Raw genomic sequence first — 60,848 nt, forward strand, 5'->3', positions numbered from 1 at the left:
TGGATTATTACAGGAAATACTGTGGTGACTTCAGTTCGCTGCGAGCTGCAGGGCACCATCTCACCCCAGAAATACTTGGATTCAACTAGCATTTGCATCAGATTTTTACAGCGCTCTGGGCCTTGGCTTGGGGACACCCACACCTACCCCATAGAGCTTACAATAGCTTCTTGTGCTGGCAGAGGAAACCAGAATATCTTCCGCGGAGTCCAGAGATTGGGGGTATCTGTGCGCTGTTTTCAAACTGAAACAAGCACCGTCTTCTTAGCCAACATCGACCTTGAAAACAAAAATGTCCCCTCAAAAGTGACTCAAAATTTACAGGAGGGCATGGCAAGGAAAACAAAAGACCCAGACACACTTCAAACCTGCTGAGATTGCTTGTAAGAAGAGAAATGTGTCTACACAAGTACAAACTGAACTATCCCAAAGGGTTTTTCAAATAATAGTCATAATAATAATACAAAAAGTTTGCCCTTGAAACTGCCTTTCAGAAAGGAAATTACACTCTTGACACACGGTAGGTCCAAAGAAAGGAGCAGTGTTGGACTTGGAAATTTATTGAGACTCTACCTAAGGTTCTGGTGACTAAAGAAAAAAATTGGTAGTCTGTACACCTACAGGATGAGAGCTCAAAACTTTGCGCCAGTCATGTCCTCTTTGGACAAGCCTGTGGCTGTCCGGTGCTAGAGTCCCCAGCTGCACGAACCAGACTTGATTTGAGCCTTCTACATTATCATTAAAAAAATTACAGCGTGGGTTTCAGAAATGGTTAGTATTTAACCCTTCTCTTTACAGACAGGGAGTGCTGTATCCTCCCACCCACACAGTTAGATCCAGGGGCCTCCTCAATTCCTGGTAGGCCAGGAGGAGTCTGACATGGTAGGTCATCTGGGCTAATGCCCACAAAATAGGAGAGGTACTAAAATCCATATTTGGCTTGGGTCTGACGCCGGCTGAGTTTGTTTTCGGACCATGTGTTTTTCAGTTCCAACTCTCGCTCCTTCGCCTGCAGAAAAGGGGGTGGAGAATAGATCAAAATCAGAACAGTTGTTCATTGTTTTAATAGTCCTTTGCCCTTCTCTGTCACTTCACAATGAGAAGCTCAGAGCACTTTAGTTAGTTCTCTGGTACCACGGTTATGGGTTTTCAATTGTTTTTCATTTGTGGACCCCTAAAAAATGTCAAAGGGCGATGCAGCCCACTTTGGAAATCTTAGATGTAGTCTTCAGACCCCCAGGGGTATGTGGACCACAGGTTGAAAACCACTGGTGTAATATAAATATCCTGATAGAGATCTTGATGTAGAGAAGCCAAGCTGGAACAATGCTCGGAGTCCCTAGTCATATGAAAAGTGCCATGGGGTCCTTAAGTGGCCCCAAGTGGCCAGGCCCTGTGGTTTAAGTCCCATCCACAGCAGCACAGCACCCTTCAACTTGTGCTGGGACACTGGCTCAGTGCTGATTCTACAGAACCACTTCCTGCAGCAGCAAGTTCTTTCGAGGTTTCACCTCGGAGACTCCCCAAGAGGTTCAATCACAGACAGGCATCAAGTCTCAAAAGCCCAGTGGTGCAGGCATTCCACCACTCCGCATACTGAGAGGACGGGGGCCACAGTAGGTTAATGTGCCACAGAGCCAGGAAAGACCCCAGGAGTCCAGACTCTCAGGCCCCCGTTCTAACCACTAGTCAACACTCCCTTCAGCCAGCTCTAACAGTGGGTGGCTAACCCAGTGGCCTCACACCACTGACCTCCAAACACAAACCTATGACAAACCATCTCTCTAAATCTCCACATCAGGGTGCTGGGTCTCAGGTGGGAGGAGAAAATATTCTCCTAAGGAACACAACTGCACAGACACCCTCACCCTCCAGCCAGGAAGCCAGAAGTGACGGCGATGATATCCCAGCAACAGGAGACCCTCTGCCATCTAGTGGCAAGACACGACGGGCTTCTGCATTTGGTCCCCATTACATACAGCCCCAGATGAGGCGGGAGGATTGCCGGTGGGGTGGGGGTGGCAGGGGGGGAGGTCAGGGGAGTTATCTGGGATCTACCAGAAATGCCTTTAGGAGGTACTGTCTGTCAGGATCCTCACCTTTCCCTCTGGCCTGGGCATGGCTTTTCCTAGTGTTACAGCTGTGCTGCCCACTGAGAGGCTGGCACACCTAATCAAGCGTCTGGGGAATCCAGAGAAGTTGCACAGGAACCAGCCTTGACGCACTTACTGCCAAGCTTGCCAAAGGGAGGTCCAGGCTGTAGACTGTTTGCATGAACCCTCTCGACCTACCTCTGTTGTTCGGTTTCCCTATGCCATAGGCATAACCCCATTAGCCTGGTGCCAAAGCTCCTTGGCTGAGCTTTCGCTCATGGAGCAACAAAATCGTGACTTCAGACAAGCATCAAGGCTGTCTGCTATTCCAGACACACATGGTGTCACTGCACTCTCCTCTACCACGTGGCTTTGTTGTCATCTCCTAGGGCTTTTATCTTCTGCAGATCAGCCATACATATACCAGCCAGCACAGCACAACAGAGGCAGCACGTTCACCCCAGCTGGGGAGGATGGAAACAGGCAGAACAGAAGCGACTTGCATTACCCTCTAATGACCCTTTCTGGCAGATGCATGGCACACAGGAGTTGAGAGGGAGATGAGGAATGTTCGGGGCTCGGATGGGAATCTCAGAAGACACCACAAATGGATTCAACCCAAGGGCAGAAATTATTGATGCACTAACAGTGGTCTCAGTTCTGTGCAAGGAGCAAAGGAAGCCCTGGCCTCTGCCCCATACAGCTTGCTGCAGCCCTCAATTCCCCCCACAAAACCACTGCAGGTTTCAATGGGAATTCTTCGTGCATAGATTGAGGTCTGCCTGATGTAGGACACACTGGGGGGCCTCTCTCTTGTAACTGCAGAAGTTATTGACTCCATCAGCTCATTTCCACTGATACTCTCTGCTCTTAACTGATACCACATTTGTAACATTGCCAAGGGCTGTTTTCACACCCATGGTAGGCAGCTGACCTGGTGGATCAGGTACGTGATCTGGTGTTTTCTTCTCTGCTGTCCTGTGGGCTGCTCTCCTTTTTTCTAAAGAAAAAACAAATTCAAAATGACTATCAGTGCTGGAAGGATACTGCCCCGGCTAGTGAAATCAGCAAGGAATGGTGTCACATGGACAGAAACCAATGCTGCAGAAACCAGAAGTGTCTGGTTTGCTTTAAAGCCCTTGACAAGGGTTGTGGTAGATTCTCCATCACTGGTGATTTTTTTTCTTTTAAAAGATAAGCCCTAGTTTAAAAGGAATGACTGTGGGGCAGGTCTCTGGCCTGTGCTATACAGGAGGTCAGACTAGATGGTCATGATGATCCCCTCTGGCCTTGGAATGTATGAAACAACAGATCCCATGTTGAGGCAGCTTCTAGTCAGTCTTCACTGCTCACACACTGGGGCTAAGCACCTGTTTCAAGATGCTCTGCAGCCATGCTGTGCCTAATTACTTTGTACTTAAACAGCACCTTCCTCCATGAGCTGTGAATTTCATGAAAACCGATTAAGCCTCACAACATATACAGAAGCTAGGCATTATACCCATTTTACAGAGAGGGGAATGGAAGCAGAGACAAGTGAAATGGGTTACAAGATCACGAAGAGTCAAAGCCAAGCTGGGAATAGAACCCAGATCTCCCATTCTATTCTATACAGGGTTGCATACTCCCTACATAACTGTAGATCCAAGTGCCTTACAAATCAAGGCATGGTCCCTACCCCGAGCAGTGAGCTAGCTGTGGGTTAAGTTCTCAAGGTGCTCCATTACAGGAGCAAACAGCCCTACCTCTCCTCCCTTTGACAGGGTTTGAACTCAGAGCACTGAGGTTGGGGAAGGCAGACGCAAACTGCCTCTCTGGTATCTTTATCCCAAAGTCTAGTAGCACTTTGGGGCCGTCTCCAGAGCTTTCCTGCTTCAATTGTTCATTCCCAACAACCTCCCTGCAAATTTCATTGCTGTCCCATGACCATTGGTTTCCAGTGATCAGCTTGGGAACGGCACCACCATACCGGCCGCACTGCGTGCCTGACTGCTTCCCAGATGCCCTTCCCTTTGCAGCTGGATAACTGGAAAGGCGTATCCTTTAATTTCTAGTCCCCTCTACATTAGATTCACAGATTGTAAGGCCACAAGGACCGCACTACATCACCTAGTCTGATCTCATGTATTTCGAAGGCCAGAGACGCTCACCCAGCTACCCCTGTGTTGAACCCAATAACTTGTGTTTGGCTAAAGCATCTTCCAGAAAAGTATTCAGTCCGGATGTGACAAGTTCAAAAAAATGGAGAATCCACCACTCCTCTTGGCCATTTGCTCCTGATGGTGCATGTTATGTCTAATTTGTATCGGTCTGGCTTTAACTTCCAGCCATTGGTTCTTGTTCTGTCTCCTTCTGCTTGACTAAAGAGCCCTTGAGTACGCAGTGTTTTCTCCCCATCTAAGTGCTCTACACCATAATCAAGTCATCTCTTGATCTTTTCGATCAACTAAAGTCTCTCACTTGTAAGAGATTTTCTCCAGGCCTCAAATCATTTTTGTAGATCTTCTCTGCACCCTCTCCAATTTTTCAACATTCCTTTCAAAACGTGAGCACAAGAAATGAATGCAGTATTGGTCTCACCAATGCAATTCAGAGAGGTGAAAACAAGTTCCCTAAGGCTCTGAAGGGACAGCCGAACAGCAGCCCCGTGGCTTGCCATCCCTCTGCTACCCATCTATTTATCTGACCCGCACCTGAGCGGCTCACAATCATTAATGGATTTTATCCTCAACATCCCCGTTTTACAGATGGGGAACTGGGACACAAGGTTGATGAAATGACTTGCCCCTGGTCTGGGGCTGACTTGGGACCTGAAGGCAGGCCCTTTGCATCCTGGTCCAGTGCTCTACCCACTAGGCAATACATCCTATTCATACCTTGCTGAAAGATTTCATGGTCTTCTCCTCTGTTAAGGATTTGGTCATCCATTGCTGGGCTCCACTCAGCTGATCATCCCCTTTGATCTCCACAAAGTTGATCTCTTCCCTCCCACGGTTCCGTTTACCTTGGAGACGCTTGAACTGAGAGAGGAATTAAAACAAAGGTCAGAAGAGAATTACGCTCATATTACATGGCTCTGATACACCGTACCAAACAAAGGTGACTGGGGCTTGGAATGATCCAGCTTATCATCTGAGGTGCTGGGTCACAACCATGCTCATCTTCCCAGTCAGAGAGTTCTTTGTTTATAGTATAACTCTGCTCTTCTACAGATCAACAGATCTCAAAGCTCTTTACAGTGAGCCCCACAAACTCTCTCCCCCACACCTAACCCATGAGGTAGGGAAATATATTTTAAATATGGAGAGACAGCAGCAAGTGAAGACATTTGCCTGTAGCCACTGGCAAAGCCAGGAATAGAACTGAGCAGTCCTGGCTTCCACACCCTCCACTCTAAGAGTCAAGGAAGCACTGAAAATGTTGCCACTGGCAAATGCACCTTACACAACTGAACAGGTCTCCAAAACAACACAGCAGGGGGGTGGCATATGAAATGAACTGAGGTTGCTGGAAGGGAATTGCACACAACAGCCAGTGCTTTCTGCAGCATCGTTCGATTCCAGATGCCAGCTTTGCTGGCAGTTTCTGGAGAGTGGCAGCAGTCTGTGGTACATTTCAAATGGATTTTGAGCTGAAGCTGCTGAGCCCTGGAACATGAATGAAGCACATTGCTGCATTAAGTAAGGTAGATCCAAGGTCCTTTAGCTGCAGTTTTTGTATTGCTTTGCAGTTGTAAGCCAACTAGCACCTGTGCACACCACACCGTGTTGTGTGTGACATCCACTCCTTGCTACATCCTGAGTGAAGATTACGCTGGACTTGCTGGATTGTCTCCTGTTGGAAATATCTGATATCAGCTTATAAAGCAAACCAGATCACCCAGAGCAGAAGATCTAAAGATCACTGGAAGGGGCTGGGGTGTGAGAAAAAGTGCTTCTGAGCTGCCCATCTTGCAATCAGTGATCTCATAACGAGGACTAGTATAAGAGGGAAAAAGGCAGGAAAGTCTAATACCATACCTAGTGGTCAGGGCCACAGGCTTTGCCAAACATTCTTCCAAGGACATAAACACAAGAATTAGATCAGTTCACGGAGGATAGGCTCATCAATGGCTATTAGCCAAGATGGTTGGGGATGCAACCCCATGCTCTGGGTGTCCCTAAGCCTCTGAATGCCAGATCCTAGGACTGAAGGACAGAGGATGCATCACTTGATGATTGCCCTGTTCTGTTAATTCCCTTTGAAGCACCTGGCATTGGCCACCGCCGGGGGGCAGGATACTGGGCTAGATAGACGACTGGTCCGACTCAGTATGATCATTCTTACGTACAGGCAACAAGGCCAGATTCTCAGCTGATGTAGCTCCACTGACTTCACCATAAACCACTGTAGCTCCACCAAAGGCAGCAGATCTCCCCTGACTTACAACCCAGAGTTAGTTTCCTTAGCAGGGGAAATTTATTTATTTCTGGGGACTGGTGTGAGATCAGTCAATGTTAATACTGCTTCTGAAGAGTATAAAAATATTGCTCGGGCATGTAGGAATGATATCAGGAGGGCCAAATCGCACCTGGAGCTGCAGCTAGCCAGAGATGTTGAGTAACAAGAAGGGTTTCTTCAGGTATTTTGGCAACAAGAAGAAAGCCAAGGAAAGTGTGGGCCCCTTACTGAATGAGGGAGGCAACCTAGTGACAGAGGATGTGGAAAAAGCTAATGTACTCAATGCTTTTTTTGCCTCTGTTTTCACTAACAAGGTCAGCTCCCAGACTGCTGCGCTGGGCATCACAAAATGGGGAAGAGATGGCCAGCCCTCTGTGGAGACAGAGGTGGTTAGGGACTATTTAGAAAAGCTGGACGTGCACAAGTCCATGGGGCCGGACGAGTTGCATCCGAGAGTGCTGAAGGAATTGGCGGCTGTGATTGCAGAGCCATTGGCCATTATCTTTGAAAACTCGTGGCGAACTGGGGAAGTCCCGGATGACTGGAAAAAGGCTAATGTAGTGCCAATCTTTAAAAAAGGGAAGAAGGAGGATCCTGGGAACTACAGGCCAGTCAGCCTCACCTCAGTCCCTGGAAAAATCATGGAGCAGGTCCTCAAAGAATCAATCCTGAAGCACTTGCATGAGAGGAAAGTGATCAGGAACAGCCAGCATGGATTCACCAAGGGAAGGTCATGCCTGACTAATCTAATCGCCTTTTATGATGAGATTATTGGTTCTGTGGATGAAGGGAAAGCAGTGGATGTATTGTTTCTTGACTTTAGCAAAGCTTTTGACACGGTCTCCCACAGTATTCTTGTCAGCAAGTTAAGGAAGTATGGGCTGGATGAATGCACTATAAGGTGGGTAGAAAGCTGGCTAGATTGTCGGGCTCAACGGGTAGTGATCAATGGCTCCATGTCTAGTTGGCAGCCGGTATCAAGTGGAGTGCCCCAAGGGTCAGTCCTGGGGCCGGTTTTGTTCAATATCTTCATAAATGATCTGGAGGATGGTGTGGATTGCACTCTCAGCAAATTTGCGGATGATACTAAACTGGGAGGAGTGGTAGATACGCTGGAGGGGAGGGATAGGATACAGAAGGACCTAGACAAATTGGAGGATTGGGCCAAAAGAAATCTGATGAGGTTCAATAAGGATAAGTGCAGGGTCCTGCACTTAGGACGGAAGAACCCAATGCACAGCTACAGACTAGGGACCGAATGGCTAGGCAGCAGTTCTGCGGAAAAGGACCTAGGGGTGACAGTGGACGAGAAGCTGGATATGAGTCAGCAGTGTGCCCTTGTTGCCAAGAAGGCCAATGGCATTTTGGGATGTATAAGTAGGGGCATAGCGAGCAGATCGAGGGACGTGATCGTTCCCCTCTATTCGACATTGGTGAGGCCTCATCTGGAGTACTGTGTCCAGTTTTGGGCCCCACACTACAAGAAGGATGTGGATAAATTGGAGAGAGTCCAGCGAAGGGCAACAAAAATGATTAGGGGACTGGAACACATGACTTATGAGGAGAGGCTGAGGGAGCTGGGATTGTTTAGCCTGCAGAAGAGAAGAATGAGGGGGGATTTGATAGCTGCTTTCAACTACCTGAAAGGGGGTTCCAAAGAGGATGGCTCTAGACTGTTCTCAATGATAGCAGATGACAGAACGAGGAGTAATGGTCTCAAGTTGCAGTGGGGGAGGTTTAGATTGGATATTAGGAAAAACTTTTTCACTAAGAGGGTGGTGAAACACTGGAATGCGTTACCTAGGGAGGTGGTAGAATCTCCTTCCTTAGAGGTTTTTAAGGTCAGGCTTGACAAAGCCCTGGCTGGGATGATTTAACTGGGAATTGGTCCTGCTTCGAGCAGGGGGTTGGACTAGATGACCTTCTGGGGTCCCTTCCAACCCTGATATTCTATGATTCTATGATCGTTTCTTGTTTGGCTATGTTGCTTATCCAGATTGGAGGATGGGGGTGGGTAATGTCTTTGTAAGGCACTCAACACCATTTAAAGCAAATGTATTATTATTACATTTAAGGAATTCTTCCTTTTCCCCATGACATATGGTATTACCAGACTGACTGTGTGTACTTTAAGGGAGCGGAAGTGGGCAGCAGCAGGTATCGACTACTGCCCATAACAGGACACTAGACCTGAAAGAACAACAGCCAGATCTGCCATGGCAAGTAGCAAGGCACCAGGCTTGAGAGGTCAGTGTTTTGAGCTGCCAAGCAGATCCTATGTTCCTATAACCCCATAGCATCTAAATGTGAACTCTGTGGTAGGATATATAATAAATGCCAACCGCTTCATCATCCATGAAGGACGAATCGGTGCTCATCTCCTGTGCTGGTCCTAGGGCTGGATCCATCTCTGGGTAATAGCCACTGGGGTAGTAATCCTGTAATCGAGAGGAGAATAGGTTTGTCATCAAGGTGTGATCAGACAGCTACTGGAACAAAACTGGACACAGATACCAAGATGCAGCATTGGATCTGGAACCAGATGCCCTCAGGATGAGGTACCTTTAAAAGGCCGCCTTCAGAGATATCACCTGACCTTAGAGGTGTGTTAGCCTGTTGATGCCCATGAGGAGGCATGCACGTGCCTTGCCCTGAGCCCAACAAGAGAATTTATTTCCCCACTCAGGGGGACTGCATCCTGCTGTAAGCACTTGTCCCTAGTTCATCACTACTTTGGCAGCGCCATTGGACTGAGTGGCACTTTACACATGTGTACGTAGCGACTACTACCTTAGACTGCAATCAGTTCCCCTCTGGCTAGAGCCATAGCTTTGTGTTTTCACAACCCCACCTCAAGTGTTCCCATCCCAGCACTCTGATGTACTGTTCCACTGCACCTTTCCCTACTTTCAGTATAAACTGACACGTGTGGATTTCCTCCTGCACTCAAAAGGACTCTGTAAATATTTGGGGAGCTCCTGAACTCCACTACACAGACAATCTGTTAATGTTTTCTCCCTGCCCTTGGGCTTCATGTGGAAAGTAGATTAATGGGGGGTTAATGCTGGTAGGTGAGACTACAAAAGCAGACTCCGAAGGCTCTAGAAGAAGGGTTGGCATTTCAGTACATACTAACTCAGTAGGAAGAGCCAATCAAACCAATACCCCAGTACAGTGTGAGGAGGTGCTGTGCTAATGACAGTCATTTGGAGATGTAGTAAAACCAAGTCCAAGAACCCAGGGGACCTTCTGCAAGAGCAGAGATGGTAACTCCTAGGATCCCATTCTGGGAACTACATTCAACCTGCACAACTACCCTTGCAGTGTGAGCTGGGTGTGGTGTATGCTTCCTCATTTCCTTAACCTAACAGTTAAAAAAACCACCCTAAAGACCTTAAAGAACTTTCTAGCCCACCTTCAGACATTATGAAGCAGCAAATAGGACACACACACCATTTCCCCCCTTTAAGATCTATTATTGGCTACATGTACTCAACTGCTACCTCCCCAGCATAACCCTCCTGCTGGATCAGTAAGAACCAATCCTGTCTCAGACACTGCCCCCAGGTTTTGAAATGGCTTTGAACAGGCCCCAGATTTTGCACCCAGACAATGGCAGGTGCAATTCTGTGGATGCATTTCAAAAGTCAGGTAAACATTTATACTGTAGTCATGCCTTGAGACCTCCTCACAGCAGGGGCCTCAGTGTGCTGGGCTGTTTAGCCTGAAAGAGTTCGCACAGGCTCAATCTCCAAGGCTATAACCTGCACCAATTCAAAGGCTACTTTTTAAACCAAGCCCATTGTGTTTTGCCCATTGGTAATCCTGGTTCTTACCTGATAGTATGCCCCCGGGGCACTGGCATCGCTGTAGCCAGGGAACTGGTTAAATGGCTGGTTGCCATAGTCTTCTCCGGGTTTGGGGGCCCAGCTGTGCTGAGTGGTGCTTGAACCCGCAGCCGTCTTGAACTCCAGAGGGGCATTTGCGGCAGCATCCTGGAATTCAGGCTCTGGCTCCGTCCCAGGGGGCAGATCCTCTGTCACCACGGTGCCGGAATACACGTACGTCTCCGCGCTGACCACGCTGGGCTCACTTTTGTCAGACAAAGAAAAGAAGTTCTCTGGCTCTAGCTCTTCGTCACTGTCATCCTCCTCCTGGGTGATCTGCTTGGTCACCTGTAGGGCAGCACTCTTGGCAGCTGCCTTGATGGCAGATGGCGAAGGAGTCGTGGCCACTGCTGGCTTGGACAGAGGTTTTGGCTTGGAGGAGGAGATTGGAGCCTTAGCTGGTTTTGACTCAGAGGCATTTTCTGCTGCTTTCCTCGAGAAAGCATAGGGCAAAAGCAACCGGTTTGTCTCTTTCACTGTCAAGTTTTTGGGTTGAGGAAGCAAAGCAGACAAGCCAGAGCCCTCGCTGAGTCCCTGATGGTTTCATTCAGAAAATATGGTTCATAAAAACAGGAGACAAGAAAATAGATGAGCGAGTTTATATTTTCTTAACTCAGTGCTCAATATCTACCCCCATTTCACTTTATCTAATCTTGCCAATGGGCACCCCCACTACTCAGCGTGCACTGCAGGGACTGAAAATTACATTGGCCTGAGATACAAAGGAGGCTATATTCTGCTCTGAAGCAGTGACAGAAAAATCTGACAGACCAGAGCAACAGGAAGGGTTGTAAGGGGTTTTGCTGAATGCTAGCGCGGTGAACTGAAGCTTTATTTCACTTCTACAATGGAGAGGGGAAAAATGCCAGAGGCTTCCTTATCCAAAAATAAGAGGGCTTTTCAGGGAACGTATAGCTCTCAAAGGCATCAGTCTATGTTCTCCAAATTAAAGCACTGTTCAGAGCATTATCCTAAAGAAACCTTTTAAGAAAGGTATTTGATCACTTATACCTTATACTTATACCTTATACCTTAGACCAGACCACTGCCTTAGACCCTCCAGTTTGGGGTTTAATCCAACTTTCATATATACAGGCTGATTGCAAGTAAGGGAAAGATTGAAGAATTGTGCGTTTGTGCCAGCTTTTCACACCACACAGCTTAGTCTTCACCCTGCAGGCCTGCAATCTAAGCATGAATAGCGTGTAAGTGGTCAGGGTTGGGAGAATCTCTGCTGTGTTTGTCATCCTAACACAATGAGGCCCTGAGCCACGACTGGGGCCCTTCAGATCTATTGTAATATAAGTCATAATAAATTCCATCATCAAGTTCACACCTGAAAGCAATGGGAGGCAGAATACTGGGGGGAGCAAGACACTAAAGACTGTCCCGACAGCACCATGCTTTTTAGCATGCAGTGATTAGATCTCAAAGTACTTTACAAAGGAGGTCACTATCATTATCCCCATTCTACAGAAGGGAAACTGAGGCACAGAGCGGTAAAACCACTTGACCAAGGTCACCCACCAGGCCAGTAGCAGAGCCAGAAAAAGAACCCAGGTCTCCTGAGTCCCAGTCCCAGATTCTATGCACTAGGCCACACTGCCTCTCACGACCGGTGTTTTTAAATAGATCAGCCGCTCCTGAACAATGTTTAGACCCATATGGGACAGGAAGCAATAAACTTGTTACCTTCAGTTCTCCTGTTTATCCAAGCTACTTGCAGGTGCAAATACACTACGCTTTTCTAAACATTGCTTCTATTAGGAACTACCACCAATCTCTGGAGATAGGGTTTTCTTGGCTGGCAGTTTGAAAACACTGAAGTATCCAGCTTGTCAGTGGAGGTCTAAGTAATTTGGCTAAGTAATAAAGAAATGGACCCTTGGGGGTCTTGCTGCCAAAGTGCAAGAAGTTGCAGGATCAGGAACTAAGTCCCCAAGGTGTCACAGAGAGTCTGTGACAGAGCCAGGAACTGAACCTACAATTCCCAAGTCCCATTCCGGTGCCTTGACCAAAAGGCCATCCATTTTGAAGTCAATGAAATGCCTCGATCTCAAAAGCAGCAGGGTTGGGTTTACAATAATTTTTCTGAGTAACAGCCGTGTTAGTCTGTATTCGCAAAAAGAAAAGGAGGACTTGTGGCACCTTAGAGACTAACCAATTTATTTGAGCATAAGCTTTCGTGAGCTACAGCTCACTTCATCGGATGCATACTGTGGAAAGTGTAGAAGATCTTATTATATACACACAAAAAGCATGAAAAAATACCTCCTCCCACCCCACTCTCCTGCTGGTAATAGCTTATCTAAAGTGATCACTCTCCTTACAATGTGTATGATAATCAAGGTGGGCCATTTCCAGCACAAATCCAGGTTTTCTATTACTTTCCCTCATTTTTATGGGCTTGGCAGCAGGTTCAGAGTTCCAAGTGACTTGACTGTCAGCCAATGATTCTGTTTGCTACTATAGATTAAGTTTCATATGTCATCTAACCTGTGGCAACTTGATTCAACTGCCTGATTAAGTTTTAGTAGCAGCCTAACCAGTTGTTGTAGAACCTGAATATACCATACTTGTATACCACAAAAATAGTCTCCTTTAGGAACTCTGGCAGTTTGCTACTGTACACTAGTGCCCCCTTAGTCCTGATAGGGGGCTGCCTGAGGGCCCCAGCTGTAAGCCCAAGATTGTGACAATCAAGTTGCTTCCACAGGAAGTATACGTTTGAGAATTACATTTTAAGTCATTACCTGAAGAGAGTTTTTCTTCTTTGCTGGTTCATCTTCCTCTGAATCTGACTGAGAAAGAAAAAAAAAAAAACAATTTAAGTAGCACTTGTGATAGTAAAAAAAAAAAATAGAATAAATGTACTCATTATCAAAGAGATCATGTTAGCAGTAGGGCCAGCTTTTTGATTTGCAAGGACCCTAGCTGCTGAACAAGCGGTAGGAGATCGAAGTTCTTTCACCTCCAGTCCAGCTGATATGAGGAGATCAGGTCAAGAAGTGCTGTCTCATTGAAAGCCAGCCCTGGTTACTACATGAGAGATAAGCAAACTGTCCACAATGGAAGCAAGACTCTGCTACTTGCGGCTACGTTTAGCAACAGTTGTAACTAATGCAGTTTGGACATGGCCATGTATAAAGCACTACGCTACTGTAAAAACTATAGCTATATAAACTAGTACACTGGCATTAGTTCTTTAAATCTCATAAGAGCAATTTCAACGCAACTGAACAATGTTTTGTCCAACTTAAGATCAATTTCATCTGTATGGTATGTGGACCAAAAAAAACCATTTACTTAAAATTAAGTCAGGATTTAAAATTTTAAGCCTGTCATTTTAATACATTTACAATGCAGGAGTGAGTGGGAGAAAATGAGAGGCACAGCTTACACATATTTAGCTGCTCACCAGTGATTAGTACACCGAGTACCAACAGCTCTGGCATTTTAAAGTTTTTTGCTGCTGTTTTTTTAATACAAGAAACAAAACATTGAGGCAAAACTCAGTTTGAGTCTTTTATAAGTCAGGCTCTGTTTTGAAATCACAAAAAATGCCAACCTCAAAACTGACAGCCCTCTGCTTTTGTGTTTAGACAATGTAAACCAAAATGGAAACACAAACTCATAACACTGTGGATCTGGTAATTTAGAATGGAGATTTTTCAAAGGTGCTTAGACGTTTTGGACACCCAAGTCCCATTAGAAATTAGTGTCTGTAGACTGATTCTCTTACGTTCTAGGCCCCTTTCCACGCTCTGCCATCATAAAGGGGCCTTACTGTACAAGAGAATCCAGCCCTAAAGAGGTATACAGTCCGATAGCTTTCCATGGCAATTTACAGAGATTAAGGGAGACATAGCCCAGTTTACTACCTAAATTATACAAATGTAGAACATGAAGCTAGATAAAGTAAACAGATAAGGAGAGTTAAAACAGAACTCATCATGTAAATTCTGATATGCTGAAGCAGAAACTGAGGTAGAATTCCCTGGTTGGGACGCAAGGTGAAAGAATGGAATTTTGAGGGGGGGTTTGAAGGATTAGGACGATTGTCACAATGGAAAAGAGGTATGGAGTAGTGAAAAATTAAGAATGGCCCCATTTTTATGCATTTCTTTTTACTGACCCTTACTCATCAACATAACAACCAGTGATAATCTGTGCCACATAACTGTTCAAAGTTAATATGTTGCTACATGGGGGTGGGTGGGATGGATTAATACACGAAAAGAAACAGATCCCTTTCATGTAAGTCTATCCCACAAGAGTTGTCAATAAGCCTCCTCATTAACATTACGGCAGTAGGTTGGCATCTGTTTTATTATGAAATGTCTGTTTCTCAGCCAGATGCTGTGAAGAAGGGAATGAGCAAACAGGGGATGTGAGAGAGGAGAACACTTCTGATTAGTTTGCTAACAAGACTGATCAATACATTGCATTGCCCAACAGATGTACATCGTCACTGGAGCCAGCAGAAGGGATAGAAATAAGAGGATTATGACACAGGGATATTAGAGATGGACAGAGTGGAGCACACCTAAAGCGAAGCCATTTCCTCCCCCTATCATCCTAACTGGGATGGAGACATGCACATTGCAAAGCAGTGGGAAGTAGAATGAATTTGAATGGTCCTGTTGCCTGCCAATGCTTTGACTAAATTCAAGTTCACTATAAACAGTCCCAAGGTATAGCAACAAGATATTCTCTGTCACATATCTTATATTTTGGTCATCTTGGCATAGGGATCTATGGCTCTGGAATTTGTTAGGCTAGGTCACTTAACAGCCAAACCAGCGCCCTGAGTTGTTGAGACTATGGAGAGCAGCATACACTCTGGAGTGTCCCCTATGCCATTCCTGCAGACTCCTAGCAAGGTGAGAGGGGAATTGACATTGACACAGTTCCAGTTCTCCCAAGGCTAAGATGCTGGCTGACCAACTATATCCCTGCAACTATTTATAAGTTCACAGTCAGGATCCACCTCCTGCAGCTGCCTGTCTCAAAATAGACAGGCAGCTCTCTGTCATCTCTCCAGGACTTTGCTGATTATTCTTTGCATCCTACAAGAGGCAATATAAAATAGGTAACACCCTGACGGAACAGGGAGACAATGTGCCAGTGAATAGAGACTAAAACAAAGTCCTGACCCTTTGTGGGGTTTAACTACAATCTGCCTCCCTAAGCTTTTGCCACAACTGCAATTGGATTAGGATATTCTTCCACTTCCTTTCCTAGTCTTATTAAATAGGATTGCTGGACACTGTCAAAAAGCTGTCACTTTCCACTCAGGAGGAGGTTGCATTTTACTAGTATACACATCAATCACATTCCTACACATGGTTTATAATTAAGTCCTTATGCTAAAATATTACAGATTCTTTCAGAATAGAAGGCATTGCTGAACCAATGTATCTCCTGATGAGAGTAGGACAAACCCAACTAGTTTCACTATTAGGTTTGATATATGTATGTCCTAGAATCAAAGGTTCGAATCCCAGCAACACTATCTCCCTAATCCTTTACGGTAAAAGAACTGAGTTTTGGGGATGCTCTTTCAAAAGAGAAACTGAGGTCCCATTAGTTCTGCATACTCTGAGAATGACACTTTCTGCGGGAGTGGTTACCCTCTGTTCTTGACCAAGAATATTCCCCTCCCCTCCCTATTGTACAGCACATAACCAGTTGCAATTTCATGGTGCTTAAGGACCCAGTGGGATCAGAGACACTATGAAAACACAAAGGCAAGTTACAGATAACCTATTACTTAAGTGTCCCGGGGGAACCTAAAACCTTCAGATAATTAGTTTTAAATAAACAAATTTTAGTTTTGATGTGAAATTTGGGCTAGCAAAATACAAATTATTTTGGACGTTCCAAAACTGGTAGATTCAGGCTTCGACTCATTAACTAGTTAACTTTTCTAACGAACAAGCCTACGGATAATCTAGTTTTGCTGTATTGTGATTGTAAATAAGCTTTCTATGCCAGCTTAATTCTGCAAAGCACTTTAGGATTAGAGTTGCCAGCTAGGACAGGTCTCCCCTGAGACGCTGCAATGTCAGTGTCAACTTTTTTTCCCCGCACCTTCTTGTGCTAGGATGCTTGGGGTCAGCACAACATTTCACAGTCGCCTGAAACCGCCATAGGATCACCCCAATAAGACAGGGAGAGTTGCAGGAATACTCTCCCAGGGGGTGCTCCCCTACCAGGGGCGCCCCCCATTCCCTTACGGGAGACGCCTCTTTATGGGGGCGCCCCCCGCTCGGGGTGGAGGCGTCACTGGATCCCCAGAACACAAGACTTTATTTCATACTCACATCCCCCTTGTGCAGCTCGGGCGCCGCAATCCTCTTCTTCGGCTTGGGGAGGCCGGAGCCAGCCCCGGGGGGAGCAGCGCAGGCCATGGCAGGAGGGGGGAGATTCAGTCCAGCGGGGTCCCTGGGCGGGGGCAGGGGGAGCCCCCCAAGCCTGGGCTGCTCCCCCGCCAGGCTCCCCAAGGCTGCTGGCTCAGGCAGGCCCAGCCCCAGAGCAGAGGCCTGGGCCGGGCTCATCCCTGGAGGGGGGGTGCTGAAGCCCCGGACTGAGGGAGGGGGCCCCAGCATGAAGGGAGGGGGCGGCCCCCCGTGGGGCGGGGGCAGCAGGGGGAAGCCGGAGCCCAGAAGCTGGTGGGGGGGCAGCAGGGGGAGCTTGGGAGGGGGCAGGACAGAGAAGAGCCCCCTGCCCGGGGGGGGCTGGACGGGGGGGGCCTCCTCTTCCTCGCCGGAGGCCTCCTCCGCATCGCTCTCCTCCTCACTGCTGCCATAGGCCACCAGGGACATGGCCCCCGCCCCGCGGCCGGCCGAGGGGCAGCCCTGGGCGGCAGCGGCCACTACGCGAGCCCGGGGATCCGCCCGCGCGACTAGGCCGCGCCCGCTTCCGCCGTTCCCGGAGCTGGGGGGGAGGCGAGCGGGGCTAAGCCGCGCGGGCCGCCATGGCAGCTCCACCCCCGGGTGGAAAGGGGAGGCGAAGGCTCCGACCCAGCCGCTCTCAGCCAGCCCAGCGCGCGCACAGCTAATGGCCGCCGAGAGCCCCCCTCCTCAGCACAACAAAACTACAACTCCCAGAGGGCACCGCGGCCGAGCCCCATTGGCTCTCCGCAAGGGGGTCCCCGCGCTGCACCTCGGGACGTGGAGTCCATACTCACCCAAAGGCGGGACGACCACTCCCAGCCTGCACCGCGGCTACCGGTAGTGACGACAGCATCGTCACCTCCCACGAAGACTGAAACTCCCAGAATGCACCGCGGCAGACGGGCGGTTAACGGACCCCATTCAGTCGGGGGAGACTACCAATCCCAGAGTGCACCGCGGCAAAACGCCCTTGCTGCCCACAGAGACAGGAAGCTGGGCACCCTGGGATTTGCAGTCATTTCGTCACTCTCCCCGCTGTCTCATACGGCCACTCCCAGAGTGCACTGGGCCCGTAGGGATTTAGTAGCTTTCCCAGACTCAAATAACGGTAACTCCCATAATACACTGCAATTAATGCCGCCTCCGACCCCACCGTTCATTATCTGCAAAAAAGGTCGGCTAGAGATTTGCGGTCATAGAGAAGGACTACAACTCCCATGGTGCACTGCCGTGGGTGGACTGCAACGCCCATAATGCACCACGGCGAACTCTTCATTGGCTGAGAGAGGGACCTGACGCAATACGTGCCAGGACTGTTAGTTAATCGCCAAATCAGGACCCGGAGCGCCCTATGGCAGAGGGACTACAACTCCCACAATGCCAAGGGAGACGCTTCTCAGTCCCTACCAGCAGGGGGCGCTGCAGTGCATGCTGGGACTCGTAGTTCATTGCCCCGTGGCCAGCAAATGGTGATCTCCCCTTGGAGTCGGTGCAGTGATAGATTACTCACTGTCCTGAATTTTCACACTTGCTGTCTGGTCACCCTAGGGTCACTGCTAACCCCAAAGCCGAGCGTGGGGTCAGGGGTTCAGTTAGGGGCTCGAAGCTGCAGGGACCGTTGGTAGGTGCCCTGCCTCCCAGTGTCAGGCTCTTAATCACAGCCCCCTTGCTCCCCTAAACTGTTCCCTTGTTCCCTCCGTGTAAAAGCCACCGATTTTCACCTTCTGCACTGTGATACAGCTGGGGGCATTAGCACTTAGCCGTTTTACTATGTAGGTTACACATCTCGAACGGGGTGCAGCAGCAGGCTCCGGGGCAGCACATAAAATAGTTACGCTGTAATTGGGCCCATCTTTGCACAGGCCTCCCAGTCAAAATACCTACTTCCCCTATGCACCACGTGCTGGCTTCAACACTCCCGGCCTTTCCGGGCCACTGCACATGCTGCTTTGCCATATCATTGCACTGGGTTTACAGGAACACTACCAAGTGCAAAACACCCAGCCAAATCCCTCTGTGCCTAGAATTTGGACCAGCAAGGGTTGAATCTGGGTTAGCTACAAACTGAATAACCATCACCAAAAGTCCCACTTCTCATCATGCTTAACGAAGGGCTGTGTGGGCCAGGGATGAGTTCTGACGGAAAAGACCGTGGTTCTATTTCCATTTCTTCCACTGATTTGCTGCTTAGGCAAGTTCCTTCTTGCACTATGTAATACAAACCAGTAATCATAATAATCTCATGCATGCTGCTTTTACACTGGTATCACTCCAGTGACTTCAGTGGAGGTCCTCCAGACATACAAGAGCAGTATGAAGACTTGAGATCTTCTTCCTCTTCGCAAATGTGGAGCCTGATCCAAAGCCCACTGAAGCCCATTTGCTAGTATGCTGTGAACCGTTAACATATATAATTAAAGTGAAATCAAGAGAAATTAGCAAAATACATTTTGTGACGCCGGTGCCTTAATTTTACCACTTTCGAAGGGTTGGGTATTGGCTAATCTGCAGTTGGCCACCAGCCCCTAGACATTAGCTTGAAGAACTGGCAAGTCCCTGCTGTGTTAAAAATGGATGTTCTCCCCTGGGTTATGAAGATCTCAGGTTTCAGAAGCTGAAAGAAGGTTAACCTCCAAGTTTACTTCTTACTGATTATGATCTTTATTGTGAATTTCTCTCCATTTCTTCTAAACTGGCACAGCGAAATGAAACTGGTTGGTTTCACTCTTGTTTTTAGTCAGTTTTACTCTCTTGGCCATGTTAGAGCATGCTAGAGGAAGACTGGTCTAGCAGTTAAGGTAGTGGTTTGGTACTTAGGAGAGCAGGATTCAATTCTTGCCACTGTTGCAGACTCATGGTGTGACCTCACAGAGTTGTTTCCCCTGTGAGTGCCTCAGTTCCCAGTCTGTGACACAGAAATATTAACCCATCCTCTGCCTATTCTATTCCAATTGTAAAGTCTTCAGAGCAGGGCTGTCTCTCTCTCTCACTACATGGATGCACAGTGCCTGGCACAACGGGGCCCTGATCTTGGGGCCTTTATATGCTACTGAGAGAGAGATTGGGTTTCCATCACAGCTGGAAAATGTTTAAATCTTCTTCCTGCTCTCTCTCTTTTCACAAGCTAATGAAAACCATTTCCACTGAAACTTACAACAACCAAAAAATTATGGAAGCTCATATTAGGTCCACTTCTGCAGTCACTTCTCAGGCAAAACTCCCACTGAAGTCAATGGAAGTTTAGTGTCATGAGTGAAGTTAGAGTCAGGACTTCACTCCCACCCCCTTTGACGCCCATCTCAAAAATCTATCCTGAGCTTCCAAAGACTGGTTAGTCTCTAAGGTGCCACAAGTACTCCTTTTCTTAAAACAAAAGAGGAGAGAGGTTGTCCTGAGAGTTACTGTGGGAGCTTTTTTGGGATGTTCACAAGTCCACATCACTAGGTGGCAACACGGAGCAGCTATGCCTCAGATTTATTGAGCTGTAATCAGGCGGAAGGGGCTTTGGTTACTGTGTTTGTGATGTGGCTGGTTTTATATGGTTGTGTTAACTTTGAATAATGGGGAGGAGTGATTTCTCCTTCTATACATTTGATTGATTTACTTAGATAACTATAATTATATTATGTTAGCATCGGCAGCAACCTGGTCGAGTGGTTAGGGCTCTTGAGACGAAGTCAGAGACCTGGGTTGGATTCCCAGCTCCGCTACAAATCTGCTCTTTGACCTCAGACAAAGCTGTTCCCCACTCTGGGTCTGTTTTCCCTCTCCCCCTTTGTCTGTCTTGACTATTTAGACTGCAAAGATCTCCAGAGCAAGGGCTGTCTCTCTCTGTGTGCACACACAGTGCCTAGCATGATGGGACCCTGATCTCAGCTGGGACTTCTAAGGGTTGACCTCAGCCAGGATCAGGGCCCTGTTGTTTTAGATGCTGTCCATAGACAGAGGGTTAATTATCACACCCTTACTCACACTGAGTAGTACACTGTTCCTCAAGTAGCCCCCTTGACTTCAGTGAGATTATGCCAAGCACAAGGCACAATCTAGTGAGAGTCATAGTAGCATGATCTGGCCCACGGTAGGGGACAGTCCCTTCCATCTTCTGTCACATCAGGAGGTGAAAGAAATGCTACTGGGGAGCCAACCACAATCACCAGATGGAATGAAGCATCCAGACTTTGGGGCTGAAGCAGATGGTTCTAGACACGGATGATAAAGGAAACTCTTAAGAAGCTGGGAATGCTTCTTCTCCAGGGAGATAAAATGGTTCCCTTCCTCCCTCTCTTCCAGCAGTGAGATACTGTAGTTTGCAGCATTAGCATTACAATTGTCATCATGAGGCTTCAGAATGATCAACCCGTTGAGAGGAATAGGAACGTTCAGACCTCTTGGAGTTATTGTTTCAGGCAGGTGGCAAACGCAGGTAGACCTCGCTGATTCGGTTCACAGCTGGTTCCTGCATCAGAAGTTATCTTTGCGACCACAAGGGCTAGGACTAATGGTAATACACATACAAGAATAATGATAATAATTCATAATAATAGAGACCTAATTTTTTAATTAAATCTGGATTTTCCACCTGCAAATGGGGATAATAGAATTTCGTTCTCCTCACCCTTTGTCTGTCTTGTCTATTGAGACTGGAAGCTTCCTGGAGAAGGGATTGTCTCTTGCTGTGAATACTCCCTAGCACAATGGGGACCTGCTCTCAGCTGGAGCCTTTAGCCACTACTTTAATACTAATTATTAATTATTAATTTATTTTTATTATTATTAAAGCTGGGGGGAAATTACCAGCTAAGACCCTGATCCGGCAAGGTACCCAGCACTCTGATTCTGACCCAGCAAAGCACTTACTTACAGCTAAGCACCTGGGTAGTCTTATTGAACTCCATGGGACTGCTCATGTACTTAAATGCTTTGCTGGGTCAGGGCCAAAACAGTCAGGCTGAGATCCTCAAAGGTAGTTAGATGCCTGTCTCCTGTTGAAATGAATGGGAGTTTTAGGTGTGTAATTATCTTTGAGGATCTGGACCTCAGCCCCTTGCAAGATCAAGCCCTCAGCTGCCAGGAGCTCTCCCCATTCAACCCCTAGCCCTGCTCTTTTGACTGTCTGTTGATGAAATGGAACGGGGAGTACAGAAGTGGAAATCCCCAATATGCATCAGTTTCAGTCCTGATTTAAGCTGGCTACTTTTAATTTTAGTGTTGGGGAAAAGTGTGGTAAAGAGAGTTTATGAATCAGACATTAACAACTCAATAACCTCCCACCCCGCTGGACTCTAACTTAAAACTCTCTGGTCTGTTCACAACTTTGGCTGCCATCCTGCAAAGACTTACGCACAGGCTTGACTTCACACACTGTGTGTAGTCCCTTTATTCAAGGCCCTGACCCTGGAATTGGAACCACACAAGCAGGCCATTGGCTTAAAAATCACGAGATTGTAAACAACAACACATTTTGGGTTCTTTTTATTCCCCTTTTCATTTTGGAGCCTTGGGGGGGGAGGGTCGGGTCACATTTCCAAGCTTTTATTTGCAACCGAAAGGGCTAGAAACATCTCTTCTTTAAATGAAAGCCAAGATTCTTACCTAATCCTATGACTCCAGCTTTAAGGAACACAGTAAATATAGCCAGAGTTGGCCAAATTGACACATACACATAAGTAGCTTCATTGTTGGGGCTTTAAGTATTTGTGCCGTTGTTCATAACTGTAGCTGGAAACTTTATTTACTTATTTGTTTGTACAGGACCAATAGAAGCTCTGAACCAGAACGTTCTGTCCATATAAAGTATCTTTAGTTGGATTATCTTGTATTTTCTTCTTTTCCGATATTTTTTCCTACCTTGTTTGCACCAAGACACATTTAGGCCCAGCTCCTGCAATCACTGACATGAGCGAGTAACTTAAATACACTTTGTAAGCCCCAGTTAACTCAGGGGAGCTACTCACAAATGGAAAGTTATCTGGGTGCTTAAGTGTTTGCGGAAATGGGGATCTTAACTACATGATTTTTTTTCTGGATTTAAAGCAAAAGCCTGACCCAGCAAATTGTTCCAGAGCTCTTTGCAAGACCAGGGCAGCCGACAAGTTGAAATCAGCTCAGGCCCTGATGACGGCCACATGCTTTTAGCTTTATGCCTGGGCATAAATTCAGTTGATGGCAGTGGGGTTGGTACATATGTGAAGTTAAGCAGGTGTACACATTTTTGCAAGACTGGGGGGCCAGCTTTTGAGTTAATTCCAAGGCAAAGAGAGAGGAAACTGTTGCTGAATATTTGTGGCTTTACCTTGAAAACCGTGGACCAAAATCCTGTATAATCATTTGCCAGATTGTTCATAATTCATTAGAAGCCAGATATTTTGTCATTAGCTAATTATTATGGTACAACCCCCCCCCCCCCGCCCGGCTAAATACTTTAATAAGTATTGTCATTAGTTTGCAACAAGACAAATCTAGCTGAATATTCCCCCCCCCCCTCCAAAGAAGTCACCTGGATGCTGTATTTGTAGGACTAATAATTGTCTGACAACGTGACAAAGGGTAGCTGGATTCCACCTCCCCAACCTGGGAGCTGGACACTTCATTGATTGTTGTGGTTGTTTTTTTGTTTGTTTGTTTGTTTTTTTTTTAAACTATCAATTATTGATTTGCAACAACTGTAGCCAGATCCCTCCCCGGAAGCCACCCTTCCCTGGATACTTGATGATTAGGAATATTTGCTTTTGCTACAAGACAAATGTAGCAACGACGGAGTCGCTCTTTGCAACTTGTGTTTGCTCGCACCTGACCGTCTGCAGGCCGGAGTCTCTCTCGAGTCCCCCCCCCTTTGTATCTGTTCGCTCCGAGTTCTGCGCCTTCAGCCTGCTGACTGCACCCCCCCCCCGGCTTTTTGCTCCTCCTTAGGGGGGGGACTTCACACCAAGCGCTGTGCCTGGGACGAGGCATCAGCAAACGAGCCTCCGATCGCATCCACCGGGAGGGGGGGTGGGGAAGGGAGGGAGCAATTGAATTTCAAACACAAACAACTGCATGGGGCACCGACCCGTCTCCCGGGAGCCAACCTGCTTCTAGCACCACCGGCTCCCGTCCCCCCGGCCCCCCACCCCAGCCCCCCCAGGCCGCTTGCTCTCCGGAGGGGTGGGGGAGAGCCGCTCGCCGGATCGCTGGGGTTTGCCTCCAAACTTCACCCTCCTCCCCCACTACCTAAGCCCGCACCCCCCCCCCCACTTTCCAGCAGCCTGGCGCTCAAGGCGAAGATGTCCCGGTCCAACAGGCAGAAGGAGTACAAATGCGGGGACCTGGTGTTTGCCAAGATGAAGGGCTACCCCCACTGGCCTGCTAGGGTAAGGAGCCTGCAAGGGGGATCGGGGCTGGGGGGGGGCGGCGGTGTGCAAAGGGAGGGGGGTCGACACTGCCCCCCTTCAATGGGATTCTCCGTTGCATAACGCGGGCTTTTGCACGTTGCACGGGGGGTGCAAGGCCGACCAGGCTCAGCGCCCCCGGCTGGCCCAGGCTTGCTCCCCCCACCCCCCGCCGGGCAGAGCGCACGTTGAGCCGGGCAGGGGAGCTCGTAGTTTTAGATTATTGGGAGCCTGGGGATCTGGGAGGGAGCCTGGGGATCTGGAGTGGGACGCAGCCCGTGCATGGGATTATAAAACTCCCAGGCTAGGTTATAGGTATGGGGGCCAGGAGACCTGGAAGTGGGGCACCACCTGGGGAGGGAGATTTAGATTATAAACCTCTGTGGATCTGAAATTTAAACGTAGCCAGGGAACCTACATAGACTAGCCCTGGAAAACAGAGATTAGAGGATAACACTGTAAAAACTGGGATAGAACAGGGCCCGGGAGCCTACAGATTACAAGTGGACCACTGCCCTGCTTTCCAAGGATTATAACCCCTAAGATTATCTGTATAACGCTCAATTTTACCTATGCCCAAGAGAGTGTAATATCGGCTTTCAGGTTTTGTAGTTTCTTCATCTCTCTTTTCAGCCATTTTTCATAGGATCGAATTTCAGCTTCCACGTGAGAGGTGTATTTCATATAGTTTGTGTGAAATCAGGTCAGATAAATTATACAGAAAAAAGAAATTCAGTGTATATGCTGTTCTCTGTGTGAGCGCAAAACCTGCAATTAGACCATATAATAAATAGGTAGGAAACGACGCAGATTTATAACTAGGTTAATCTATTACTTTGTTTTAATGTGTGTTTATATATGCTGCCCTGTGCATTTTCATGCTGGACAATACATATAGTGCTCTGAAACAAAAGCTGGTAAATATATGGAAGCCAGATGGATATTTGTAGTGCTCCATGAGTGTTTACATGGTCCTGTCTGTTTTCATGCTGTGCAGTACACATCTCTGGGAACAAAAATTAGTTCATACACATGTAGCTGGGAGTCAAAGTAGACTATAATAAATATATACATTGTGGTTTTGTGGCTGCTTTATATGACTGCACCTTTCTCCATATTTTCTATGATTGTGCATTATTATTCCATCAGCGCTAAAAGCGGCTGCAATTTAAAAATAAATATCACTTGGTCTATTGCCTGCTAATGATGCAGTTTGTTTAAAAAGTGAACCCGGTTGTATTCAGAGTTTCCTGCTAGGAGGGTCTCCTGCATTTTTTTGCTAATCTCCTTGGAGACAGTAAGTGAAACTAGACTTTCCCTGTTGTGTTTTAGTGGGAGGAGGGGAACTGGAGGGGGTACCAATGGGGATTGTCATATTTCATCTTCAGTGCAACAAACAGAGCTCTTCTTTATTTTTGTAATATTAGACTCCAGACAGAATTAAGGCTATAGTCAGGGGGTCACTGGTAACTGCTTTTGCCGTCTTTGTCAGAGCTTTAAGGGTTCTTGTTTATTTATCTTGTAAATTTAATTTAAAGGCACAGTAGTTCCATTTAGGTGCCCTGGGCCCTATGGGCCAAATCCCCAGATCGTGTAAAGTAGTGCCCATGTGTTACACCAGCTCAGGATCTGGCCCTTTTGGGGGTTCCTTTGTCGTGTGATTGGTTGGAATTTTAATTTTGCCCGGTACTAAAAAGCAAATGCCCAGCTAGTGCTAAGAAAGTTTCTCTACGAAGCTGTGTTGGCTCAGCCTAGGAAATGCGGGGGTAATTCTGGAAGCACATGTGCTGGTCTGTTGCCTGCTTTGGGGGGGGAGGTTTGTCAGACCAGGCCTGCAGACGACATATCTTATAAGCTGGTAACACACGTCCACGTTTGTGTTTTCTTCATTAGTTCAAACTAACGGCGGAAAAAAACAAACCAGAACTTCAGATGTTTCCTCCTTATTTTGACCTCGTTTAGTTTTTGTGCCTCTGTTCTAGTGAAACTCTATTAATAGACCTGGGTCCTAGGCCCACAAGCTCAGACTTCTGACCACTTGATTCCCTTATTGGCATCGGGGCCCTGTTTTGTGTGTGTGGCTTGATTGTAACATAAGTCCCACGTGTTATTTCCGAGCACATGTGGGGTCCTTAGAGTCATGTGGTGTGCCGGATACCGTGAGGCTGGGTTAGGGAATTGTACCCCAGTGGAACTACATGGGTGATGATACACCAGTGCAAAACCCTATAATGCAGTCGCACTGCACTGGTACAGAATGGGGTTACACAGCCATAGGGTTAAGGTGCCGAAGAAGTCGTGCATTGGGTATAATTTAATTTCACTCCCAAGTGGTGCTGCTCAGGTTAAAAGTACTTTGTTATTTCATAACGAGCCTGATTTGATGTTACTGGCTGTGTCCGAACAGCTGGATATTGTAAAGTGGGATTCCTACATGATTGCCCCGATTCTGCAATCCGATCAGCGCCTCTGGACCCCTGGCGTAGCTCCCATCTCAGGATCGGGGCCTCTCTAGGTCCGTGCAGAGAGCCTGATTCTGTTGCAGCTGGCAGGAATTCTGCCCTTGTTTGAACTGGAACCAGGGTGGGGCTGGTTGGAGCGTGTGTGAACAGCAATGTTTTAAAAATCAATATAAATATTTGGAGCGTTTTGGGGGAGTGTTCTGCTGCTCCCCGGGATAGGCCCATCCAAGCCAATGGCAAAGTCCTGATCCAGGCTTTTGGGCTCTGCCATACTGTCGTCGTTTAATAATAAACAGGAGTAAGATTGGGCTGGTGTGCAGGCCTAAGTCCAGATTCAGCAAAGCACTTGGCACACGTACGTAACTGAGAGCTGGGGATTTAAGCATGTGCCAACGCTTTGCAGAATTGGGGCCTCCACCCTCGCTCTCCTGAGCCCTGCTGATGTCCCCAGACATAGGTGTGAGCGGGGGCTGCAGCAGGAGCTGCCCGGGGAGGGGGTGGTTTTCCTAGCTGCTTTATCTGGGCTCCTTGGGGCCTGATCCTGGGCTCTTACAGAAAGACAGCAAGAGCCTTCGCCATGCACTTCAACGGCAGCCAGCTCCAGGTCTTTAAGAGACAGACTTCGCCAGGAATCCAGTTGCTCCGGAGCGAGAGGGTGGGGAAGACAGACTCTTGCTTCAGAATACGTTGCTGGTTATTTTTAAGCGGTTGATGATGCAGTTTAAAATTTCCTTGGAGGATTTGCCCCCGCCCTCTTCCTCCTCGGTGCAGACGGGACAGGCTGAAAACGAAAGCGATTTCAAATGGAAAAATCGACCCAAAGAGCAGCTTGTTTGAAAGCGAGTTTTGCGCAGCCTCCCCCCCCCCCACTCCCTCCTGGCTTTTGTGGAATTACTTCTGTTTGGTTTCATACCGTGTGGGGGGAGGGGCAGGGGGATTATAACTTGGCTCTGGCCTGGAAATGTGTTTGAAAGCAGCTTTTCGAGGAGGAGCCAACAAGTGATCCTCAGAATCAGAATGTTTTCAGCGTGGGGGGGGGTGTTGTTTGGGGGGACGGGAAGGGGGCAGCATGGGCCGAGTTCTTGTTCGGGGGCTTTTGATCTCTGGCTTGAGGGGAGCATGGATTTTGCTTTTCGAATCTGTTACGTTTCTCCCAGCCTGATTAAGGGGATTGCCAAAAAGGAGTGTGAGAGGCTTACTGCGTTTCTCTGGGACCTCCCTAAGGGACGTGTCTTTTCATTCCTGGCTGGAGTTTTGCTTCAGGAGAGGAAAAAACTCTTCCTTTGGCTGCGTGTGGCCTTGGGGGCTTGATTCCCCTCTTCAGAGGGGCCTAGGAGTGTGTGGAAGGGGTGAATTAGAGGAGCACCCACTTTAAGACCCCTTGACGTGCCTCAGGGCGGGGCGAAGCGGGCCTCTCCGCGGTGTCACTGGGAATCGGGCGCTGAGATTTCCGCTGGGAATTCTGCGGGGGGAGCCAGCTTGTCTGAGCTCCCTGCAGATCAAATTATAAAACAAGTGCGTGGGGGAGGAGGGGAACACAGGCAGGTTTCATATTGGGCATGTGATCCACGCAGTGCACACAAAGAACCGCTCTATTATTATTATTGTTTGTAGGCCAGTAAGAGCTCGAGGCCCCGGTCAGGGCCCCATTGGGCCGGGTGCTGCACAGACCCACAGCGAGAGACGTGCCCTGCCCCGAAGAGCTCACGGGCGATTATTTCTCTGATGGCAGGATCAAGCTTGTCCCTTCACAGCCATGTGAAGGTGTGGGGCCGGATCCTCTGTTCCCTGTGCAGCCGTTCGCACCAGTGCAAAGTGATGTAAAACGCTCCCACATCACAGCCACAGTGTTTTGCTCTCTGTTTGCCTTGGTGTAAACAACCCGACAAGCTTCAGGGCAGTGGGGAATAGGACCCAGTAGATTTGCTCCTGGTAGTAAGCACTGGAAATATCCTGCACCTCCTTTGCCAGTGAGCAATCCTTAGTCAGGGCAGGAAATCTCTGCAGGATGCAGCCTTGGAAGGGCAGATACTCCTGGCCTTACTCCCACAGATAGGGTGACCAGATGTCCCGATTTTATAGGGACAGTCCCAATTTTGGGGGCTTTTTCTTATATAGGTACCTATTATCCCCCACCCCCATCCCGATTTTTTAACACTTGCTATCTGGTCACCCTACCCACAGATAATCCCATTACTTGTGTGAGTAAACCGAGCAGGGTTGCTCACACAAAAAATGGGCCAATTTCTTTAAACCTTTAAGATTTTTTTTTAATGTGTTTTGGTCTGGTGCATTTGTGCAAAAAACCCAGGGTCTAAATCAGGTGAGAGTGGAATCTAAAGAGACAATCAATAAATTAAAACTAGAGAGGCATAAACAGGAGGGAGGCGTGACCAAGGGGACTGCTTGAAAGTCATTTTATTTAGATCATAGTTCAGTTAGGTCATCGGCTCTTTCGGAGCGGGAGCTCTCTGGGAGCCTGTACAGCGCCTAGCACAATGGAGTTCTTGGCTGGTCCCTAGGCTGTACTGTAATTAATATGACTGACCAGCTTTCATTGTTAACATGTCTTGTTAGTTTTAGGTTGAGATTTATCGGGAGCCCCAGTGGGTTTAAGCTCCCAGTTGCCATTATGGGACTCGGGCAGCTTTGAAAGGCCCACCAAATGGCCGTCATCACCCCAACTGCCTAAAAGAAAAAAAAATCCAAACAAACCTAACCCGTGAAATAATATTTGTAACCTAAAGGATGGAGGGGAAGGTTGGCTTTGGGGTTGAGGTGCTAGCCTGGGACTCAGGAGATCAAAGTTCAGTTTCCAGGCTCAGCTGGGTCCAGTCGCTCCATCTCTCTGCGCCTTTGTTCTCCATACTAATCATTACACCTATTATGGTAGCACTTAGGGGCCCCGACCAAGACAGATGGTGCCAAGCACTGTATGTACGTGTGATAAGAGACCGTCCCTGCCCTAAAGAGTTCACAATCTAAATATAGACAAGAAGTTGGAGGGGAAACTGAGGCACCAAGAGGGACAGTGACCCAGAAGGCCAGTGGTAGGGACGGGCATAGAAGCCAGATCTTCGTAGCCCAGCTCTTTAAGCACAGAGCCGCTCTTCCTCTTGATTTTAAGACCTTGGTTGTGTCGATTCAGAATTCCAGCTCTGCGGAGCGGGGATTGCATCTCCCTCTGTCTGTGCAGCCCCTGGCACGATGGAGCCTTGGTCTCCGTGGGGGCCTATCGGTGCAGGTAGCAATACAGGGATACACACAGCTGCTGCAGTCGCTCTGCGTTCCCGACCTTAGGGACATCCCCCTCTGCAGCTATGGGATCCAAGTCCCTTCTTAATTATAGCCACATTATTTATTTACAGACAATTCAGAGGAGGTGTTGCAGGTTTGCTCCTGATCCTTCTGGGGGAGAAGTGCGGGGGGAGGTGCTCAGCACCTTTCAGAATCGGGGCCCCAAGAGGCTTAAGTAGAAGGCTCATGCTGCTGGCTGCACACAGGGCTCCTCGGTGCTGAGGTTGTGCGGGGAGGAGGTGGATCTTTGGCACCCTGCAGGAGCGGGCCCTTCAACTGTTCTTGGGGCTTCCTTGCTTGTGCGCCCTGCCTCTTTAAACGAGAAACCGGATCCTGGTGGCCTCGTTGCTGCAGGCCCCAGGCTCCGCTGCCGCTTTAAGGAGCTGGTCTCTGCGGGCCACGCCATTTGTTCTGAAAGGCAAGAAACTAGTCGGGAGCCTCTTAAAGGGAAACGCCATCTAAATCGGCACCCAGGCCCCGGCTGTCTCCTTGCAGCGACGCCCCCGGGGCTCTCTTCTCTCTCGATCCTTCGAGAGTGAGGCGGAACCCGGCCTGCCTAATTCTGACCGGGATCCCAGGTTTGGTCTCGGCCCCGCCATCAGAACAAGGGGGCAGCTGCATCCCCAGAAGCAGCGAAAGGACAGGGCTTGGCTGAATATAAAGAGGCTTTTTTATTGTGGCTGCCGGACTCAGACAGACCCCGTGGTCCTCTCTGGCTTCCAGTCTTGCCCCGCGTCGCTGTACGCTCGGGCTACCTGTGCACCGCCCGCAGTCACCTGAATTGCCTCCTCTTGCCTCCCCTCGGTTAACCTCAGTTTCCCCATCTGTTAACGATAGGGGACTTGCCCAGGGGCATGTGGCGTCTGGCAGAGTGGGGAATTGAACCTGGCTCTCCCAGGCAAGTGCCTCGAGTGCAGAACCAGCCTCGCCCCGTCTATCCTGGCCTGCAGGGCGAGTCCTGACGTTTCGCTCCAGATACAAGCACAGAGGCTGGGTGCGGTGCTGGAGTGGGAGCGGCTCCAGGGTGGGCCCCTGGGTCGCTGCGTTCTGCCCCCTGCAGCAGCCAGGCCCTCCTGGATAACGCTGTCTGAGCCACGCCCTTCTCGGTGGTGGGCAGGGCAGCTTTCTAGCCAGGCTGGTGCGCAGCAGTGGCCCTGCCTGGACCAAGTCGAGGCTCGGCTGTAGCCAGGGGCCACTGATTGCCGCAAAGGTCTGGTTGAGCAGCCTATGGGCCCGATTCTGCAGGGTACAGCGTGCCCCGGCGTAGTGCCGAGCGCTCCTGGCTCCCAGCGGCTTCCGTGGGAGACCCTGCCGGGGGCTGAACTCCCAGATTCCAGCCGTGTTAGCTTTGGATCCACCTGGGATAGGTCTGTTACCTTGTGCCTCTGGGGGGGCCCCTGATCCTCAGTGATGCTGAGGCCACTCTGGCAGCTGAAGGGCTTGAAATGGCCCCTTGAGAATTGCCCCCTGAGTAGGGGAACCCCCTGGCTGGTGTGGGACTGTCGTAACCCTGCACTGTGGCTATTCCCTGCTTCCCGGGGGGCACAGAAACAGAGCGTTAAATAAGAGCAGCCTTGAGGCTGCTGTGATTGGCAGTGGGGCCCTGGAATCTGGGGAGCACAAAGGTGACCTTGGGCAAATTGCTTAGCCCTTGTCTACACAAAACAACAGAACCTTTGTAATGACGCTGGTCTAGTTAAAGCGGTACAGCAAGGGTGCAGGTATACTGGTATAAAGGTGCTTAAACTGGGGGATTTAGTCCCGTACAGGAAGGGGAATAAATTAAACTGGGCTCAGGTACCTTTGTACTGGTGTAGCTGCGTCTATGCTAGGAGTTGCACTGATATAACTAGATGGGTGAGAAAATCACGCCCCTAGCTGATGCACTGATACTGGTATAAGGATTGTGGGTGGATCTGGCCACGTTGCCTTGCTATTGGAAATTCCCCCCGTAATAAAGTCTTGTTGGGCTTTGCCAGTGTGATACGTTCCCAAGCGTTTTCCTCTCTCTGACTGATGAGAGGAAGGGTCTTATCAGCCCAGAATGAGGGGGGTAAGTTAAGGAGATGGGATCTGAACGTGCCTGGGATTCCCACGTTAAGGTCCCGGCCTAACAGATCAGCTGTGATCAAGAGCTGCTGCGTTTAACCGGGCACCCAACCCACCCCTAGCGCTGACGACGAAGGGAGAGCGCCCCCTATTGAGTCACACGCACTGCTTCCTCCAGCGCCGTGGCTGAGGGGGAGGTTCGTACCGACTCCAGGGGACAGCATGGGTCCTATTGAATCACCAGTACCACTTCCAGCAGGACGGCGGGTTTCCCATCCAGTCGCAGAGCGAGGCGGACCTTGCTTAGCTTGCACTGGCCCACCTCCTGCCCAAAGAAAACCAGCAAACACCCCAAGGAAGCCAATTGGGTCGGCCACCCCAGTGACACCACCCCAGACCCCGGGGGAACGGGCAGCATGGGCAGCGTCTCCTCAGTGCACACCCAGCACTTCAAATGCATCACCCTGAAGGCCTCACTCAGCCTCTGTTCCCCCACGGCACGGTGCCCAATCTCAGGGCCTTCTTCAGGCCCGGGCTGGCTCTTCCTCTTACTGTCTCTTCCATGACTTCCAAGCTGGCTTTCGTTCGGCATCGGAGTTTCCGAATTTTCCGCAAAAAGGAATTTTCACGGGTTTTGTTTTGTGGAAATGTTCGTTGTATTATCGCTTATAACATCAACCGTAATTTAGGCTGTCCAATTTCAAAATGGAAAGTCAACATGCTCTCTTCTGCAGATGGCAAAAATTGAGCATTACGATCTTATCGAAATGCTTTGTTTTGATTTCCACACCCCACCCCCCAAAAAACCCTGATGTTTTGTCAAAGTCACTGTGTTCCCGCGGGAAGTTTCCATTTCAATGCAACAGTGTTTTCCAGTGGGAAAAAGCCCGGCTGGGAAATTCTCACTCGACGCTAGTTCTGGGGTGAAGTTCTCTTCAATAAATGAGACTGCAACAGATTTTCCATCTGGATCTCGATCTCGGAGATGCTGATTTAATTCCAGAATTTTTCTGGCTTGACACTGAGTTTAGAACCTGGCTGGTTTTCTGTGCATACGCAGGGAGCTCCATGACTCTCCAAGTAGCCTTTTGCCATCCACCCGAGAGAGCTGGTTTGGAGTCCTGCTTGGGAAGGCAGATGACATGAGTGTGTTTGCCCCCAGCCCAGCCTCTGCCTGTCCTGGTGGACGTCTGTTCACCTCGCATGGCGTGATCCGGGAAAGGGTCGGGGTGCTGCTTGGAGGAGGAGGTGCAGAGGCCAGCTGAGTGGATGCCTCAACCGGTGCGTCCACACAGAGCAGATACTGCCCCAGAGCCCGTGGGAGTTAATCTGGTCTCGCTTTGCCCATCTCCTCTCTGCACTGCTGGGAGCCTCCAAACTGCTCACTGCTCCAATCCACCAGGTGCCCCTCTGCAGAGCCAGCCCAGCCCCCTCCCCCTGCCCAGTGTGTGGGACGTGCAGTAATGCAGACGCGTCGCATGCCAGGCTGGCTGAGGGGATGTCTGGGGCTCTTGGGCAGCAGAGAGGGAGTACAACCTTATTTTCTTTTCTCTGTCCTGTTCTTCAGGCCTGTCACATTCCCTCCCGCACAGCCCTGTTTCTCGGGGCAGGGCCCGGGGCTGTTGTCAGAGCAGCATCCCTTGCTGAGGGAGCCGGCCTCTCTCTAAAGTGGGGACTCTGGCGTTCAAGGATTCGGCATATGCTAAAAATGCTACGGTACCAAGCCTGGGATCACATTCCCTGCCATGGCCTCTTGGCATGGTGTGGAAGCCACAGAGACAGAACTCTCAGCCTCCTGTTCTGAGCTATGGGAGAATCACCCGCTTGCGGAGTGCAGTCTAGGGCCTCTGACACGCCACTGAATTGCTCAGATTCCATCCGGCAGAGAGTAGTGGGGCACGTCTTTTCCATTCGCATGGCAGTAGTGGCTGGGAGCCACACTCGTGGGCCAAGACCCCATTGTGTGCGGTGCTGTAATAGACATAATAAGAGACCGCCCTGGCCCTAACCAGCTTACAATCTAAATAGCCAAGAGAGACCAAGAAGGAGAAGGGAAACTGAGGGACAGGAGGGGAAGCGACTTGCCCAAGGTCACCCAGCAGGGAGGCCAGGTTTCCTGAGTCCCACTCCAGCGCTCTAGCCATTAGGCCACACGGCCTGCCCCCGACACTCTAGGTAACAAACATTGTCCGCCTGTCGCACTGCTACAGCAACCATCTGAATTTTCACCGTGTGCCCCGTGAGGGTCACGATCCCCCATTTTACAAGTGGGGAAACTGAGGCATGGGCCTGGGGTGGGAAGACCCTCAGTGCGCTGGTGGCTCGACTCCCGTCCCCTATGAAGAGCCGCGACTGGGAGCTGAAAGTGAAAGTGGGAGCTGGAGAAAGTCGGCCCAGGGAAAGCCACTGAGCACAAGCAGGCTGAGCAATCCTCTGGAAAAGATAAAGGAGCCCCGGGTTATTGCGACCTCTCCCTGCACAGAGCCTGCGTGCGGCAGCTGGGTTGCTGCCTGACCTTCCTGCTGATTAAATGTAAACATGAAACCCCAGGAGCCTGATTCTCCTTTGCACCCAGGCTCCTTTACGCTGCTCTAGGGCCTTGCGGTGGGTGTTGGTGATATTCCCTCTCTCCCAGAGCGTGCTGTCAGCGACAGCCAGGCCAGGTGCATCTCCTGCTGTTCCCCGACGGGCCTGATCCTGCAGGGAGACAAGGGCACTGGGCAATTCCCCAGCTTGGATCCCAGGGCCCGGAGTCATTTAGACCCTCTTGAAAATGTCACCCATCGTCTCTCAGCCCCGGTGCCCCCCGGGGTTCGTGCCTCGTGCACACAGCAACTCCCGGCTCCGGTTGCCACTGCCTCTCACTCGCGTGGTGCTGGAGTAAATGGCTGCGCAAGGAGGCAGGGCCCTGGAGGATTGGGAGGAAAGAGGGATAACAACACTCGCGGGGGGGGGCGGGGAGAGGAGGAGTTGGAGCAAATGGCCACTAATGCTTCTGGGGAGGGGGGGGGAACACCTTGTTACGACTGCGACACCAGCTGAAGGCAGTGGGGTCTGCGAAGGCCCTGATCCTAAGCCCAGTGGAGTCAGATTCCTCTTGAATCATGCGCTGGGAGAGTGGGATTAAAGGTGAACAAGGATGCTGTGCTGACCAGTGGTCGGACCTGAGGGAGGCAGGGAGAGGGAATCCCAAGAATCAGCGCCATCTCTGCTGTCGACTCTTATTTTGGGAGAGGCTGGGTGGGCTAGTGGTTAGGGTCCTGCACCAGGAGCCCTGGATTCTGCTCCTGGCTCTGCCACTGCCCTCGGGGAAGTGGCTTTCTCTCTCTTGCTGTCTCCGTTTCGTCTCTCGTCCCTCCATCTGTCTCGTCCTTTCACACTTAGCTTTTCGGGGCAGGGACTATCTCTTGCTGTGTGTCTGGGCCGTGCCCAGCACAATGGGGCTCTGATCTCACGTGGCGCCTCGAGATGCCGCTGCAATACACAGAATAAGTGACTGTGGGTGAGTCGCTCGGCCCCTCGCTGCCTCAGTTTACCCACTTGTAAAAGTGGGTGTAATCCCTATCTCCCAAGGGTACCGTGTGGTTTGAATTAGGTCAGTCAGACCCTGGGGTGGGGGTGGTCAGACTCTTGGCCCATCACATGTTTACACCAAGGCTCCTTTACGCTGCCAGGATGGTGCAAACACTAGAATAGGGCCTGGGGTCTCAATCTCCCCAGGAGAGCTGTGGGCCAGCATTGTCCTCATTGGGTCGGGGTGTATGGCATCAGGAGCTAGCCTGCTGTGACTCTGACTCATTGTTCCTTTCTCATCGCTGCTCAAGATTAGTCACAGCTGCTCCGAAGCGGGTCTGAGACCTGGGGACACCTTTGCCAAGCTCCCACTCCCCCATTTGGTTTTCATATCGGAGATGGAGGGTTGGGGTGGGGAGAGGCAGGCAGGCGGTCCACACAACACAAATTCTTAAAGATTAAACCCTGTGATCTTGTAGTTCGCTAGCACAGCCTAGGGCGTGACAGCTGCGTGGAAGGGCGGGCCTGACCTTTGTCCTATCGAATCAGGCTAGGGAACCAATTCCAACCCGCAGCAGCCGTGCTGGGGCTGCTGGTTGGCTGGGGCCGGCCCATCACCAGCTGCTGCCTGGCACGTTCCTGCTTGGGCAGCAGAAGCAATGGGGCCTTTTCATATTGCAAAACAGAGACTAGCTGATCATCTGAGGATCCCGAAGCACTTTGCAGACACTCAGCCTCCTAGCACAGCTTGTGAATCAGGGGAGGCCCAGGGGAGTGTGGGCACAGTTGCAGGGGTGGGAAACCCAGGGCTTGGAATAGCAGGGGGGCTGCAAATCAGGATTTGAGAGGACACGGACAGAGGTGGGCAGGGCAGAGGCTGGGGAGCAGGGGCACTGCAAGTTGAGAGAGCCCCACTCACGCAGGGAAAGGGCTGAGGGGGCTGGGGGCGGGATTGGAGGGCACACGCAGAGCGGTGACAGGGAAGCTTGCCTATTGTCTGCCATCTCATTGAACAGAGGCAAGTTCGATTAGTCACCAGCCTTGAGTCACTTCTCCCCGGTCTGTACGTGACCGTATGACCGAGCTTTCTGGGTTCAGCCTGTCTGGTGTGGGTGGGCAGCGGCGGCTGGCGCAGTAGCTTAGGACTTGCCCCCTGCATCGCCAGGCAGCTGAGCTGGGTTTGATCCCCGCTCCCGCAGCCCAGGCCTCTTACTCTGGGTGGGTGGGACTCCCCGGTGCCGTGGAGGAGAATGGTGGGGGAAAGCAACAAGCGTCGCTCAGTGTCGCCCCACTGAGCTTCTGCCCTGCCAGACATTTTTTCACGTGGTTCGCACAACTGAAGCACACTCGCCTTGCAGGAGTGGCTCTTATCCCGCAGGGCTGGGCCTGGCTCCCCGCCCTGGACATCGCGACTTGGCATGTGGGGTCACAGCACGGCTCTGGTTTGGCCCAGCCGTCTCTCCCTTTGATGGTTTGGGGGGGGCTTTCAAATGGGGGGCCTGAGGCAGATTGGCACCCCTGCACGTGTGCACGACTGCGGGCACCACTGGTTGTTAAGGACAAAGGCGGGTGGCGGAGATGCAGAGCTCTGGGTGCTGTGATATCAGGAGTCACAGACACGCCCCCCAAGGTAGGAAGGAGGGTAGTGGGTAGGGCACTAGAGTGGGAAGTAGGATATCTTGGGTTCAGATCCTGGTATTGCTATGGACTCCCTGTTGGACCTTGGGCCAATCATTTCGGCTCTGGTTTAAAAGGCACTGAGGCATTGCTGTGCTCAGTGTTGCAAATGTTATGGGTTTAGGAGCCTAAGCCTCATTTTCAAAATGGATTTAGGCACTTGAGACTTAGGCTCTTCAATGCGTTAAGTTTGCCATGCTGAGCCCTGCAAGGCCTTAAAAATCTGGGCCTTGGTTGCTGTGTGCTTCAGTTTCCCCATCTGTAAATTGGGGATAATCCTTCCCGGCCTCCCGGGGAGGATGGGAGGAATGAAATCCATTAATATGAGGGGTGGAGGGCGGTGAGGGAGTGTGAAGATACTTTAATACAGTAGCACTTAGCTCTTATGCTGGACTTGTCATCCGTGGATATCAGAGGACTTTACCAAGGGGGTCACTGTCGTTTAGTCTCATTTTCCAGCTGGGGAAACTGAGTCACCAGGCGGGTTGACTTGCTGGGAATAGAACCCAGGTCTCCTGATCCAGTACTCTATCCACTAGGCCACGCTGTACCCCCTGCAGCTACTGTAATAGCGTAGCTGGGGCCTCACTTCCAGACAGTAGCCAGTGCGTCCCCATCATGTGACTCCTTATTTGCATCTGGCCTCCTTCTGGCCCTGGTTATCTGGTACCCGCAGACACGGCAAGGCCGCTAAGACTCTTGGGCTGGGTCGCTGCAGGCTCAAGATCCACCTGGGGAACAGATCAAAACAAGAAGGCGCAGTCCAGGGTGTCGCTGGAGCCAACCTCCCCACCCCACACCCAGGGGCGCAGAATCCGTGTGAAATGACTTGGGTTTCCATGATTTTCTAGGTGGCTGGGAGGCAGGGGGGTCAGAGGGGCATCAAGCAGCCTGAAATCGAAAACCCTGTTGCTTCCTGTCTGTTGCGGGCTAACAGCTTCCCCGGCTGCGGTTACAGTCACTGGGCAGGTATATTTCGTGATCCTGCAGCTTTGGCGCGTCCTCTCCCAGCAATGGGAGCAAGGAGTAGATGAGAGGCAACCTGACCATCCTTTCCCAGAACGAGAGCCAGGTAGCCGAGGTCCCACAGCACTCCAGGGGGAGCTGAGCTCCAGCCTGCCCAGAAGGGCAGGGGGCCATGTTGCAGCTGAGTTCCTGCCACACGGAGCGATGAGGCGTACGGGTCTAGAGAGGCCCTACACTGCTGGCACCGCTAGGCAGTGCTGTAATAATAAAAATGGCCAGAACAGAAGACTGGGAGCTGGAAATCAGTGAGTTCTTGTCCAAGCTTTGCAAGAGCCAAGACTGGTCCTTCTCCTGCTCTGTGCCTCAGTTTCCCTATCTGTTAAACAAGGATGATGATACCGACCTCCCTGTTTCACCAGCCCAGGAGGGTAAAGTCAAGGTGTTGATATGTGCATGGAATTAAGGGCTGTAGAGCAGCCTGTGTGGTGAACGCAGCGCCTCCATGAGCCGACCCCCATCCTCTCTGTGGTTTGTATGTATTAAAGCAGCCACCACGAGGCACCAGCTGAGATCAGGACTCATTGTGCCAGGTGCTGCCCATGCACCCAGGGAGAGACAGTCCCTGCCCTGAAGAGCTCACAGGCTAAACAAAGGATGGGTGAAAGAAAGGATTATTATCCATTCATAGATGGGGAAACTGAGGCATGGAGCGATGTCATGGCCTGATTTCCAAGGAGCTCTGGAGAACAGGAGCCGAGCTCTTTTGAAAATTTACCCCTCCGTTTTGGGCACGGAGCATTTGAAAAGCCAGCCCCACGTTAGGCATAGAACCCCTGTGTCCCAGTCCGGTGTGCTGCCCACTGGACCCCACTGTCCCTCTGCCTTGAGAGTGACCGGAGACTGCGCTGGGTAGACTCCGGATCCAATCCATCGTCAGTCTGGCCATTCCCACGCCGGGAATTGTTCAGATCTGGCCCTTAGGTTTTCCTAGATGTGAGCACTTTGCCCGTTCAGAACACACTGTACTTTGGGTTCCCCCTGACTGAAGTCCCTATTGATTGATTTGTAACTCTTGTTAGCAAACAGCTGCCAAGAGTCTGGGTCTCCCCAATGCTCCCTTGGCTTTGGAGGAGCTTTGGCTTTGGCATCAGGGGCTTTTTTAAATACTGGGGTGGGAGCAGAGAGTTCTACCACCAGAGCGGAGCCAGGATCGCCTCCCCAGGTCACAAAATAGCAGCCCTGCTTCACCCTGCAAAGCACCTTGGCTAATCTTTAACGCGCTCTCTAGCACTGTTGTTCGCTCTGCGCTTGTCCAATAAAGAATCTGTTACCTTAGACGTAATCTACTGTGTATATGATATTAAAATGTGCCCGAATATTGTGATGTGCCTTTGCAGACTTCCTACCAAGGATTACTGAACCCCCTTTTCAAACCTTAACTAACTTCCCCCCCAGCAGCTCTGTGATTTAGGTAGGTCTGATGCCGCCCCGTGCCTCAGTTTCCTCATCTGTAAAATGGGCATGTGACTTGCCCAAAATCATGTTGTGAGTCAGCGGCAGAGCCCAGGAGTCTGGCTCCCAGGGGTAGGTGTTTTTGATTCCAGCACCTTTCTACCCAAGAACAAGCTCTGGTTCCTCTGAGGTCCCACCAGAGTCGTAGGAAACTGACCCCTCTCACAGACTTTCTTGCGGCCCTCCTTGGTGGCTTTCTCTGGACATTTTGTCTGAATTAGTTCTGGCTGAAACTTGGAGCTATTTCTAGAAACTATAAAAAGCTTCCAGAGAGTGACTTTTTGCTTTTATTCACACATGGGTGGCGTGTGTGTATGATTTTTATTTGCTGAAATAACAGCATCTGCTGTAAGCTTTAACTGGCTGTCTTTGGGAGGAGGATGAGGGAGAAGGGGACGACTAGAGAGGAAAGATGGTCCAGTGCTTGGGGCACTGGCCTAAGGTATGGGAAGATCCAGGTTCAATTCCCTGCAGTGCCATGGACTTGTTATGTGACCTTGGACAAGTCATTTAGACTATCTGTGCCTCAGTTTCCCATGTGCACAAGGCGGGGTTTCCCCTATCTCACAGGGTTGTTAGGAGGACAAACCACACTAAAGACTGTTGAGTGCTTTGAGATCTACCGATGAAATGGCTATGCAAGAAACAGGCTTTGTTAATGAGACCTGAACTAGGTATAAACATCCTCCAGGGAATGATGGATCCAGACTTGGAGCCGTAACCTGAGCTGGTGTGAACTGGTGCAGCCTTACTCCCCTCTGCTGATTCATACCATTGGAAGGTCTGGGCCTTTACCTGTAGCTGAGCCCCAAGCAAGAACAGCCATTCTGTAATTTAAGTCCCAAGGCCTCATGGGAGGTGTAGTCTGGCTAGAGAGCCAGGCCCATCTTGGAAAATTGGGACAGGAACCAACCGAACTACAACTCCCAGAAGGCACTGCGGCAGTTTACCAAATGGAACTATTTCGCTGTTTGGGGTTTTTCAGCCAGAAATGAAAGCGTCCTGCCAAAAAAAAAAAAAAAAAAGATCCTTTGGTCAAAACCTGAATTTCCTTTGCCCCCAGCCGGAGTTAGGAACCTTCCTAGCCAGTCGCTGGCTGCCTGGCGTTAGGACAGATCTCCCAGGGACTGACAGGCTGGGCCATCACTGCCCGTTCCTGCGGTTAGATGCCTTTGGCTGCAGCCGGTGGGGCAGGAGGCTGGGCAGGCCAACGGGCTGGAAAAGATCACCGAAAACCTCCACCCCAGTTGGCAGTAGTCCTTTAGCAAAGAGGCTAAAGCTCTGAAGGCCCATTTTGCCCACTGGATTCGGGCTGAGGCATGCGCTGGCAGAGAGTAGGACGCATGGGAAACTGACCTTGCCGGGGCGTGCCTGCTTTGGGCACAGACAGAGGTCTCTGTTCTCCATCCTAGCCCACTTGCTAGCTTCTGCATAGGGGGAGGGGCGATTCAGGGTTTTTTTCCCCCCTCCTCCTTGCCTGTGGTATTGTGTGGCCAGGCGTCTTTATCCGTAAAGGCAGGTGCAGCTTGTGTTCCTGGCTCCCCAGGGAGAGCCCCTCACACCTGGCCCGGCTCTGGTGCGGTGGGAGGGTCCACAGCCAGCCCTGACACTGTGAAGATAAAAGTCGGGGAGCTTGCGATTTTCTTTTCCTTTTTAAACAAAGAGATTCAAAAGACAAGGGGTGAATAGGCGGGAGATTCTGGCCTGGCCTTGATCCTTCCAGCCAGAGCCATCAGCAATGGCCCCTGAATATTCCCGATTAACTCCCAGTGCAGATGCTCCAATTCCAGAATCAAAGCACTTGATTCCGAATTCCACTTGATGTGCTGCCCATGCACGCAGTAATTGGGAGTAGTTAATCTCCTCTGCATTCACACCCTGCTTTATTGCGAATTAACTCTCACATGTAGCCAAGTCCTTGGGTGGGAGAAGGGAGCGGCTGTTCTGCGCCTAGAGCAAGGGACTGGGAAGAAGGCATCCTGGGTTCTAGGCCCAGCTCCAAGAAGGGAGTGAGGGGTGTCTAGTTCTTAGCGTGGGGGGAGGTTGAGAGCGAGGACTCCTGGGTTCAGTTCGCAGCACTAGCTGGGGATGGGGACTAGAGATTAGGGCAGGGAGCTGAGGGGCAGGGAGCTGAGAGGCAGGACGCATGGGTTCTATTGCTATCTCTTCCATCAAGCTGGGCGAAGCCTCGTGGACTCACTGCAGGTGCTGCCCTGACAGCATGGCCCTTAGGGGTGGGTCCAGGGTTAACAGCTTAGTTTCGGCCTAGGGGCTGACCCAGCCTGGCCCTCCAGCCCTGTTACCTGCTTGCCAAGAGGCTGGAGGTGCCCTCTGTGTGGGTGGGCAAGGGAGGGGCACAGAGCTGATTTGCTTTGCAAAGGGGACATTATCGTGACCCCTGCCTGCAGAATAACACGACCCGGGAAAGGGAGGAGCGCATGGGGTGCAGAAGGGCTGGAGCTTTGCTGGTTTGTTTCCCAAAGGGGGATATTCCCCCCCCCCCGCCCCGAATCAAACAGTGGGGCAGAGCCGCTGGTGGCAATGAGATCATAAGCCACAGCTGTAGCAGCTGGAATGTTTAGCCCTGGGAAAAGCAGAGGAAGGAGGGGACGGGGACAGGGGTCAGTTGTTCCCCCTGGCCACTGGAGGCAGGACCAGGCATAAGAGGGTGAATCTGCAGCAAGGGAGACTTGGGTTTGATATTGGGGAAAAACTTTCCCCTTATGGGGGGTTGAGCTCTGGAACAGGCGTCCAGGGGAGGTCGTGGAATCCCCATCGTTGGAGGTTTTTCAGAACAGGCTGGACAATGCCCTGGCAGGGATGGTCTAGATTTACTTGGCTCTGCCTCAGCGCACGGGGCCGGCCCTGATGCTCTCTTGTGGCCCTTCCAGCCCCACGTTGCTCTGATTCTAGAATAAAACCCAAGGCAGGTGTAGGGAGCAGCTCCCCATCCAGGGGAAGGATGTGGGGGCCTGCACTGCACCGTCCATGCTCTCCCCCCTGCCCCCCGCCCCCATCCCGTTTGTCTCTTTTCCTGAGAGCTGCTTTGTTTTTTAGCTTTGATCTGTGTAATGTTGCTTCTGTTTGGTTTCCACCTGGATGCCTGACTTCACTTCCCAGCACTCTGTCAGGAATGTGGTCTAGAAATCAGAGCATGGGGAAGAGAAGCCAGGACTCCGGGGTTCTATTCCCAGATTTGGGAGGGGAGTGTTGTCTATTGATCAGAGCAGGGTGCTGGGGGAGCAGGACTCCTCTGTTCTCTTCCTATATCTGGGAGGCCTGTGAGCTGCTCTTTAATAATAGAGATGGGTCCATCCTGAAACCTCCATTTCCAAACTCCCCTTGGTGGGCATGGAGAACACCAACACCTGAATTCTGCAGCTGGGGTCTGTGCCTCCGTTCTGGCAGACACCCTCCCCCTGTTCCTTCAGTTCTCCCAGCGCTCTCCACCCAAGTTGCACAGGGCCACATGTCGGTGACTCGCCCGTTGCACTGTTGATTTGGGCACGTGCGGGTTTCCCTGTTGGTGAAACTTTCTTTTCCTGTCTGTCCCTGGCCTGCGATGATTCCCAGGAGCAGGGGGGGTGTGTGAGGTGGCAGGAGGACAGAGAGCGTGGCTGGGGGCAGGGGATCGGGTCTGGCCCGGCGGTTGTGGTTTCCTTTGTGTCGTCTCTATCAGGCCTGGCAGTGGGTGGCGGGGCATTGCAGGGAGCCAGTTATCGGACAGGCCAGAGAGCCAGGGGGAGGAGCACAGGGTGGCATACAATGGGGGGGGGGGTGTGCTCATGCAGGTTCTGGTGTGATAGTGGGGCAATGGAGGGATGCATTGTGAGAGTGGTGGGGGGCGTGTGTGTGTACAACAGGAGGGGATCTGCTCACAGAGGGGGAGGGGAACGGTGTGTGTAAGGGGGAGGGGCTGCTGCGAGCGTGCATGGGGGAGGGGTAGTGTGAGACGTTGTGAGCGTCTGTGGGGGAGGGGATAGAGCTGGTGTGACAGTGCGGGGAGCTGGTGTGTGGTCACCTGGTGGGACTGGGGGCCGGGTTATGTGGGAGGGGGATGGAGTTGGGTGTGTGTGTGTGTATATAGGGGTTGTAGGGGGGGGTTGGGGGTGTGTGTGGAGGGGGCTGGGGGGGAATGTAAATTGGGGGGGGGTGCAGGCCCAAGACCAGGGAATGTTTGGGGTATTTGCACTTACACAGATCTCAGCGCTCTTTATAAACAGCCCATTCCCCATGTCGTAGATGGGGAAACTGAGGCACAGAGAGTGGAGCGAGTGACTCGATGAAAGCCAGGCTGCAAGTCAGCAGCAGAGCTTTCGGGAGGTCTGACGCCCAGGGCCTTTTGCTCTAACTCCCTGGACCCCGCTTCCCTCCCAGGACTGGGATTAGAACCCAGGAGTCCTGATTCCCAGCCTCCCCACCCCCCTTCTCCAACCACAGCCCAAGCCCCTCGCCTTTGTAGATGGTTTTTAGCCGATCCAATTACAGCTGACCCCCTTCCCCCACTCCTGCCTACTTTCTAAACCAAGGGAGTGGAGGAGGACAGAAATTGGAGGTGATTATTGCTTTTTAGGCAAGGGGCTTTCTATTCCCTGCATGCACGGGGCCCCGGGATATGACCTCCCACCCCCTAGCTCCCCCCACCCCACCCCAGACATCCCGCAGGCAGCCTTTGATCACCAGCCGAGTGGAAAAGCTGCATTGTTATCCAAGCCTGCTATGGAGAATTTTAATGCTGTGGTTGAAGTTAGACACCCCATGCAGGGAAGGTGTGTGGCGGCTGAGGAATTTCTCTGTGTCACGGTGTCGTGTTCCCTAGACCAGCTGCTGCTGGGAAGGGCAATTTATGAAACAAGGGGGATGGGGGGGATGCTTTGGGTCTTGCATGTTGTATTCTGCCCAGCCTGGTTTTCCCTGGGTGCCAGCACTACTTCTAGAACTATTTTGAATGTTTACTGTGGAAACGACCGTCTCTCGAGGCCTCCGAAATGCTCGGATCTGGTGCTGCCATGAGACAGTGATTTGGAAAAGGGGCCTTGACTCCTAGCTTGAGCCTTGGTGTAAAGAAGATAACTGCGATGTTTTCTTGGAATCAAAGCTATTCAGTCTGTTCCCTCCCCCTTGCTTATTTTCCTACCCACCCGCCAAGCCCCCTATGTCAGTGCAAACCCCGTTGGGCAGGATTTTTGCAAAGATCTAAAATGTCACATGAGAATAGTTTTAAAACGGTTTGACCCTGTCACCGCGTGGGGACCAGTTCTGAAGAATCATGGAAAATGGAGGAATAACCGGGTGTATTGCAGTACCAGCTAGGGCCATGGTCAGGGCTCCCTGGTACCACACACTGTGCAAACACAGACCCAAAAGATGCTCCCTGCCTACAGCAGCTGGACCTGGGTAGAGGGCTGGGTGAAGAATTCCAAAGCTTGTTGCGAGGTGTGGGTTGCTGCAGACCCCATGCTCTGTCTGGCTCCTCCGTGCTAATGGACTCCACCCCAGCGAGCCAACTCCACTGTTTTTAGAGTTACACCAAGTCTGTGGGCCCTCTGCCACTCTAGGTCCATGGATCCTTGGTCTACCTCCACCCCCCAGCCTCCCAACCCACAGATCTATGTATGGTTTCAGAGTAGCAGCCGTGTTAGTCTGTATCCGCAAAAAGAACAGGAGGACTTGTGGCACCTTAGAGACTAACCCATTTATTTGAGCATGAGCTTTCGTGGGCTACAGCTCACTTCATCGGATGCATGCAGTGGAAAATACAGTAGGACGATGTTCTCTAAGGTGCCACAAGTACTCCTGTTCTTGTTTTGGAGATCTATGTATGTTTCACAGCAGTGGCTCTCAACCTTTCCAGACGACTGTCCCCCTTTCAGGAGTCTGATTTGTCTTACGTACCCCCAGGTTTCACCTCACTTAAAAACGACTTGCTTACAAAATCAGACCTAAAAATACAGCAGGGTCACAGCTCATTGTTACTGAGAAGTAGCTGATTTCCTTATTTTTACCATGTAATAATAAAATAAATCAACTGGAATATAAATAGTATGCTTACATTTCAGCGCATTGCACACAGAGCAGTCTAAAGAAGTCATTGTCTGTATGAAATTTTAGTTGGTACTGACTTCGCTAGGGCTTTTCATGTAGCCCCTTGTAAAACTAGGCAAAGATCTAGAGGAGTTGATGTACCCCCTGGAAGACCTCTGCGTATCCCCAGGGGTACGCGTACCCATGGTTGAGAACCATGGTTTCAGATCATGCCCCCCCATGAGAATAAAAAGACGGAAAATACGAGCAGGCCCAACTCAATTGTACGGGAGGAAAAAGCAACTCTGATTGTTGGAAATTTCCCCTTCCCCGTCCCAGCCCTGCCCTGATTGGATCTGAACTGTGGGTGGGTGTGTTTTTTTTCTGCTTTGTTACAACCGTCCCCAGATTCTCTGAAACCGACATTCCTTTTAGCACACGGCCCTAGCGCGGGCCCGCAAATTTGCTGAGCTAAATATGTCTGAGCCAGTCTAGACAAGAGCTTACGGTTGGCTAGGAAAACAGCCAATCCTAAATCATCTCTCGGTCTTCGGGGCCGTGCCCTGTGGTGTCACCGGTTGCAAAGGCTGGGTTTGGAGCAGGGTTGGGGAGAGCAGGAAAAGGAAGGTTTTAGCAAGAGGGAGGCTATTTCTGTGGCGGGAATAATTTAGTAGCAAGGAGTTAACTGGCTGCCTGAGAGCTTGTGATGTCCAGCAGAAGTTGGAGTAAAATATTCATGACCGCTAGGGAGGATATTTGCACACCCGGCCTATGCCTGCTGGGTTCTCTGCCTGTATTTCATTGCTACTCCCTGCCTGCTGGAGACGTTCACGCCAGGCCAGATCCTTGGGGGTTTGGTTGCGTTTCGGCCCCCAGCTTTGCACTTGAATGGCCGTGCGAGGATGGAAGAGGATCATGCCCCTATTTGCAAGGGTCAATATATTAATATCTGCAGGGTGACTGTTCTGTGAAGCTGGGGGCCACTGCCCGCCCAGGGATCAGAGCTATGCTTCAAAGTTATAGCTGCCGGCCAGATTTACCCCATCCACTGTGCCCAGGGACATAGAATGGTTGGAAATGCTGTGGGGCAGGGACTGTCCTTTTATTCTGTGTTTGTACAGCGCCTGGTGCCATGGGCCACAGAGCAAGTTAATAAATAATGTTGGTATAAAACCAGCGTGTAGGTCCCGTCCACGCTATGGGTGCAACAACGTACCCTCGCACTGCTCTGGCTGAGGACGACTCGCATGGGGAAGTTGTGCTGACGGGGCCGCTTTGGGTCCCAGCCCCGCCACAAGTCACCTGTCTGGGTGCAGCTGTAGTGGTCCCAACCATGACACCTGACTTGTGCATTCTGGGAAAATGGTTAATAATTCCAGTAATGTTTCGCCGGTGCTCAGTCGGGATCGGTGCCTGCACAAAACAAGAGCCAGTCCCTGCCGTGTGTGTGTGGGGGGGGGGCAGGGGGAGCCCTGGGTAGCTATCCCATGATGCCGCAGCAAGGACAGGCCACCTGAGCAACACGCATGCAAAGAAGCACCAGCAGTGGGTGGGGCAGTGCATTCTGGGATGGCTCGTGTATATAGCCCAGGCCTCAGGATGTAAAATCCCCCCTTCATGCTGGGCAGAGGAAGCCTGGTTAAGAGCCCCCTGGGAGAAAGGGTGGGTGTGTGGGGAAGGCACTGGGCTGGAGAGCTGGCTTTAATCCCTGGTTCTACCCTGTGCCTCAGTTTCCATTCTGTAAAGTGGAGGTAATAAATCCTTCCTTTATCTAGACTGGAGCTCTGTGCCGCATGAACCATGTCTGGCCCTGATCTCCGCCTATGCCCTGATCTGTGTGCGACCCGAGACCAGACTGGTGAGGCTAGCTCCTTTCTGCTAACCTGGCCCTCGGCTCAGGGCACGCAAAATAATATTCCCTGCCAGTATTACGTTAAGATTCTCATCCCCTCCAGCACCTCCCCTGCCAATTGGTCAATAATTTAATTTGCAAATAAATGTTTTCATTCCTCATCTAGCCCTGCAACTAGTTGGATACTATGTCTTAAACACCTTATTTGCTTTTTCCCTGTGTGTTTGTGTGTGTCTGTCAGTAAATGATTCATTTCCGAGAAACATTTCCAAGCCCACGCCATGAGACGTCGCTTAGCGCATCCACGAGGCTGCACATGCCTGTCTGTCCTGGGCCACTCTTTGCACAATCTCTATATCCCGGCTCTGTCTGTTGGGTGACCTTGGGCAAGTCACTTCCCCGCTCTGAGCCTCGGTTTCCCCATCTTTAAAATGGGGTTAACGACACTGACCTTCCTTTGTGAAGCACTTTGAGATCTGCCAATGAAAGGTGCTCTGGAAGAGCAAGGCGCTGTACAAACATGGGAGATTTGGCTTGTTAAAGCTCATACATTGATCTTTGCTGAAGGATGGAGGGATGCTTTCAATTGGCCTCTAACACATGTCCCAGATATTTCCATCTTCTTTCCTGGAGAACTTTGGAGATCAGGGGTTGCTGAGCTCCCTGGCCTTTGTTCTCAATTCATCTCTGAGCATTGTTGTGCCCGGCTGAGGCTCGAATGCGCCGTGTAAAGATTGGGGTGAACTGGCACCTAAACAAACCAGGCTTGAGTTTTGTGTGTAACTCTTGGGTGAGAACAGTTGCGGGGGGCGAGCTGGGTCTGTTTAGCATGGCTTTGGGTTGCGGCACAGGGGCTGTTCTCACCCCATGATTTGTGTCCCCTGAACAGATCGACGAGATGCCGGAATCCGCCGTCAAATCCTCCTCCAATAAATACCAAGTCTTCTTCTTCGGGACCCATGAAACGTGAGTGAGATTTTAAAATGGGGGCGGGTGGGGGAACACACGTGCGTTTAAGGGCAGGGGAATGTGTGCATGTTGGGGGAGCGAGATGCGGGTGTCCGTCAGAATCAAGTGAGCAGTGTTCAGGCAAATGCATGAGTTGGCCAAGGGTAGGGTCTTGGGTTCAAATCTCAGCAGAGCTATCAAAGGGCACCCGGTCTCTTTCCAGCAAGACCCTGCCGTGCGCTTGTGACATGAGATGTGTCCGTCACCGGGACAGCCTTCCTCCTGGTCAGTCCCCCTCAGGGCAGAGGGGAGATAGTGATGAGGAAGGGGCATGGGAGCAAGACAAGAGGGGAGGCCTAGCATGAAATGACAGCAGAGAGAAAATGGTTTCTGTTGGCGCCTTCCCCTTACCTGTGGTGTAACCAAAGCTGTCCCCTGTCGGGGGGAGCTTCCCTCCTCTGACAGACTGGCACTAAAAATAAGATGAACGAAATAGACCAAGATATTCTCATTGTAAGCTCCTTGGGGCAAGGACCATGTGTTCGTACAGCACCTAGCACCATGGGCTCTTGGTCTGTGGCTAGGGCTCCTAGGAGCTACTGCAATGCAAATAATAATAATAATAGAAATATTAATATCCCCTGACCAGCGTTTGCCTATCTGCCTCCAACCAAGGAGCAGCCTTTTCCAGCTCCGTCCCTGGGTGGGGTCACATCAACGTATTTAATGCCACTGTGGGGGGACGGTTTGATCATTGTGGTGCTAGGAATTTATCCAGATTTGCTGTATTTGGGCGGGTGGGGGCAGGGGAAGCTGTAGAAACATCCACGATCTGGATCATGGAGACGTTTCAAGAGACACCCCACTCCCCCCATGCAGAGTTCTGTTGCAACTACGGAGGGCTGCTGTTTTTCCTAAGCCCCAACATTGAATTCACCGACAAAAAAACTTCGATAAGGCAGGTCCAGGAAATCAGAGCTGGGATTTACGAACGTCCTAAGGCACCAGCTGGCTTTCTGCAGGAGTTGGGTGTTTCTCTCCCTCAGATGCCTTTGAAATCCCCAAGTTACTTCCATGCCTCGTGCCTCAGTTTCACCATCGGACCCTGCCTCCCAGACAGGTCGCGGCTGGCACGCTTGCTTAGCGATCCTCAGCTAGGGAATGCAGTGGAGGCGTATTGCTCATGGTCTGTTATTACTGCTTCTTCCCTTTTCCACCATGCAGGGCGTTCCTGGGTCCCAAAGACCTCTTCCCCTACGAAGAGTGCAAGGAGAAGTTCGGGAAGCCCAACAAACGGAAAGGGTTCAGTGAAGGCTTGTGGGAGATCGAGAACAACCCGACCGTCAAAGCCTCTGGGTATCAGGTGTGTCTGCCGATTAAACCTCTCTGCTGGCCCCCGGCTGATTCACGTAGGGCAGAGCTCGTCCTCAGGCAGAGGCCTGCGCATCCCTTGCCCAGAGGGTAATTCCACCCGTAGTGACTCCACTCTGGTCTCCTTTGTTATACACGAAAGCTGTGGCCAAATCCAAACCGGCATTGTGGCTTTCAGCAGGGATCGAACCCAGGACCTTTGCCAGCAAAAACCCAAGCATCTTGCACTGGAGCGAAGTAGAGATTTGTCCCCGTGTGCGCCAGTCGCAGGTTGTTGTAGTTGCTGGGGCCAGGCACTGGAGGGACAGGTCCTACGTACTAAGTCGGGGTTTTGGGGAAGGTGAGCAGGGGCAGTTTGAAGGGGTTAAGAGACGCCAACCCAGTGATCTTTTCAGGCATGAGATCAAGATACCGCTCTCCTAAAGAAGGTAATCGTCAAGGGAGAGAGGGAATTTAGTCCTGTGGGTAAGTATGGGGCTGGAAGTCAGGACTCCTGGATTCTGTCCCTGGCTCTGGGAGGAGAGTGGGGTTGAAAGTTTAGAGCAGGAGGTGCTGGGAATCAGGACTCCTGGAATCTATTCCCAGCTGTGCCCCAGTTTGCTGGGTGATCTTAATGAGTTACTGCCCCTCTTTGTGCCTCAGTTTCTCTGTCTGTAAAATGGGGATAGGACAGGAAAGCTAATCTCAATCCCTCCTGCCCTGATCCAAAGTTGGTTGAAGTTAACGAGAGCCTTATTCCTTCAGCCCCTTATAGATGGGGTAGGGGGGCGGGGTGGGGGTAAATGAAGATAGCGGGGAAATTATTTCTCTCCCCTCCCCTAACCCCGATGAAAAATTTTAGACTAAAACTGTTGAAAAGCCAAAATCCCCCAAACTGAAAATGTTCTGGTTTAAAATCGAAAAATGTTGGCTTTCCGTTTTTCAGTGACAAGCCATATTATGATGATTATTGTGTTGACAAAAGTGGAAGTTTTTCACAAGATTTTTGGTTTTGTCGAAAAGCCACCTTGGAGTGGGGGGTGGAATCTCTATAGGAAAACTTTGATCTGCTCCAAGTTCCAGGACTGATCTGTTTTAATTGTCCGTTAATGAGGATCATTATGACAGTACTGGAGACCCCAACCCCAGAAGCTGGGAGTGGACGACAGGGGATGGATCACGTGTTGATTCCCTGTTCTGTTCATTCCCTCTGGGGCACCTGGCACGGGCCACTGTCGGAAGACAGGACACTGGGCTAGACGGACCCTTGGTCTGACCCAGTAGTGCCGTTCTTATGTTCTTAACCGATATCAGGTGGGAGGAGCAGTATGTCCAACACAGTCTGAATACACCACACGAGCAAAGTGTGGGAAAGAAAACTGAGGCCAGGGGGGATTTGCTTGAGATCCCCCAGTGGTAGATCTGGGAATATAACCAAGATCCCTTGAGCCCTAGTCCAATGCTTGAGCCATGGGTTCATGCTGCCTGCCCTCTTTACCCTGCCAAGAGTAAAAGCTTCTTAAGGTGCAAAGGGGGGAGGTGCAGGTTTCAAGCCGGGTGTGTCTTTCATAACTTGAATCAGTGAGTGAACCCACTGCACTGACGTTTCGGGGGTGGGTTTTCTCCGCAGGCTGCAGAACATGCTGGGATCAAAGCAGCTCTGCTTTGCAATCTCATCTAAAATATTTCTCTGGGTAGCCTGCAGCAGCTCTGCTGCGATGCTCTCAGGTCTTATTAGCTAAGCGAGGGCTGGGCTGTGGATGGGAGACCTCCAAGAAATGTCTAGGTACTCGGCAAGTGGGGTTGGGGCATTCAGAGGGGAGCACTTCTCTGGGAGGCAGTAACCCAGAGGGTGCTTTGCTTTGCTTTGCTTCTGGGAGGTGCCATATTCTGGAAGATGGCTAAAAGCAAGGACTTATGGTCATTCAAGACCCATCTTTTCATAGGCGTTGGAGGTGCTTGCCCGAGACCTGGTCAAAAATCTGCAAACTCAGTCCTGCCTCCCTAAATGCCCCCTGCCATTTAAACTTTTCTGCTTCCTCTCCCACGAGCCGTTGTCACGCTCCACCCCAGAAGTGGCTTCAGCTCTCTGTGTGTCATTTGGCCACGGCTGCACAGTGCTTGGAGTCCACCTGCAGCAAGGTGCTATAGAAACATAGTTGTGGAGAGGAGGTGGTCACTGGGTAGGAGACCCCCTCCTATTCCTATTTCCCTGCAAGGGGGAAACTGAGGCACAGAGAGGGAGATGCTGGGCCACGACTGGTGGCTGACCGGTCTGTGCATCTCCAAGGGTACGTGTTAAGATGCTTGCCAGGAATAGAAATGGTTAATTTTTGAGTCGTGGGGGAAGAAATAGGCTGTGTAGAACCATCCCTGACCTTGAATAGCAGCTGGCACTGGGGAGCAGCTGTCAGGAGTGAGGGGCAGAGACAGGGCACCGGTCTTCCTACCACCTTGCAATAACTGTGTCCCCCCTTCCATCTTCCTCCGTCGGTCGGTTTATCCTCCCTCCCTTCCCCTGCCATCCCTGTATCCTCCTGCAGCCGACCCAGAAGAAGAGCTGCCCAGAGGGTGCTGAGCCCGAGCAGGAGCTGGAGGGCGACGGTGAGAAGAAAGGCAACGCGGAGGGCAGCAGTGACGAAGAGGGCAAGCTGGTGATCGACGAGCAAACCAAGGAGAAGAACGAGAAGGCTGGGATCAAGAGGAAAGCGGAAGATGCCTTGGAGGTAGCGGGGGGGAGGCCCCCAGCGAGCTGCCCAGGGACGGAGTGGGCTGTAGATCGGAGACAGACCAGGGCATGGTGACAGTGCTGTCTGGAACTCAGAGCCCAGGGATAAAGATCGGGGCCCGTCCCTGAGACTGGGGAACAGGGTTGGTCCCTGAGATGGAGGTTGGAGGATTGGGGCTGGGCTCTGAGAAAAGATCAGAGGACCCCCCCCCAAGCCCACCACCACTGTGTGGGGGTATCTGTGCCTGCAGGCAGGGGCCTAGCCCAGAGGAGCATTAGCCAGCTCCGGACCTCTCTCAACACCCGGGCAGGGAGGGGGTGGCCCCGTCGTCGGTCCCAGTTGACCCCTTCCCATTGGCAGGACTCCCCTAAACGCGCCAAAGAGGCGGAGGGCCAGGAAGGGGAGAAGAAAGTAGAGAACGAAGACGCCCCCAAGGAGGGAGAGAAACAGAAGCCCAGCCCCCCCGAAGGGGAGAAGGAGAAGAACAGTGACCCCGCTGGAGTCCCGGACGCGAGAGAGGCCAAGCCAGAGGGGAAGGAGAAAGCTGCCATGGAGGAAATCAGAGATCACAAGGAGAGGTAGGGACTGGAGGAGGGTGGGGTCTGGCATGTCACCCCTACAGAAGCGGGAGGCTAGGTTCCCATCACGGCATCAGGCCCTAAGGGTCTGGTGCAGGTCACGTGGAAATTAGCAGGACTTTGCCTGTCCGTTTCAGGGGGAAGGGGACGTAAGAAACGGGGGAGGATGGGAAGCGTCACAACGCTTCAGCCCTTCTGCTGGGGTTAAACGGGCCAGGCTTGGTTAATCCTTGGATGGGAGAGCTCCAGGCGGGATCTGATTGCAGGTGCACGGCCCCTCCCCCGCCCCATTATCCTCCGCCACGTGGCCCCGATCCTGATTGCTGTCACCGTAACGTTCATCGCCCCTAATGTTCTTCCCTGTTCCTTCTCCACTCCCGCAGTCTGTAGCTGGCCGGCCTTCCCAAGCTGAGCTGATCGTCTGGGCTGTTCCTTTCCCGCTGGGTTCCCTGGGTGCTAAACAGTTTCGTTCCTCATCGGCTCATCGTGTCTGCAATTCGGGAAAAAAAGAAATAAAAAGAAACCAGTAACACGAACCATCCCGTCTCTCCCCCCTCCCTCCCTCCCCTTCGCCCACCCGTAGCAGGGCGCATGCTTGTAATAGTGATTTCTAGGGGGCGCTGATCAGTTGATTTGAAATAAAAGCGATTCATGCCTTTTTAAAATGTTTCCTATCACTTCCTACAACTTGCTTTCTCTTCAGTGGTGCTTGCACGAGGGTTTAAAGTCAGGTGATCTCCGGGGAGGAGGGGCAGAGTTGGAGTCTGTCTCCTTCAAGAATTGCTGGATAGTTCCGTTTTGTTTTTGAGGGGTTTCTTTGATGAAATTTAGATGAACTGGGCCTTATTCTCATTTACACGAAGGCCCCTTGATGCTGCATGTGCCACGTTAAAAGGGCCTTAAAGTGCGCACAAAGGACCTTTTGCGTGGCCAGAGCAATGTCAGAGGGCCTTCGTGTAAATGTGAATCGTGGCCCATTGGTCTGTTTCCAGTTCTGAGTCCCAGAAGAGCAATAGCAGAGGGAGATGCACCAATCAGATTTGGGAATCTTGCTCTTGTGAGGATGCACCACAGAGATCCCTGACCTAACTGTGCATTCCCTGCTCCATAAATGGGATTCACCATTGGTTTATGCGTCCTGCGTTATTAATGGGCACGAGTCCCTTTAAACAGGACTAGGGGCGTGATGTCCCGCTTTGCCCCAGCTGCTGTTTTCCATAGCCGCTGTCCATCAGACAGGCTTAGATAGGTCGTGTTCCTTGCAAGGTCTCCCCCCAAACTCGGTGGCAAGCGATGCTCTGCAGTTGGTGCCCACTTTCTCAAAACATCATAAGACGCCAGCCTTGCTGCCGTCCTAGGCTGACTACAGGAAGTGCACCTCCGTCTTACCAGGTCATCTTTCAGCGGGTTGATTGGCTGAGCTGGCGCAGGATGGGATTGGATGGCTCGGGGATAGAGTTGGCTGAATTTTAATTTTTTTTTTTTAACCTCCATGGAAAATGTAGATTTTTTTGGCAGGAATTTCAATACAAAAAACATTTGGCCAAAAACTAAAAAAAGTCAACTGGGAAATGCTGTTGCAGTGGCTCATGGGAGTTGTAGTTCAGGTCAGATTCCCTGGACAGAGTACATCTCCCATGATGCACCAGAGTTTCCCTTCTTGGAGAGAAGAACCAGTTCATCCTGGGAGCCCCTGGCCATGGTGCATCTTGGGAGATTCCCATGATGCACTGTGGCAGCATTTCCAAATCAACATATATCAGTTTTTGCGCATTTGGTTTTTCAGCCAAAAAAAACCAAACATTCAAAATTTCTGCGGCAAAACAAAATTTTTTAAAAATATTTCATTTAGTCGCAAACCCAATTTTCCGACAAAACCCAGTTTTGATGGAAAAAACTTTCAGACTCAGACAGGAGATTACTGGTAGGCTGTGAAGTTCTTTGTCTCTGGGGCCCCATTTTGGATGCAGTGCAATGGACGACGGTTGCGCCGTTTTGTGGCCTTCATGTGATGATTGACTGCTCTTGGACCAGTGGGCAGATGTGTCTGAAAACCGTCACCATTTGCCCCTAAATTGCTGAGACTGCCAGAGAAGCCAATGCCCGAGTGAGCCACTCTTCCCTCTGGGGAAGCGTTGTGGAGTGATGTGTGCGGCCCAAGCTTATGAATCAAGAGGCCAAGGGCTGTCCCTCCAGTCACAAGGCTGTCCCTTTCACCCAGCACTAAATTCATTTTCAGAATTTCAAAGGCAGTGGTGAGGATTGCCCTATATGCCTACAAGTTTTATCCGCCGTTTCCATCCTGTCTGTGATCCCAAGAATCCGGACAGTCTGTGTCCCTGGTGCCATTCTGTAGATTTCAGCGGAAGCTACAAGCAGATCTGAACTCTTTTGACAACAGCTCACAAACTCTTGCCCCCAAATTGTTCAGCTGATCAGAAATCCCTTGATTTGCTGCACACTCTGCCCTCTCTTCCTATTGGGGGAGGTAATGAGTGAACCCACAGAAATCCATGAAGTGTGCACTCTGCTATAGGAACATCTCTTACTTTATTTCAATAGGTTTTTTTTAAATTATTGTTTTTAACTGAATCGCTAAAGTGTTTTAACGCCTCTAGCCTCCACGTGATGGTTTGGAATTAGCGGAGATCTGTGATTGCTGCTAGTCCTGGTTTGGTCTGATCGGTGATATTGTGGCCAGTTGGGCTAGACAGATTTCTGCATGTTGCTGTGTTTTATCTGGAAAAAGAAAAGGAATATTTGTGGCACCTTAGAGACTAACCAATTTATTTGAGCATTAGTTAGTCTCTAAGGTGCCACAAGTACTCCTTTTCTTTTTGCGAATACAGATTAACATGGCTGTTATTCTGAAACCTGTTTTATCTGGGTGTTTTCTTACACTGCTGACGGGCACAAGATTGCCAGAATTTATCAACCAGGAGGGGAAAAAAATTAGGAAAATGCTGACTAATTGCATGCAATTTTACCTGTATTTCAAGCAGCTATTTAGAGCTGATTGAAAATTTCAGTGGAGGAAAAAAATTGAAGATTTTTACCAACCCCCCCCCCCCCCCAAACCCACCCAATGGACATCAGGGTGCAGTTAGCGACCTTCCTAGAACTCGGACGCCTGGGTTTGCCAGTCTGGTTCAATCTTTTAAGGGAAGCAAAGGATACACCCAAAGAGTTGCTCAATGAGATGAGGGCTTTGATACAGCTGGCTGCCACCCACGTGATATTTCTGAAACTTTCGTGACCAGAGCTGGTCAGAATTCCTGCAGGAGTTTAAAATTGCGACACAATTCTTGTTGGAATGATGAAATTTTGACACAATTCTTGCCTGACTTGTGAAACTTTTGCTGCCATTTTGACAAAGATTTAAATGTTGACCAAATGTATTTTAAAAAATGGGGAAAATTTCTATAGTTGAAAAAATTCAAAAACATTACTTTTTTTTTTGAGGCAATAGGGGGAAAAATGTCCCCTCCTTACTGGCCCTCCCACCCGTCACCAGCTATATTCTTGACCATCACGTGGAAGGACAAAGTAGCAAAACCTTGGAGGATATAAAGCGCTGATTTGCTGGCACGTTGCTGCTGACTGTTGCCCAGAGGCGGAACAAAGCTCTGGGTTGAAAGTAGTTTTCATTCCGAATCTAGGCGTGGCTAGGCAGCCACAGGGCCTGGGGTTCCATGTAGATCCTGCATGGTCACAGATCAGGAGGTCTCCCAGCAGGGTGGTTTTGGGTTATTTGAGCTCTGGATTTCAGCCTTGATTTCAGCCGCAGGTTTTTCCGTTTGACATGAATGGCAACAGGGGCGGACTGTGCATTGCCTCTAGCCCAGTTTTTTTGCCTGTCTAATGGGCCTGGTTGTCCAGCGCCCTGTGCAGCCGTTTACACGGGTGCAAAATGATACTGATGCCACCCGCTTGCTTTGCTCTGGTGTCAAGGATTGTCCAGCGGGCAGGCCAGTGGAGAGCTGAGTACCAGGCGTTTGCAGGTCTCAGTGCCAGGAACTAGCAGGGCAGCTGCTGTTCCACAGAGACAGCTGGAAGATTGTCCCTCTGATTTTGCAGGACTTTTTTGGGAGGTGCATTTGAGCATTCTGCTGGGCAACGGCAGGAGGTGGGCTATTGTTGGGCAGAGTCTTTCTAGGAGACATCTGTGTGAGGAGGAGTCTCCCTTAAAGGAGACCCCCTTTCTCCAAAAGCCCCACATTCCAGCAGCTCCTGTTGGCCAAGGGGAACCCATCAATGCTGCCATTTTGGGGGTGCTCCCTTTGCTAGAAGCTGTGTGTGCTGCTCCTCCAGGGCTCCCAGACCCACCATCCCAGGAAGCGAGGACAGGAATGGGGGTGTCCACCCACAAGGAACTGGGGGTGTGCTGCCTCTGTGGCGCTTCCAGCCCTCACCAGACAGGGGGCGCACCTCAAAGCATGACAGTCTTAGTGCCCTCAGGGTCTCTGCCGGACTCCTAAGTGGGGTAGCCAGAGACCAAGTCTAGGGCTGAAATCTCAGAGGAAGACACTGGCTTGATTCTTGATTGCTCTGTTCCTGTGTTCGGAGCAGGGGTTGTGTTTGGGATGGTGGGGGAGAGTTGCTTTAGAGCTTCTTTATGGTCTCTAGCCCCGATTACCCTTCACCCAGCACCTTGTGTGCTTACATACACCAGTGGCTGTGAATCAATACCAAAGCATACCGCAGAAGGCACAGGGCAATGGTAAATCAGGCCTCCTGTGATCCATGGGCGTGCAGAAACCCTGCCCAGCCTGCAGTTTTAAATTAGAGCAGCCTTGGGGGTGCTCTAACTTATGCTCTGCTCCCCATGTCCCTTAAAGGGCCCTGGGAAGCAGAGACTAGCCAGTGCACGGTATGCTTTGGTCACATCCCTGATCTGCCGCCTTACACCAACTCCCCGCCCTGGTGTGGGATTCTCAGAGAGCCAGTTCCACCTATATTAAGGCTCCAAACGGCCAACCTGAGCATGACTGAGAATCAGAGCGCTAACTCAGGGGCTGCCAGTTTGAGCCCAGGGAACGTGCCTATAAAATAACGGGAACTAGAACTCACTTGTGGTCCAAGTGGCGACCTGAGTCCAGGTCTCCAGGGGGATGTAAGACGCATTCATTCAGCACCCGTTGTGGAGATACGCATGGAAGGTTGGTTCTTTTCTTTTTTTTTTTTCTTTTTCTTTTTTTCCCCAGCGTGGCTTGTGGTCACGGATCCGAAAGGAAATTCAAAAAGGATTCTGGGGAATATTTATCAAAATATTTTTTAAAAAGGAAAAAATAAAATAGGATGGCATTTTTACCAAAAAATATATATATATATATATATATTAAAAAAAAGTTCTTAAATATGAAACCATGATGAATAGCTGGAAAAGTAATTGGTTTAGCGAATGATTTTTTTTTTTTTTTTTTGGTAGTCTGGCTTATTTTTAAACTCGTGTTTCTACCTGTCCCTGAGCCCAGGTGTCTCCTCTTTTTCTCTGTCTCGCTCTCCCGTCTTTCTCTCTGTGCTGTAATCGTATTCCGATTTGTAACATACGGAGGAAAATAAAAGACAAACAACCCTGCCTTGGTTCTTTCTGAGGCTGTGATGAACACTATTGTTGAATTTAGTATTGGAATAGTACAGAGAATAAAAAAAACACAGAAAAATGTAGACTATTTCAATTCTCTAGGACAATAAAAATGTTGATTATTATGAGTGGCTGTTTATTGTTGGTTGTTTTGAGGCTCCGTGGCTTTGACTTTCAGTGGGCCATAGTACGAACTTCTCTGCCTACGGCTTCCCTATGGTGTCTACCTACTCTCTGATCCAAGTGATTTAGCTGGCTTCCATTAATTAGCACCTCGCAATCTTTAATGTATTGATCCTCACAACCCCTGGTGAAGCAGGGCAGTGCTGGTATTCCCCCTTGTGCAGATGGGGATCTGAAGGCCAAAGAGGCTCAGAACCAGATTTTTAAAGAAATGTAGGCAGCTACCTGAGAACAGACTTTTTGTCTTATTTTCTATCCCTTTTCCCTAATCGTTCCTACCATTCTGTCGGCTATTTTGCTGGCCGCTGTGCCTTGAGTGGATGTTTTCAGAGAACTGTCCACGGTGACTCCAAGAGCTCTGTCTTGAGCAGTAGCCGCTAATTTAGACCCCTTCATTTTGTGTGCACAGTTAGAAGGATACATTGCAATGTGCATTACTTCGCACTTAGCAGCCTGGAATTACATCTGCCAGTATGTCACCCGGTTTCATGAGATCTCTTTGTAGCTCTTTGCAGTCTGCTTTGGACTTAACTATCCTGAGTCATTTGGTATAGTCTGCAAGCTTTGCCACCTCTCTGTTTACCCCCTTTTCAAATTCATTTATGAATATGTTGAACAGCACTGGTCCCAGTACAGACCCCTGGGCGGGCCCCCCCCCCTCTTTTTAACTCTCTCCATTGTGAAAACTGACCATTTATTCCTGCCCTTTGTTTCCTGTCTTTTAACCAGTCACTGAGCCAGGAGAGGACCTTCCCTCTTCTCCCATGACAGCTTCCTTTGCTGAAGAGCCTTTGGTGAGGGATCTTGTCAAAGGCTTTCTGAAAGTCCAAGTCCACTCTATCCACGGGATCCCCCTGGTCCACATGCTTATTAACACCCTCAAAGAATTCTAATAGGTTGGTGGGTCTTAGTTACCTTTTTAGCAAATCTGGGCTTAAGTAACTTCAAGGACACACACAGCGTGTGTGATTGATCTGAGTCTTCCAAATCCCAGATTAGCACCCTGCCGCATGGGCTACGCCTGCCTGTGACAGCGACCTACCTACTCCCCTCGATTCACTCTGTCCTCTTGGGCAAATTGCTTTCCCCACTCTGTGCCTTGGTTTTCCCATCTGTAAAGGGGGAGGGTGACTTTTAGCCCTCTTTTGTGAGCCACTTTGAGAGCGAGGTGAAAAGCCGGCTGCAGGGGCGGGGGTTACGGCTAAGGCACTTGCCTGGCACGCAGGAGAGCGGCTTTCAACGCCTGGTACCGCTGTGGGCAAGTCATTTAATCTCTCTCTAAATCTCGCTGCCCCTGCCGGTGGTGTCGGGGCACAATGGGGCCACAATCTCAGTCAGGGCCTCTGGCTGCCACCACAGTGCAAGTAATGCATCATAAGACCAGGACGATCACCCCCACTTTCCTGCCCCTGTTACCTGGGGCACGGTGCCTACAAACTGGATGGGCTTAGACTCTACGCTGCAGGGGGACGTGGGCCTGGGCCACCTTCTCTGTTTGTGAAAAGCCCCAAGCACAGCGATGCTGCTAAGAAATATCCAGGCTCGCGCCTGCAGGTCCCCCTCCCTGCCCCAGAGTTTGAGCTACAGCAGACAGGGGGAGCTGGAGGCCTTGGAAGTGCCACCTCTCTGCTTAAGAGAACGTGCCCTGAGGTACAAGCACATCCGCCTGCAGAGGAGAGGTCTCAGCCCACGGGGCCGTGCAAAGCCCAGGGGCACCATAGAAAATGGAGACGAGCTGGAGCATTGCCAAGAGCTTCCAGCAAACTACACATCCCAGCATGCCCCTGGCGCCTCTTCTGAGCATGTGCAATCCTCCCTGGTGCTTGCTTGCATCTGTTGCGGGCAGATGAGGTCAGAAAGCCTTTGGGAAGATGGCTCTGCAAAGGCTCTTCAGCAAAGGAAGCTGCCATGGGAGAAGAGGGAAGGTCCTTTCATGCAT

At 50.5% G+C, this 60,848-nt stretch overlaps 2 protein-coding genes across 2 annotated transcripts; one reads left to right on the forward strand and one right to left on the reverse strand.

The window, feature by feature from the left end:
- Positions 1–525: 525 nt before the first annotated feature.
- On the reverse strand, positions 526–17,510 carry PRCC (proline rich mitotic checkpoint control factor). Its single transcript, XM_084613976.1, has 7 exons — positions 16,747–17,510; positions 13,174–13,221; positions 10,370–10,954; positions 8,876–8,971; positions 4,970–5,113; positions 3,028–3,093; positions 526–1,009 (listed from the first exon to the last, which is right to left on the reverse strand). Exons 1-7 carry the CDS (start codon positions 17,245–17,247, stop codon positions 923–925), a joined length of 1,527 nt encoding a protein of 508 aa, XP_084470102.1. The 5' UTR covers positions 17,248–17,510; the 3' UTR covers positions 526–922.
- A 6,403-nt stretch (positions 17,511–23,913) lies between these two features.
- HDGF (heparin binding growth factor) lies at positions 23,914–53,807 on the forward strand. The gene is made up of 6 exons (XM_084613920.1): positions 23,914–24,167; positions 48,427–48,503; positions 49,710–49,848; positions 52,379–52,561; positions 52,925–53,142; positions 53,526–53,807. The coding sequence occupies exons 1-6, from the start codon at positions 24,081–24,083 to the stop codon at positions 53,530–53,532; spliced, it is 711 nt and encodes a 236-aa protein (XP_084470046.1). The 5' UTR covers positions 23,914–24,080; the 3' UTR covers positions 53,533–53,807.
- Positions 53,808–60,848: the final 7,041 nt, after the last annotated feature.

This window comes from Lepidochelys olivacea (genome assembly GCF_965140295.1).
Source record: "Lepidochelys olivacea isolate rLepOli2 genome assembly, chromosome: 24".
Taxonomy (NCBI): domain Eukaryota; kingdom Metazoa; phylum Chordata; order Testudines; family Cheloniidae; genus Lepidochelys; species Lepidochelys olivacea.

Bases quoted from the DNA above. Each gene is read 5' to 3' on its own strand.
- PRCC (XM_084613976.1), bottom strand. From the start codon at position 17,247: ATGTCCCTGGTGGCCTATGGCAGCAGTGAGGAGGAGAGCGATGCGGAG. The intron at 13,222-16,746 runs GTGAGTATGAAA...TTTCTTTCTCAG, and splicing joins CCGAGCTGCACAAGGGGGAT to TCAGATTCAGAGGAAGATGA. The intron at 10,955-13,173 runs GTAATGACTTAA...TGAAACCATCAG, and splicing joins AGAAGAAAAACTCTCTTCAG to GGACTCAGCGAGGGCTCTGG.
- HDGF (XM_084613920.1), top strand. From the start codon at position 24,081: ATGTCCCGGTCCAACAGGCAGAAGGAGTACAAATGCGGGGACCTGGTG. The intron at 24,168-48,426 runs GTAAGGAGCCTG...TCCCCTGAACAG, and splicing joins ACCCCCACTGGCCTGCTAGG to ATCGACGAGATGCCGGAATC. The intron at 52,562-52,924 runs GTAGCGGGGGGG...TCCCATTGGCAG, and splicing joins AAGCGGAAGATGCCTTGGAG to GACTCCCCTAAACGCGCCAA.